The sequence below is a fragment of the Triturus cristatus genome, chromosome 11 (genome assembly GCF_964204655.1).
Source record: "Triturus cristatus chromosome 11, aTriCri1.1, whole genome shotgun sequence".
NCBI classification, from domain to species: Eukaryota; Metazoa; Chordata; class Amphibia; order Caudata; family Salamandridae; genus Triturus; species Triturus cristatus.
In genome coordinates, this window is record NC_140594.1 from 856,979,733 (window position 1) to 857,051,821 (window position 72,089).

The 72,089-nt window shown below is 43.7% G+C and overlaps 1 protein-coding gene across 1 annotated transcript; it reads left to right on the forward strand.

The window, feature by feature from the left end:
- The first annotated feature begins 16,062 nt into the window (after window positions 1-16,062).
- Window positions 16,063-55,328, forward strand: LOC146785542 (uncharacterized). Its single transcript, XM_085634679.1, has 5 exons — window positions 16,063-16,168; window positions 19,897-20,131; window positions 24,594-24,674; window positions 28,054-28,134; window positions 53,456-55,328. The coding sequence occupies exons 2-5, from the start codon at window positions 19,906-19,908 to the stop codon at window positions 54,409-54,411; spliced, it is 1,344 nt and encodes a 447-aa protein (XP_085490805.1). The 5' UTR covers window positions 16,063-16,168; window positions 19,897-19,905; the 3' UTR covers window positions 54,412-55,328.
- Window positions 55,329-72,089: the final 16,761 nt, after the last annotated feature.

The window sequence follows — 72,089 nt, forward strand, 5'->3', positions numbered from 1 at the left end:
TACTTTCAAGGAACTTGGCAACAGAAAAAAACTATTGTGGATGACTTATTAGATCTACCAATCCTCAGGACTACTTTATGTTGGCGACCACCCAGCAGTCGGCACAAGCGGCACATCAATTTTGCTGTTTGAGGTAAATAGGACTAAAAAAAATGTTCTGTCATATGACCCAAATCTGGCCGATTAAGTGGTCTTTCCTCATCCTGTTTCCAATAGGTCACCTTCACATTTTGTGCTGCGGTGGGTGTGATGATGTTCGCTTCAAGCCAATATTCTTGAAAGCCTAAAGAATTATGGGCCTAATTACAATGTCGCTCTGAAAGCCTCCGACCACTGGTCGGAGGCTTTCGGAACGACATTGTAGGTTTAAACGCCAACCGTGGCATTAGGAAGATGGCGGTCGGAGTTTAAACTGGTGGGAGACTCCGACTCAGTTCCGATGGGCTCCAGGAGCCTGTTGGTCAGTCGGGACTGCATTATAATCTCTTTTTGCCAACGAGATTATGATGCTATTTTCCGACAGCCAATCCAAGTAGACCTTTCTGACATGGATTGGCTGTTGGAAACTAACTTTGGGGGTCCTTGGCAGGGCCCCCTTCCCACTGGCCCTCTGCATTTGGGCCTGGGGGGCACCTATGGCGCCCCCAGAAACATCCCTGCACAGTGTGGCAGGCACTTCACGGTGTCTGCCACACGCTGCAGTGATGTTTACAAACTTCCATTTTTCGATGGGAGTTTGTACTATGGGTGTTTTTGGCCCGCCACAAAAGCTCCCATTGAAAAATGGACGTTTGCGACGGCACCATGTGCAGTCGCATCCTAATGGGGTTGTCAAAACCGCCGACCTATGTTCGGCGGTTCCTTCCCCGAAACGGTGTCGGTCAGAGGCAACTCCAACCGACATTGTAATTAGGCCCAAAGTGTTTGCTAGGACATCTTTCAGGCCTTCCCTGTAATTGGCTAGTTCGGGGGTCCACCAAAGTCACAACCAGAATAAAAATTGGTTTAAGGCGAATTAAGGGAACTATTGATCGGAATCCCAAATCTTGCCTAAAAACCAATGGGGAACTTAAGGGAAGTTTGAGTGCTGATCTAAGAAATGTATTTTCCGCAGTCTCTAAGACATTACATTTTGTGTGACCCAACAATTCAGCACCATACACAGCAGCAGCAATGGCTTTAGCCCTCCAGACTTTGAGTAGGGGAGAGATAGGATGGAAAGAGGTCTTAGAGGCAAAGTTAAAGATAGTAGCCACCCTATGGGTTAATATGAGAGCACTTTTTGTAACTTGGTCAGACCAGGCATTAGACCAAGATAAACGGAAACCAAGGTAGTCAAAGCTGGGCACTTTCTCCAACATCTCCCCATTCAAGGTAATAAAAAAAAAGAAATTCTCTATAGGGATGAATGACCATGCACTTTGTTTTACGTGCATTGATTTTGAGACTGTAATCAAGACAATTTTTTAAACATTTTCTTCAAGAGGGTTTCAAGGCCTTTTGTGGTCTTTGATAATAGCAGGGTGTCATTGGTGGATAATAAGCCGGGCTTAAAACCCCTAAGTACCGGACAGTCATTGTCACAATCAGTTAAATAACTATACACTTGTTAATAAACAACAAGAACAATGTTGGGGCAAGTACACAACTCTGCCTAACCCCCTGTTTGACTCTAATGGGGTCAGTAATTTCCCCATTAAGGCCCCAGAGGACTTGGGCAAAAGAGTCACAATGAAGCCAAACAATTATATCAAGTAGGGGGCCTGGAAGCTTTAGCTCGCTAAGGGTGCTCCAGAGTTTATTCCTAGGTACCATTTCAAAGGCTGAGTTAGATTCAAAAAGGTGGGGTGGAGGCTTCCCCTCTTAAGGTCAATTTACTTCCACCTAATTAACTGGAAAATGAAATCCTGGTCTACAGTACTGCCCTTTGCTCAAACTCCTGCTTGAAATTGGATCATAATCCTATTTCCACTAACCCAGGTCATGAGACTATGCAGTACCAAATTGCAGAATATTTTTGGGCTACAATCTAGCAGGTTAATCGGCCGATAAGTAGCATGATCAGCTTTAGAGCCTTTATAGATAGGAATTACTTCAGCATCTTTCCATGATGTAGGGATATCAGCTCACGCCATTAGTGGATTTGCCACCCAAGTAAAGATATGGGTCCAAATGTCAGATTCGAAAGTAAAGAGATATGCCGGAATTAGATCCAGCCCAGGAGCTTCACCAGATTTCTGAGAAGTGATGGCAAGTTTAACTTTTGTTACAGACAAAAAAACAGCAAGATAGAAAATGGGCTAGGTAGGAATTGAATTAGAACTACCAGCCAACTGAGAAGCATAGTTAGTATGAGCTTCTGTAGGGGTTTGATAAGGGGCACCGCTAAATAGATTCTCAAAATGAGATGCCCGTTCTTGTTTAGAGATAATAGATTCTAGCTTTGTCCTGTTAGTGAGGCGCCATGAGAAATAACATGCCAAAAAGCTGACGGATTTTTGGAATGCACTGCTGCCAAAATATCACACCCAATAGCAGTATCCAAGCTAGTTTTAGCTTAATTTTGTAGTATTTTATAGGTGGCTCTGGCAGATTGAATATCAAATCGATGGCCACTCATGAGAGCATTGATAAGGTGATTTGTTGCTAATCTGCAGCTCTGATTAAACCGTGTAGGATCCGGTTTCAGGGCAGGGTTCTTTAGTGCAGGTGGCTTACTAAAAAATTGCATTTTCATTTCATATAACTACTTAGAATGCATATCCATAATTAATTTGGGATGCAGCTGCTGGTCAGCAATTTGTGGAAGAATGGAGCACAAACCATTATATAATTTTGCTTGAGCATCCCTGTCTTTCACTGCACTTTCCCATTTAACCTTCCTACTATTATTGCTAACATAAATCACCATAGGGCAGCTGCTGCCAGTAGCCTGCCTCGACTGCATTACTACATAGAGTTAAAAGCAAGGGGAAATGGTCGCTCTCAAATCTGGGGAGGGCTTCCATATCAATAATCTTTTCACTAGATTGAAGGTTCACCATGATATAATCAATACGACTTTGATACAAGTTCCTTCTTAAGGTAAATCTTTCCTCTAGGTCTGACTTAGGTCTACCAATGCAGGTTCTCAATTGGAGATTTCAGCAGAAGTCCTTCCTGAAGCCAGAAATTTGTGGAATATTCTGATATTGATTGTTCTCACCTGCAATTTCCTTCATCAGTGTTGAGGATTCGAAGGATACATTAAAGTCCCCTGCCACAATTACAATTGCCTTCTTCCTGGGCATCGCTGAGATAAAATCTTTCAACATATGTAGGGTGGTGGACACTACTAACTTAGGGCTGCTCCTACAATAATCTTTATAAAGAAGAATATTTATAAAGATAGCTCAAACCCTAGGATATCAGAGGAATCAATTAGAAGTTGTTTCGCATGGCAGCCCATCGAGATTTTTACCCAAATGGCTAACCCACCTTAGGGTCTGCCAACCGTTGCCTTTAGGGCTGGGACATAATATGTCTGATACCCTTGTCTATGTGAAGGCTCATTCTTCCAAGTCTCCTGGGATAAAAGAATATCAAGTGCATCCATGAATGCCCCCCAGTCAGTTTGAACGAATTTACTTGCTAGTCCAGCTATATTCCACAAACTCAACAAGAGGTCATTTCTATTAACCACCCAGTGGTGGTATAAGGGGAGTATTCTGACATGTAAATTTTATCATAATATGGAAGTCCACATAATTATACGACTGCAGATAATACATTGATAATATATAACATCATTCTTAAAAGAATATACATTCTCAGTCCATTTCCTCCATTATATAATACAAAAATAACTGTGTAAAGTGCAGCCTACTTAACACCAACTACAAAAACTACTGCACAAAATACAGAGAAATATTAAAGCAATCTTATAACAAAATGCAAAATACAATGAGCAAAATCCAAGGAAATTTGAGACAGTCCTAAAAATTATACAACACACATAACCCTGTTTAAAAGTTAAAAATATCATAAAACAGTAGGTAACAATAAAATTCCTAATAAATATCCCAAAACGTTTTAAAAAATTGATAGATCCTATTGAAAACCTTTTTATTTGGGGGGACAAAATAAATAAACCGGTCTCCAAAGTGGAGTGAATAATAAATTTGATGAACATCAGTCTTAAAAAATAACGTCTACCATTTTGCAGCACCGAACACACAAACACATGATTGATAACTTTAATATGTTGGTGACACAACTCACAGATACTATCCTTTTTCTGTATTTTGTCCCAATTACCAGTAATTTCATGTAAGGGCAACAGGTGCCCTCTCAACGAGAGGATCAACCTTCTGAACCCATGGGGTAAATTCCAAATTAAATAAGGCTGCTGTTTGTTCCCCAAAGTACTTCCACAAACCAACTCATTACGCAGCTTTGACTGACTTAAAACCGCATCTCTGGCCGAGCTAATGGTGGACACAGAGCTCTTTCTGCATATCTTCAAATTAAACTTTGACATAAAGGAGTCTGTATACAAACTACGCCCAAACACTTCATTTACTCACTCAAAGGACCTAAAAAAAGCTGCCCGTTCTTTCAACGTGAAAAAGATTTCAGCTCTCAAGGCTGCCCTATGTGTTCCCTCATCCCCTCTAAGGAGTGAGGTAAACACTAGAATGGGAAACATATGTTTCTGAGTTAGATAAAGGGATTGAATTACACTGTGCCACCACAGATCACAATAGATCATTACAGCTAATGGTCAGGGAGGGGGCTTGCAGATGTTTTGAAAGAGTAGAATGAGGCTCTGAGGAGCCCAGTCAATCCACATTGGAAAGGACTGATAGATCTTGAGTTTGCTTATCACTCTGGGTTGTTGGAACTCTAGTTTTCAACTGGATCTGCGATTCTGAAGGAATAAGGGCTTGTGCCGTCAAAAATACCAGGCCATCGCCAATCGCTGGTGAGAGAATTGAAGTCTAAAACAGTCAGTGCTCTCTGAATTGGATACATGAGCAGCTCCAACTAAATCTGAGTAAATAACACTAAAACATTTCCACACATGCCTGATCCAGCGGATCTCCTTATATTTCAAGGAGACTTTACCTTCTTTAGTACTAGATGCTAACTTAGGAACACCTGTCAAATAGATCTCCCTAGAATTAATATAAGTCTTATTACTAGAGTTGGTCCTTGTGAAGTTAACTAAGGATGGTGATTGGGGCTATTCACTTGATGTGTAGGTTACCTTCAGATATCACATAAACACATGTAAACTGGACTATGAATTGAAGGAGGCCTACGGAGCAGATCTGGTTAGTAATTTTCTGAGAATTTAGAGTAAAATACTAGCTAATTATCGACTCTTGTTTACAGGTACATAATGTTGGATAATATGGACAGTAGAAAAAGTCCGTTTTTATGTTCCTAAAGAATAGTAGGACGATATTGTCACTGTGCTATTTTTCATTCAGGATTTAATCACACATGTTGATAACTGTTTGAGACTGGTATCTTGGTATTGAATATATGACTATATTACCAAAATCGTGCATTGGCAATGTAAATTGCCACGTTTTCTTCTTTTTGGGGATTTATAGGATGGCCTAACGATGACTTCAGGTTGTATGTATGGCGGTGGGTGTCTGTCTTAGTATAACTGTTCCAAGTCATTTGATTACTGTCTTTGTACGTGCACGTTGAATGAAGAGAGTGTGACCATGGTCCAATAGGATGCTCACTCATGAAGCTAAACTGTTTCATAAGTGATACTTTCAAATCTGCTTCATCATGTTGAGACTGCAAAAGTCATCTCAAATTCATAAACTGCCTTTCAAAATGGCATTCTTACGTCACACCTTACAAAGGTACTGTTGATGCTCGTGAAGCACGCTTCACACTAAGGATTCAAACCACTTCTTTCTCCTTTCATTGACTTCTCTACATTCTTTCAATAAAATGGTGCTCCTTGTATTATGGTGAAAATGGCTGCCGAGGTGCTCGCTTGTGGCTTATCGACATCTTAAAATGGCTATGACTTGAAATATTGTCCACAGTGGAGAGTACTCTCTCTATACAGCTTAATATCCGGGGAGATCTGTGTTGAAATGGTGTGAGGCAGGGCTATGCCTTTGCTCCAATATTGTTTAATATATTTCTATAAACTTGAAAAGGTTTGGTTAATGTTTGGAGGAGGATGCATATGGTGATTTAGAATTCATCTTTTATAGAGATCTGCAAACAGCAACACATGGTTTTATGGTGACAAGGCATCAAATAACCTAAAGGTCACTGTGGCATAAACGTATGGTGAACATCTGGTTTCAGACTTATCCCAATTTAAGGTCAAGGAACAAATTTGCTTCACATTATAACTTTAGGCAGTTTTACTAATCTGCAATGTATTTAGGATGCTCTTAGCTGTGACTCATAATATTTTGCCTCCCAACTTTGGTGCAAGTTTATCGAATTGGGCCGAGGATATTATGGATTCAGAAATCACACTGAGTAATGTGTTAACCGTAACTGCAAAGGCATATACTGGGTGTATTATGGAATTGAGGCAAGTAATTTTTCGAACTTTGTCCTGTGCCAAAAACAATGAACTACATCGACCAAGATGCTTAGAGGTAATGATGCTGCGATGTGAAGTCAGTGTGCTCCCACCCCCTTTCTCATATACTGGGTGTACACTGAGAGGAATACCCTCCCAGTGAGGGGATTGCCTTCTTTAAAATGAGTCAAGATCTGAATTTTATTACAGAAAAAAGGTGTGAACCAGGTTTATGTCCAAGATCCTTCCCTCCTACAAGATAGTGCAGACTGGATGTATTTGTTAAAGTTGGAATAGTACTCTCCATGTCATACCGCTACATCCAAACCAGTTTACATTAACTCCTGCACAATCCAGATGCTTTGCTAAGTATGCTGGCCTACCCAGTAGAATAGTATTATCTTAGGATCCTCACCTCAGAACTGTAGTAAGTCATCCTGATGGTTCAAGTTAGAGGTTTCAAAGTGTGCATGTCTGGCTGGCCGTCTCAAGAGGGCTGGCCATAGGGATATGGGCACTTTGAAAAGTGCAGAACCAGCTCACCCTCCTCCCTACTGCTGTCATTCAGCAGATGCCCTGCCCCCGTCACAGTGCTTGGTTCAGGGGGGGGGGGGGTGATTAAAATAAAATGGTAATGAATTACCATTTTATTTTTCATCTCAGCGCTTTGGATGGATATTTTTAAGAGGGGCGATGCTCTTTCGCTCAAACGGGACCCCTGACCTTGTCACTTGTTACTTAGCTTCCAGAAACAGAATTGGACTATGAAAGCCCCTGAGGGACAGTTACCTGAAGGGCACCTGTTCAACAAGAATGACATAGGTTGATGATCTTGGAGAGTACGGCTAAAGCCCAGAACAGCATGGTCTCTTGCCTGACTCCCTAGTGTGGAATAACCCCATGTTGGAAGTGGAACTTTAACACTGTATAGAACTTGGAGGAAATGTACCCTTGATGCTGAATCACATTTTGCATGAAATGGGAAACACTGCTGAGGGCCAGTTGCTGAGTGCCCATCCTGGGGAGTTTGGGGGGAGGACGTTGAGTCCACACTCATTGATCACCACAGTTTGTTCTGCAGTCCCTGGTCCAGTGTTTCCAAGTGTATATAGCTGTGGGGCTCTCCTGGGGCTTGAGTGATGGCTGAGTTACTAGTGGGCCGAGCCATGCATCTTGAATGAAGAGATCCTACTGGCTAAATACCTGTTAGAAGTCTAGTGTTGTACCGGTTCATTAAGAAAAGGAATCCCATGCACAAACCTTTTACAGAGATGGCATCAAAACAAGATGAAGCTCCATTGGCCAAAGCTGATCTGAAATCCCGTTTCTAAGATTTAGAACAAGAATGAAAGAGGAATGGACCTAGAGAGGCGGCGATAAAATCAGGGTTTCATTTAATCCAATTAAACAATTTACATAGGGTGTACTACACTGGCATACTGATTCTGAAGACTGGGTGGGTCAGTACTGATGACTCCGTTAGAGAATGCGAATAGAGGGGCACATTCATACACACTCTGTGGGAGTGCCCTGACATATTCTCCTACTAGCGTGAGGTGGTGGGAACCCTGGCAACTGTTACTGGGCAGTCGCTACTCGCTAGTGGCGAACTTTGCACCCTGGGTGTATGTGGGGATCAGACTAGCACTAGATTCCAGCACCTATTTTGCAATCTGGGTTCAGTTGTAGCCAGACGTAATAACGCACAACTGTGGGGTCCGCTTGCAATACCACGACTGGAGCACTGGACTCGAAATATGGATTGGTGTATGGGAGCTAAACGATTTGTGTATGAGGTAAGAGTCTGCCCGCATACATTTTATGCCTGGAAAAAGGGTTACTTGCCAGGTCGACATGACAGTGTAAAACTGCACACACAGACTCTGCAGTGGCAGGCCTGAGACATGGTTAAGGGTCTACTTATGTAGGTGGAACATTCAGTGCTGCAGGCCCACTACTTGCATTTCATTTACAGGCCCAGAACACATGTAGTGCACTTTACTAGGGACTTATCGGTAAATTACACACGCCAAACACTTTAGCACTGTTTAGCAGTGGTAAAGTGGGCAGAGTCCTAAAGGGAGCAAAAATTAGGTCAGAGAATTTGAGGGAGGCAGGCAAACATTTGGGGGAAGACCACCCTAAGGCTCTCAGGTCTAACAAGGTGCAGATATAGTGGCAATCCATAAACAGGGTAGGTTTGTGGCCTGTTTTCTGCCCTACTTTTTCCATACATTATTAAATATTCATATCAAAATATATCTGAAAATGTTGTCCAGTAGATTAAAGCTGATACCCTGACCAAGGAAGACAGACCTTTGATAGTATAAAAAAGGTTGGTCTAGCAGGGAATGTTTGCTAACATTGACACACAATTAGGAACATGTTGGATTAAAATTGCATAATAAATATGTAAAGAAAAGGGGAAGTCACATAAGATTTTAGGGTCTAGAGCACAGACGTAAGTGGAGATGATTCAGTGGGATGTCCAACAGCACTTTTTATATTATCTAAAAGGGCAACATTACCAACATCAGTAAGATGTAAAACAGATCTGAGCTGTGTATTTGATATTGCCTTGATAAAGACTGTCTAAATAGCAATCTGCAAAATGTGGGATCGTGACACAATTTACGTTGTGCCATGCTAGTTCCATCTTGGGTCGAAGCCGGTAGTGAACAACCACTTTGGACGATGGACAATGTATGATAACATAAAGGGGTTGATTACGATGTTGTCCAGAAAGGCTCAGAACAGCATTCAATTCATCCGAATCTGATTCAGAACCCACCTTTCCAACTGACTCGGACACATTTCCCAACGACCGATTACGATGGCTGGAAAGCGGTCGGCCCGTTCGACTCGGTTCCAAAAAGGCATTGAGAATAACCGAGTCATTCTGAGCCAAATCGTAGCAGTCTACTAGCCGAGCGATTAGGATGTCATATTCAGCCAGGCTTTCCGAATCGGTTGTTCCGAAACGAATCGGCTGTTGGAATCTTAATTTGGGGGCCTGTAGCAGGCCCCCTTCACCTGGGGCCCTCTGAATCAGGCACGTGGGGGTACCCATGGGTCCCCCCCTACCCATGCATGCACAGTGTGGAAGGCACCATGCGGTGCCCGCCACAGGGTGCAAGGTTTTCCCAACAACTCCTTTTGTCAATGGGAGCCTGAATTAATCATATACGGAAGCATCTGGATGCATCATAATCGCTCAGTCGGACTCCCTGGATCCGAGTCGTACGGAAAGCATTCCGGAACCGAATCGGTCAGAATACTTTCGGACGAGATCGTAACCGGCCCCAGAGTGTGGTTTGGGAAACATGTCATACAAAGAGGCAAGATCTTCCTTCATTATAAAATAAAGCTGGAATATGTCCAAGATCATGCCCTCTTACATGGTAAAATAATTACACTGGAATGGTGTGGACTTGTCATGTTCTGTTACATTAGAACCTCTGCTCTCCCAAAGCATTCCCATGAAATCCAAACCCCTTTGCCTTAACTCGTGCCCAGACCAAATCCAATATTAAGTTATGCTCAACTGCCTACTGCTATGCCCCTTACCCTAAGGAATCTCCAAAGATCCAGACTTCATGCAATTTGAAGTTTTTATCAACTACTGCTTTTATGCTAAGGTTCTGTTTTTAAAATGTATTGCTGTGTAACTTTGAGGTGTTCTTTTAAGGATATTTTTATATCTAAATAAAGTATACTTACTACTAATCGAAATAAAAAAAATAATCCAGACTTCATGAGATATGTGGGCCCACCAGTGCAATCTCAATACTGTCCAATATATGAAAATAGTTGGCATTTCAACCCCTATATGTTCCAGCATTTCAGATGGTGTCTTCATCAGGACAAAGAAGTGGATGCCCCCTGTAACTAAGGAAAACTATTTCTATGTAAGGGGATTTGCAAAGGAGTGGTGCCACATGAATGTAAATATTTGCATTCCCATACATAAGGACATATTTTAGGTAGAGGTTGCCAGACAGTCTATCAGAATGAAAAGGACTGCGGTCACACTGAAGGAGGTACTCGGGGGAGCAAAGTGCAGTGATATAAGTGGCAAAAATTGCTTTCTAAGTATTTAATGAACGAGTAAGATTACATATTTTCACCATGCATATAAGAGCACCAATTCTCTGCGTGAGCTACTTCGGGGGCAAAAGAGGCATGAATGTACAAAAGATACTATAGACAAAGATAAGAAGGCTGGTGAAGCTAACTCAGAAAAACCAATGCAGACCATCACATACATGCGAAATAAACTCATTGCCTTTCTGGTAATATACTGGTTTCCTTTCACAGGCTTCAGTCAACAGATGGACCGCCATAGCTTTTCAAAAAGAAATCAGATGTATTAATAAAAGTAGTTGTTCACACTGGAACAGGACTTCGTAGCAAGACCCTGAGTGACCTGCCGGTGGCGTATCATCCGATATTCAACTGTCAGTGAATTGCGCAAACAGCCCCTCTTCATAGATAGAAATATTGTCGGGCACAATATGCGCGTGATGAGCCTGCGTGTGTTGCAGTACATCCTTCATAATTACAACAGGTAACCAAACATTTTTAAAAATTGAAAAAACAAAAATGGGCTATCCCACCATAATTTAGGATTGCTAAAGACATGACATGGTAATTATTTATTTATTTGCAGTTTTATATTGAGCGGACATGACCCAAAGGCATCACAGCACTTTACAACACACAGGATGTAGGGTTACATCGGATACAGTAATAGTAGTTAAACTCGGACATTTACATCAGTCGATGCATACTAAAGTTACCAAAAGAGACGGTTACAACAGTTGGGCGAGGGAATACACAGTTACACGAAGTCAGATCAGGGCGCAGTGGAGAGAGTACTTAAATCGGGCTAGGGGTGAATTACCCAAGAAGTCTGTCAAATAGGAGGAGCTTAAGGTCCTTGGTCAACGTTGCTAGACAGGAGGTTAGACAGAGTGAGGGAGGCAGGGTGTTCCAGATTTGAGTGGCACTAACAGAGAAAGACTGGTTCATGTATCCTACTCGACAACCGTGGGCGGTTACAGCTGCAGGGATTGGGCATTTCTGGAACCTCTATTTGCTCCGGCGATTTTCAGTTTCTCGTTTAGATAGGGAGGTGAGTAAGAGGGTAGCGTTCTGCGGGTAATGCAAGCAATTTTGAATTGGGCCCGCACTTCAGGCAGGAGCCATTGGAGGGTTAGCAGGGCAGGGGACATGTGGTCAAATTTCTTGATACCTAAGATGAAGAGCCTGCAGCATGAAGTATTGCTCTCAGTCGGCCTAGGTGAACTTTGCCAGTGCCAAAAAGACTATATACAGAGAGGGTTTAATTACATGAGCTACAGAATGAAGCTAAAAAGTGTGAACATCTGTGTAATAAGCTACATCTCTCTAACTAGCAGTAATACATGGACTAACTGTATGAAGTAGGACTGTAACAAACAGAAATATATCATGAAAAGTAAAAGGATGGTGGGTCAAGAATGTCTAATCATACTATGAAACAGACAACTGGATTTCTAGCGTGATGCCCGTGACATGATGCCTCAAGCAACTAATAAGAAGCAAAAATGCTGCAAAGAATGCTTACCGAGGATACTTGTCCCAATAATACCGGGTAAACACTCTTGTTACTGAGGGGTGCAGAGTTATTGAAGATGCAAACAGTGGGGTATTCTGTCAGCCAAACTTCTGTGACGTAAATAAATAACTAAAACTGCCAGATCATTTTCACCTAAATTGAGAGATTGGCAACTCTGATGATACAGTCCTTATCAAGAGAATCCTTGATTTAAAAAGTGTTTTTTAAGGCTGTCGTAAACCAGGTCACGATGGAGTACAGGGGACGGCTTGTAGCACAGTAAGTTGATAATGGTTGACAAATCTCAGACATCTGGTTGCTCTATGTCGGTAGAGGATGATGACAAGGTATAGGGGGCTGTAGAAGTCTGAGAGCAGGGCCTCCAGAAAGTAAGTTCTTTATTTCATGTTAGGCCCTTAGGTTACAGAAACAGGAAAGTAAGTCCTGTCAGCGCTCCATCCTCCCTCCATCAGTCTATACCTCCTAGCTTCTAATACAGACCACAGAACAACATTCTATCACATCATTCACTCTCAGCATTTCAGATACCACTCAGATATACAGGGAATGGGGACACACAGGTTACTCCATACCTCCCTTTCTTGCAAACAACATAGCAAAGGACAGACATCCCGAGTCGGCGCGGACCTAGGGTAGGATTCGAAGTGTCCCACACTGAGGACAGATAACACTGCACTATTCGGTGTCAGAATTAAGCGCCTCCTCGGTGACACCCACAATACACCACTATAGGGTGCTTTGAATTTAATCCATATAAGTAACCACTTATTAGGGTGCTGTAATAGTGGTAAGTGCTTTAGAAGTTGCTACCACTACCAGTAAGTGTGTGAATTTTCTTCCCTTTTCTGGTCCTGATGAATTGCGGTTAATTCAGCCTATGCAAGAAACATGTTGACCATTGACCATTGTAGCGTGAACCAGACACCTTCACTGTAGGGTTACACACATTTTTGTTTTTAATTAAGAGTGGGACCTTCTTTATTAAACTTTTGTCAGTTAGGACCTCCACTACTTATTTTAGAATATCTCTTATTACACACTGCTTTTAGGGCCCTCACCCATACAACACCAACCGGCAGATAAAGGAAAAAAGATCTCCATTAAAAGGCGCCACAAAGGTCGCCGATCGGGGATTGCAGCGCCGCCCCGATTCGGAGCAGACCTGATGATGAAACATGACATCTGGGTTATCTGATGACGAAGTATGACATCTAGACTGCTGGATGTGTGAAGGTCTTTTTCCTAAAGGAGGTAACTCCTCCTGACTTTACTGACTCACATATCATTATAGGCCTTTTTCCATATCACTTTCTGAGGAACAGCATATCTTTAGATATTTATAAAGCACAGACATCCCCTTGCATTTGAAGTACAGAGAAAATCATTCACAATTACCCAATCTCCAACATGTCTATTTTAAACACCCAAGAACAACCTTTCAAACTCTCCAAAAGCCCACACGGCTGCACAATGACAACAAATAGCAGTGATAGAAACTCTGCAACAGGTCAAAACATGAGGCTCCTCATAACTCCTGGCAAGCAAAGAAACAAGATAACAACTAGGTTGTGACTACCATGAATCAATGGTCCAAGACATGCAAGACATCATTCACTCTCAGCATTACAGATACCAACTCAGACATATGGAGAATGAAGAAACACGGGATACTACAGGGGCATGCCACTGAGTCTTTAAAAACAAGGGTAATCTGTTTCCGTGTCCATCTCCCAGCCCATCCATCATGTCACCCAGCCACCTATCCATCATACACCCATCATACTTCACTGTGCCCCTCCATTCATACACCCATCCAAACCAGTGTGCAGCTCTCCATTTCAGCATGCCTCTTTTCATCAATCTCTTTATCTATCTATTCATTCATCCTTAAATCCAACTATTTATCATCCTTCTGCCCAATCGTTTCTTCATTCTTCACTCCATCTACTATCCAATCATCGTTCTGTGTTGATTTCTCATCAGTCATGCCTTCTGTCCAGACACACACCTATCTACCTGAAAGTAATTTCATCATCCACGGTTATCCATTCACTCATTAATCATCTGCTTTCTTATCTATACATCCATGCATCTAACTATTCATTCTTCCAGACATCGAAGAGTCCATCATCCTCCTATTAATTCTGTAAGTTCCTGTCCATTGATACATAAAGCTGGACGGCCATTCTTTTCTCCATTCATTTCTTTCAAATCTTCTGTCCACCTACCCTTCATCATTCATCCGTCTTAATGCCTGCCCAATCACCTGCACGTCCATCCCTAAATCATCACATACAGTAATCCATCTTGCTGTCCACCTTCCACCCGTCCATCCATCTGTTTTTATCTCTCCATCCTCTTTTCCACCCACTCAACTTTCATTATCCTTCTCTACATTGGTTTGCCAATTCATCCATCATCCATCTGTCTATTCATTTACACTCACCCACACATTCATCCTCTCACCTGTCAATCCCATCTCTCCATCCAGTCATCTCAATTCCAATTGCCCATTCACTCATTTGTCTATCCGTCCATCCATTCATTTGCCCGCACCATCTGTCTACTTCCCCACTGATCCAATTAATCAGCAGTCCAGCCCACATCTTACATCTATCTATTCAAGCAAGCTTACATCCATCCACTCAATCACCCATCTCCTTGTCAGTCTACCCATCCATTTATCTTCTTACCCATCTACCTAACAATCCCACATCACCTCTTCCAGCCCCCTTCCATTCATCCATCCATCTACTTTTCTGCTACACTTCTCATCCCCTCAATGGTTTGTTTATTTGCTGCCCAGCCATCCATCCATCCACTGATCTATCTTGCTACCTCGGTATGCACGTCCACCATCCAATAATCCATCCATCAATCCATCCGTCCAACAACCCATCCATCCATCCACTTATGTATCCTTTCATACATCTACTCATCAAACTTTTCACCATCCTTTTCTCCAGTTATGCCTCTATATAACACTTCATCTGCCCCTCCTTCCTCCCACCATCCAGTCATACATCTCTCCATCCCTCCATCCAACAATCCATTCATCAACCTCTCTCTCTGTCATCCACATTCTCTCTTTCCATCTCACCAGCAACCCGTGCGTCTCTCTGCCTACTATTCTATCTTTCCTCCCACCCATCTATAAGTAACTATCGTTGTCTTCATTTCTTGCTCTCCATCCACCGTCTCTCAATCTATCCATCCACTCTCCTCCCATCAGTCTTTCCACCCATACGTCTCTCTATCCCTCCATCTCTTCCTCCATCCGCCTGTGCCTCTACATGCGATCGTCTGTCGTTTGCAGATACCTTAGAACTGTTCATCATCAGAGGCTGAGAATTGAGTCCTCGCCTCTCTGCAAGACTCTCCACTCTCCGAACTCTCCACTTAAAAGTACATTTCTTGGTGGGAATTACTTTAATTCTAACCAGTGTCATACCCTCCGACGATAGTAAATACTGCATGTGGTACAGGTTTTATTCAGAAAAAGTTTCAGAAATGAGGCTGCACTCAATAAAGGACTTAAATATGAACTCTCTGTCGGTTTGTCTACCCATCTGTCATGTCGCTCTGTCTGTCTCAGTAGCAGCTTGGCTAGATTCCATCTATAAATAAATGTCGGTAGGTCTGTGGGCCACTTTGAGATGAGTCACCAGGGAGCGGCGAGTGGGGAGTTCTACGAAAGGGTGGGGTGCTAACTTTCTTTCTGGGGTGCTTGTGATCTGTGTGTGAATTCGGGCTGCACAAAGGAAAGCTGGCTGGGCCGGTCAGTTCCCAGCAGTGGAATGAAAGGAGCCGCTCCAGGTCTCCGCTGGGGTTCGGGCGGGCCCGCGAAGCCACAAGCCCTTTTATCAGTGGAATGGGGTCAGCCTGTATAGTTATCATAACTCCCGGGTGGTGGGAGGTATTCACCTCGAAGCATATAAGAACAGCCATCAGATCGGGCAGATCAAACCTCCCAGCCATTCTCCAGCAACTGCAAGGTAAGGCCTCCCTCTATGTCTCTGCACGCGGAATAGCTGACCAGAGGCAGGGTGCACGGCTTGTGCACGAGACGGGGCTCGTGGAAGCATGCGATGACGTTGGGAACCTGCAGGGGCATGCGCGTTAGGAAGAAACCCATGCGTAGGCTTAATTCCGAGGTCAAAGGGGAGCCTGAATTCCGAGGTCAAAGGGGAGCCTGCTAACAGGCGTGCGAGTGAGGTGCTGGTATGCGCGTCTCACAGGTGTGGTGTCTGTGTAAGGTTGTGAACTGATTGTGTACACGGTACGGGTGTGAGGTGGGACTGAGCCCGCGCGCACGCACACAACACAAATATTGGTAAGAACTGGGGAGCAAAAAGATCAACTACAGATGTTCGTTGGTGGGACTGACATGCTTTAATTTGCAATTAGACCTTTTGGTAACACAATGGTGATGCTGGTTTTAAAATAGTTGTATGTTGGTATACAGATGTCAACAATATCGATATATAATAATATTACATCCGAGACATAGCCCATCATTACATCACCAAGGTACGTATATACTTACTAATCTTAAATACACCAATATTGGAGGCAAGTACAGGTGGGTTCTAAACTCCCCTTACATTTCCATTACACACAATCTAAGTATAGATGGAGTTAATAATAGTAATTATATACTTACTTTCCAATGTAGCAGTTAAGGTGATGTAGTGATGCAATCTTATTGTCAGGATTTTATAGCGCATTTTAGTGACCCACCAACTTTAGAACAGAACATAGAACTCTGCCTGCTGTTTTTAGAGTTTGAGTTGGCCTATTGCATGGCGCCATCCTGGTTCTTCTCAACACGATCGCTGCATTTAATATTGTGCTTCCTTGTATCGGAATCCGGCATTTGCTTCTTCCAACAGTTGATTGTCCCCGAGATTGTCTTTGGCTTGTTTTTGACCCCACTTTCTTCAGTGTTTGCTGGTAGAGGTAGGGTGTATGTGGGCTGCTTGTTGTCCTTATAGTGGAATCAGATTCAGGTTTGTGACAGATTAGGTGAAGGTTGTTATGTTTTGGTGCTGTGAGAGCTTTATAGAGTCTGTAATGGCGGAGCTTGGGACTTGGATCCAGCACTGGTCAAGGCTTCTCTGCGCTGGTCCATGGGTGACAGCAAGACTTGAAGTCCCACCATCCATTTGGTGGACTTTATCTCAGCTGAATGGCAGATGGTCTGGCTAAAGTAAGAGGTGGCTTGAATTACACGTAGCGGTTCTACTTCTGGGACAGAGCCTAACTGTATAGATGGCATTGTGCCCGAGCAAATTCTGTTATAGACATTTTCACCTCGTGAGAAGCATAAAATTAACATTTGTACCTACTGTCCAATGGGAAAATAACCCTTTCTACTAGTCACCAGTTCAGATGTTAAATTGTCACCAGTCCAGATGATAATATCTAGTTGTGAAAGTCAGGATCCAGATGTAAACTCCAGATGTAAAAATTCACCAGCACTCCTGAAATTTATGTAATCCAGATAGATAAGAGCCCCAAAACTGTTTTTGACTAATGTGACTCGCCTGTAGCACCCTGAAAATGGGATTGATTCTTTGGGATTGAACCAAAACATGCATTACAGCTAAGATTCTTTGGCATTGAACCATGTTGTGCATTACATCTAAGAGTCTTTGGGATTGAAGTTGAATCATGCCGTGCATTATATCTTAGATTCTTTGGGATTGCACCATGCCATGCATTACATTTAAGATTCTTTGGGACTGAACCATGCAATGCATTGCATCTAAGATTCTTTGGGACTGAACCATGTCAGGCATTACATGTAATATTCTTTTGGATTGAACCATGCCATGCATTACATTTAAGATTCTTTTGACTGGAATTCATTTTGGAATTGTTTAGGTTGAAGAATAAACTGGAGTTGTAAATTGAGTGATAGATTAATGTATTATCTGCCTTGGATGGGGGGGGGTGTGGTTTGGGAGCCACTATTTATGCTTGTCTTCACAATATTGTGGTAGTCGCTATTCTCGATATAATATTTTTTTTGGACGATATTTAAAATTCAGTATTGTGATAGAATACCAGGGAAAATCCATAATGGCGTGGTAATCACACATCCAGTAAGTGGTATACTATCTGCTGGGGAAGCATTTTTCACCCAGGATTGGTGGTCTGTTGGAATGGCTAGGTCTCCCTAGCTGTGTGAACATGCATTTGTCTGGGGCTTTCTTTACTTTAGTGGCCAATGGTAATATTTTGGGGGTGTTCCATGTATTTTATCGAACTGGCTTTAGGCATCTGTTTTGGTGGAACGATATCAAGAGATTTCTCTGAATTTGAGAAGTTTACTGTGTTCAGGTTCACTCCTTGCGGTAATCTTTGGTTTGAGCATCACAGATTGTAAATCATTTTGAAGAGGCCAGTTTGATGTTCCTGAGTGACCTAGCTCTCAGTGTGGTATTTAAAAAAAAGATATGTTTGCATGGTAACAAATGCCACTGAAATTATGCGGGAATCGAGGACCAAATTGTGTGGCTTGGCTGTCTAAACTATGCAGAAAGAAAGTGAACTATGCAGAGTAATGCAGCACATTCTGTGTTGGTATTATTTCACTATTTTCTAATTTTAACACCTCTTGATACTATCTGGTAAAAGATTTCACCTCATTAAGACTAGTTTAATTACTCAATTCAGCAATCACTATCTAACTGAAAGGTAATCAGTGAACCTTTTCAAAGGGCCTGTCCCAGCACTGCACCTAGAGAGTTCTTTTATAATTTTAGAAACGTTGCAGCCGTTTAAGCTAGAAACATTTTTTTATTGAAATCTTAAACGTGTGCAGCTGATGGTAGATAATTTGGCAAAGCCACAATAACTATAGTTATGCAGAAAACACAGCAGCTGCAAAATCGGAGTGACGTCTCCTTTGTTGTGGGTGATGTTGAGATCTCTGAGACGCAGGTTGTGTGTAAAAGTGATGCTACTCGTGAGCAGTTGAGGGGCTGAGGGTGAGAGAACCTGATGTCACTGGATTTCAAAGACTCAGAGTGTTTGACGTCACTTACTCTGCCTCTCGAATTTTCTGAATATATATTTGTGGCTAGAACCCACTGAGAGATATCAGAGTGTATCACTGGTGAGACGTGTCCCAACACCACCGAAATACAGCCATCCAGCTGAATTAAGACATGCAGAAGTTGCAATTAAGTTATACAGAAAGTTCATAACATATATTGTTTTTAAAAAAACAAACATATTTGTGCATTTCTTTTTCAGTAGCGCTATTAAATGTATTGCGCCTTATAAGTTCATGATGTGGCACAGTATTGGCCCACCCCCTTGCATATTTTTCCACTGCTATCGTATGTTACTTTTATTGTGGTGGAGCATGGGAGGTGTAGTACCAGAATATCGTGAACTAAATATCTTCCGACCAAAACCTTGTGTCCTAAAGATCACTTAATGACCGCAACAGAGTAAGATCCTATTGCATTTATCCAACAAAAAAAATGTGTATTGTTTCTCCCTTTTGTCTGCACCTGCATTTCTCACCCCAATCCAGTCCCTTCATTGTGTTTTAAACCTCTTTATTGAAAGGGTTTCTCTTTGCATATACCTAGACCGATATTCGGCACATTTACAGTAGAATATGGTGGGTGCACGTGCGGGGATTTGTACAATTTACTCAGTTAAAAATGTACCTTGGCAAATGCAACATATTCATTCCTTTCCACAGGTAGATCACATGATGGATAGGTGGGTGTTTGGTGGTGTCCAGCTTCTCCTGGCCGTTGTCTGTGTTGGGAATGCTTTGCCAAGTACCCCCGTTAGTGTGCTGGACCAAGCAGCCATGTGCCAGGAAGTGCTAAGCAGCAGTCCGACCCCGATGTCTGTGCCCTGGAGCTGCCTGTGCTACTCTTGCAAGGGAACGCAGGGGATCCCAGGGTTAAAGGGAGCCCCAGGAGCTGCAGGTAAGGCGATGAAAGGCACAATAGCCTAACGCTATCTAAACACATTAAATCACAAAAAAGCCCCAGAAATTCACTGAAAAAACACACTCGTAAAGATTACTAACGATTCCGTGGACACTAACACGAAAAGCCCCAGAAATTGCAGGTTATGGTATGCAATGAACAGTGCACACTATGGGCATATTTGCAAGACCCTATTAACACCAGAACGTCACTTTTTTGACGTTGTGGCGGCGATACGGCCTTCGGCTTATTTACAAGGCAGCGTTAAGCCACTTAACATGGTTTAACGCTGCCTTGTAAAAAAGGCACCTGTTCCCGCTATACTTAGCGCAAACAGGGTGGGCAATGGGTGTTGAAGTGGGCATTCAGCCGCAACACCCATTGATTCTGACGCTGCCCCATATTTACAAGAGTGGCATAAATATGGGGCAGCACCAAAATTAAGACCAGGGTAAACCTGGTCTTAACAGGGCGCAACAAAGCGTAATGCTTTATTTCTCCTCGTTTTCGCAATGCAGCACACATAAAAACAGCAAAATGCCATGCATAATTGTTTATGTACAGGAAGGTGCCCCTTACTGTACATAAACAATCATTTTAAAAATGACGAGTTCAACTTCTATGTGTGATGCACAAAGCAGCACACATAGAAGTTACAAATCACCATTTAAGATTGTTTATGTGCAGTAAGGGACACCTTCCTGCACATAAACAATCTTTCACCACAACGCAGGCAACCTTGCACTATGGTGTAAGGTTGCCTGCGCTGGCGCTAGGCAGCTGAAATTAGCGCCAACGCAGGGGCAAATGCAGGGCTGCACCATATTGTTGTAAATATGATGCAGCCCTGCGTTTCAGAAGTGGCAGAGTACGGCGTTAAGCCAAGAAGGTTAACGCCGCGCTCCGTCACTTCTTTGTAAATGTGCCCCTGTATCTCATGCCACATGCCATGCTCAGTACACCACTTTGCCAATACTATATGAAAACAAACCTGTTTTCCAAGAGCAATATATGGTGGGTGGAGTTTTTCAGATTTGTGTTTTCTAACCATTTCCAACCTTTAACGGTTTTTTGTCAGTGAATATATATTTAATGAAAAAAGGCACTTAAAAGTAAGTTATGGTTCACCAAGCATAAAAGTCATGGCATTCTCCAGCTGTGGCATGCAGTGCAAAATATATCCATAACTCACACCACCTGCCAGGTAGTGCTTTTAATAAATTGGCTTTTTTTCTCATGCCATCGATAAAAAGGTCTACTGAGAATGGCAGAGGAAGTGAGCCATAGTGTGTGCTATGCATTGCATACTATAACTGGAGAATTTCTGTTTTTTTGGGTTTGTGTTCACTGAGCCATAACAAACCTTTATTCAATCAATTGCATTTTTAAAATAATGTCTACATTCACCTACTATTGACCCATTCTGCTCTGCTCACGTCAGTCAGCCACACCCCTTCAGCAAGTGCAATGGGGACCGGCCACATCACCTGCCTGGCCTTGCAGTGGGCTTAATTTGCTGTCTATCAAATGCAAAGCACATTTGGTATACAACACCAAAGGTATTGGTGAATGCAACCTTTATTGCCCCTCATTTATCTTTGCCTCCCCAACAGATCTCCTCAAAACTTGACATGAAAACCAGCACAAGGCTCAACATCTGTCACATTTTGAATGGATTAGTCAAACGAAGCCAAATTTATGAGTAATTGAACTCTTCTTTGACCACTCTTTTAAATCTGCCCTCCTTTATGGACCTGCATGAAACTGAGAAAGCGAAGCATAGGCTAAACATGCTTAGTCTCTGCCAAATTTTGTGAGGATAGGTCAAATTGTGCCAAAGGTATTTAGTGACTAAAAAATGGTTTTACTTTCCCTTTACCTCTTGGCCCTTCCCCTTAATGGATTAGCACGAAACATTAAATACATGCACTGAATGTCACTTGCTAACTGCCTGACACATCTGATGCAGATTCACGAAACAGCGATAAGGTTAAAAGCAATGACATATTTGACAGCCCCCTCCATTTAATTTTGGTGATCCCACTTCGATAGAGTGGTACAAAATGGGACGCAATACAAAAACAATACCCCTAAACTTCTAACAAGTTTTGTGCAGATTTGTCATATATTGCCAATGTTATTAGCAAATAAACACTTTGTTGCCTCTTCCCTCTTTTGAAGAGAACACCCTTGATGGATCTGCATGGATTTAAAAGAGCCTTTTAGCAGATTAAACATGCTAAATATCTGCCAAATTCCATGAAGATCCAGAAAACGGTGCCAACATTATTAAAACATCAAATATATTTTAAACCCCCCCCCCCTTTAACTTTCACCTTCAGTGGATCTGTACAAACCCTGAAATAACTGTACTCCCTGCTTCTTGTTAATTGCCTGCCACATTGATGAAGATTCATCAAAGAAAGCCAAAATTATAACCACATGAACTTTTATCACTGCTTCTTTGATTTCCCCCGAAGTTGATGATTCAAGATGGATTTGCACAAGACCTTACAAATCAATAGACACTAATCCTTCCAAGCTTCTGCCAAATTTGGTGTAGGTTTACCACAGAGTACCAAGGTCATTTGCAAATTAACACTTTTATGCTTGCCCCTTTTTAACTGCCTCATCTGTTAGTAGATTTACACCAATCTGGAATTACCAAAAGTATCACAACATACTAAGAGTCTGCAAAATGTCATCTGTATTTGTCAAACACTGCAAAAGTTATCAGCAAATCAAAAAATGGATTTTCAACTGACAAGGTATACAAGTGTTACCCCTTTCAAACTCAACTGACACACATCTCAAACTATAATATTTCAAAAACTACTGAAAGGATTTACACCAAACCCCGAAAAGCACACTTCCTGGACAAAGTTCTACTTTTATGCTAAGTATAGTGTAAATATTTTCAGCAGTTTTTTTGTAGTTGTGCGCAAAACGTCCTATGAGTGCTAAAATCAGGAAACATGTCTTTTTTGACAACCCATTTAAGTTTTTTCTTCAGCACAGAAGTGCACGAAAATTGGCATTCTGGGTCTTACTTGCCAAAGGTATAGGCTAATCAAAAAATGCCTTTTAAATGGAAAATTCAGGTGAAGCAAAAGTACACAGTGTCAGCTGCCACTGTGTAATATATTTCCAGAGGGATAATCTCTCTATGACTCACTAACCATCCCCCTGTATATCTTGACTGTCCTGGGATTCAGCTATTAACTCCTTGTCAGTGCTCTCAAGAGGTTTACACCCATAGATCTCCCCACCTAGTCCCACTATGTATCTCTTCAGAGGATAACACCCTTGTGACTCAACTGAGCAGTTACACTGAAGGCATCCTAAAAGAGAAACAAGCCTGCGGCTGACATCACAGGTCCAAATGTATGCATTCCCAGGGGGGAAATACATGGAATTCACCTAGCAGCCCTCAAGCTGACCCACAGAAAGGAATAGACCCATTAAAGTCACAAACCATCCCAAGAGATACCGCTTCAGATGAATTACAATCTCATGGGAGGCTCCACAGCCATCCTGAACATACAATAAATCATGAACTTCCGCCATTTCCTGAAACTTACTTTATAGTTCTAGTGCATATGTACACCTAATGAAAACACTGGAACTCAAGTGTCATTTAAGACACCCGTGGGTTTGAAAATAACTCACCTCATCAACCCCTCTACAAGTATATTAAAAAGAAAAATGCTCCTGCATTGAAAGCATCATTGGAAGGACACAAATTCAAACAACTCACCTCATTTCAGAAACCATGCTGCACACTGCCTAGAAGGAAATCACATTAGAACTCATCATATCAGCAACACCACAGTAATTCCCAGAAGGAAAATACCCTAAGTGTGTTATCAGCAGCCCCACTGGGGGATAACATGCCTATGATTCACCTCACTGACACTTCTTCTTACACCCCAAAAGGAAAACACTCCATTAAATCACCTAGTCAATCTCATAATAAGTACCCCCAGTGAGAAAACACTTGATTGTAAGATCAGACTTTAAGGTTCTGCAAAGGAGACTAAGGGATCAATATGAAATACTAGAACGCAGATCTCTAGCCGCACTTGGGGGATCCCCGTGGGGAACATATAGAGGTAGATTTGCAAACAGATAAGAACAACCTCGCACATGCAGTCTGTCAATTTCTTGGCTGATCTTCACAGATAAAATTGATGTGGTCTAGATATAAGGCAGGGTTCTCTATACACACTATGTGCGGCACAGATGCTTTTGGTCTCAGCAGGTTTTCTCCAAGGCTCATCCCAATAAATGAATCTCAGAGCTTCACCTCCATCCTCATCACCCTTTGGGAACTCCTTTGAGAGAGCACCACTCTCCCTATCTTTTGTGTATCATTGCTTCACGTCCCTCATTGTCCTTGCCATTGTTGCTTTTGCTGCATGTTATAGGTCACTATCATGCTTTCCTATTCCCCTTACAGGTAGTCCTGGAAGTCCTGGCTTGAGAGGTGCAAAAGGAAGCCCAGGAGCAGCAGGTCTGCAAGGACTGCAAGGACCAAGAGGTAAGAAAACAGATTCTTCTCTTCTACAATTCTATAGCTAACTCTTTCATGGGCACAGTCATCACCATATATTATAGTCATCCTTTAATTACATGCATACAGTGTACACCTATTCCAAAGGACTGGTGCTGATTACTGGATAAAATTGTAGAGCTCTCCATGTCTACTGCATAAACAACAGAGCATTTAAGGCCTTGCAAAACGTCCAATGATCTGCCACAACACATAGATGCTCAGTGAGTGAGCATCCGAGGATAGTGGTTGGGCCGGTAAAGCTTTTTTCCAAACCTAACTTGTCTAAAGGAGAAAACTTCAAGAGTACTCCTGAATGCAACTTCCAGCCGTGTTTTTATATGAATTTTCATGTTGTATCCTTCATTTCTTAAAACCAAGGGCAGCTTAATCACAGAATAACAGAGAGCCTGTCAACTTCTTTAGCCATGAACAAATTAGTGATGGGGACAGAGAATGTTCTGTATCTCTTCTATATGAGTGCTGCGGATCTATGGGAAACTTTTGTGAATTACATCACCTTTAATCATGTACACAATGGCAATGGGCATAGAGGGGCCTGCATCTCCTCTAATCAAGGATTCCATCCCTAGGAATAGGGAATTACATACATCATTCTCATTATTCTTTTGACCAAGGGCAGACCAGAGATGAGAAAAGATATTAGCTGCATGTCCTGCAATCAACAACAAGTAAGACATGGGAATAGAAAGTAGCCTATACCTTTTCTAATAAGAGACATCCCGAGCATGAACTCTGGGAAGGACCTGTACATTAACTCCTAGCACGTTTTGATTTGGGCATGGCTAGTGAGTCTCTTCCTAAAAAGCCCTTCCTCTCTCTATACAAAGAAAGATCTGTACCACTTATCTTTATTATCCCAGTCCAGAACAAATGTAGTGAACTGTATTCATGACCTTAACTAACCTCCTACTGGGAAGGAAGAGCCATCGCTATATTTACTCCTAGGTTAGAGTACTCTGGGTGGGAGATGGTGGCCTTGCCACCTAAACCTAGCTGACGTCGGCTTGAACAAATAAACACTGGGGTATCTCTCTCACCTCACCCTTCCATGTTCATAAGCAATTACATCTGCACCCTCAGTGGACTGCTCATCAGGCAAAACATATGATTTGAGCAGCTGATCTTGGCTGAATTTGGAATCAGGAACAAAGATTGACCTGTGTATCTAATACTTGCAAACCTTTTCCTTGACACAAAAAAGATCTTGGTATCCGATTCTCACTGGCTGGAGGACCTGTCCCTTTAACAATGCCAGGGGCGGATTCTCCATTAGGGCTCTGGGGCTGCTTTCCCCTGAATTTTTTCCTTCAAATTCCTATACAAATATTAAATAGATCGATTTATTTAGAGATATGATCGTATCTCTTAACAAATCAATGTATTTAAGTCTGGGCTGTGTGTCTCAGGCTGGCTGCCCCACCTCGCTCTAAATCAGGAGACAGAAGCCAAGCAGTAAATCAACTTTCAGAACTGGGACGCAGGGCTTACTGTTCTAAAGCCCTTCATAAAGAATCATTGCCATTGTAGTGTACGGCAGTATTTTCTATAGGCAAGCGACGCTGTCAGCGTCATGGTTTGGAGCATTGATGTCTCCCTCCCTGCGTGAGAGCAGCTGTCCGTCATTTATAGATATAGATCCCACCCTTTCCTAGTCGTCACACGGATGCAAGCACTGGTGCATGTGTGTTTTGATGCCTTGGCGTCGGTAATAGTAAGTGTTTGAATGCTAATCTTCTGTTATGTATGTTGTTCTGAAACCCCTTGCCAAGCTAACCTTCCCCACTGTGACACCACAGGCCCTGGCTGCATGTCGCTTGCTCCGTTAGAAGTGGAGCTGCAGCATTTGTTCCCCCGTGAAATAGATGCAAAAGACCAGCAGGCCAGGGTTCTTGCTCCCTTGTGAAGTTGATACAAATATCCGAGTCATGTGCTTACAGTAGACTGTTATCTGCTGTATGACATTAAAACTGGCCCGATCTTCATGCTTTTAACAACATTAATGCCAAAAACATGGATTGATTTATGAAGAAAGAGTGTTAAAAATGTTGAGGCAATACATGTCAGCGATCTAGTTCCTCTCTTATTTCGCATTTTACTTAATCTTGCCTCTCTCTAGAGTTAGCTATTTAATCATGTTGTGTTTCTTTCTGTATTTTTTCTGTGCTTACTTTGAGCAGTGCAGGTGTTTATGAGGAGCTTTGATTAAGAGCTCTGAAGCTGACCCTGAAGCCAAAGCAAAGTGCCTGTCAGCGGGTTAGCCTCTCTGCAGAGCACATAGAACAATGGTCAAATATGCCAGTTGTAATTACAATTTTGTGAAAATATGTGTGAAGGGGGTGCACAGATGGCAAAATATTTACAGGGCAAAAGCAAATTAAAAGAAATTGCTTAAATGTGAGTGAATGCAGTGTGTGTTTGAACGTGGTGAAGTGAGGGAGACACAAGGAAGTGCATTCAGCGAAGTGAAAAAAGAGGGTACTGAAGAGGAAAGAGAGGTGGTTAAAGATGTGCAGATTTTTTTTTAAAAAATTCTTCTGGAGGATACAGCCTGGACCCCACGTTCGTCCATTAAGCTGGCTCACGTCACTCACTACATAAAAGTTATACCAAAGTTTTACACTTCGCCACTTTCAAATATCATCAGCCGCCACTGGTAGGTGGCGGTTGGTGCGATTGTCATTTTTGGCCTCCCATGACCTCCTTCTCCATGAATTTCCTCACCACCATACTCCAACAGTGCACCTCATCGCCCCATAGCCTCTCTGTGACATACATTTCATTTTTTATAGCGCTACTCATAGTTCACTCACACTCAGTGCTGTGATTTGCATGGTACACATTCTTTGTAGCAGGCACATTTACCCTCTGCCATACTTTATGATGAGTCAAAACTGCTACTTGACAAAGCACTGATCTCTCACCAGTATGAACATTAATCACCAGAGTTATCTTCACATTTTTATTTCTGCCTGAAAACTGCTGCACAAAGAAGAGACCTTTCAAGTATTTTTAAACCCATAAGCTATTTTTAAACACAGCCCCCTGCACCAAAGTCAGCGTCATGTGCGGCTGCACCGGTTGCAACGCCCTAAAGCCGGCCCTTGGGGCTTTCTTTGGATATTGTAACCTGCACGTCTAACTGACCTTTTACGGAGAAAAAACAACAGGTTATTTCCATCACAGTATCTGTTGTTAACATGGAAAATAATTAACTTTAGTTTAAGTTCTGCTGCCTTGGGGTGGCCATCACTTCATGAATCAGAAACGTAATCATTATAAATTCTCCCTATCAATGTTCTAAAAAATCATTAATCCCTACTTTTCTTCGTGCTTTGTGTTTCAGGCTTCAAAGGAGCGGCAGGGAATCCAGGAGAACAGGGACCACCAGGAAACATAGGATTGAAAGGCAATACTGGAGCGAAAGGTGAGCTGGGATGATATAAGAGAAGGGTGGTTGCAGTTGTTAGTGTAACCAATGTCCTAGGATGTGTTTGACTACTCCAAATGAAGTTCCCACACCAGTGGAACACAGTGCCACTTCTTCATTCACAGGTCAGCGTCAAAAATAAAGTGCAGGGACCCAAGGGTTTTCTTAGGTGCCTCTCACCAGTGCTGACTAATGGCAGGGTCACCAAATATCAAAGCTGCCTAGTCTTGATTCCACCTCACGCCTCTTTCTTCCACTGCAGTACACTTCCTGACTTATCTTGCTTGCCGTTTCTTTTCATTATTTCCATCTGAACGTTTTCCCATCTTTCTCTTCTTCCTGCTTTCTCCCTGTTCCGTTTTTCTCTTTCTTTCTCAGGGCCAAAGTCCAATGATAAAAAAACAAGTCTGGATACCTAAAATGAGTGTTGGTGCCTACCACCTACAACCACCTGCACAGACTAAACACTGTCCATATCAAATCTCACCTGTGACTGGCCACTTTTTAGTCTGTTTGTATTTTACCCCAAAGTCAACAGCTTTATTTTCTGCTTGATTCACCCATATCATTCTGCCAGATTTGCTTGGGTTCCACATGGCTCTACCAGCCTTCAGTTACACCATTTGCGCCTTGGGGCAGGGGGGCTCCAAGCTAAAATCCCCCTGTTCACATAACTAACTTTACTTAATTTATATCAGTCCCAAGAGTTTACCTCATTTTTTCCAAAATGTGCTAGAGGTGCTCCCAAATGTCAAAAATTCCCTCTATGCTGCCAGATCCAGCATGTTGTCCTGGTGTCATGGCTGTCCAACATATAGCATGGGTGCCCCTTTAGCAGGTGCAACCGGCACAGGTAAGAGCGGTAGGGTGGGGCGGGGCGAGGTAGATGGGGAAGTCAACAGATGGTGGGATAGGTCAAATTAAATAAAACATTTTTAAAACCACTTACTTTGCACTTGAGCGCAAGGTAAGTGGTTTTATTTATGTTTTTATTTAATTTTACGCATCCCAACGCCTGCCCACTTAACACCCTTTCACCGTGCCCTGTCTCCGCCCCACCTCACCACTCTTATCTATGCCGGCTGCGCATGCCCTTTAGTCCAAAATCACATACAATATGCCTCTGCTAGAATTTTGCTATTAGTACCATCCATAAACCATGGCTGACTCTAATGTAAAAAAAAAACTTAAGTATGTGAGGGCCAGCACTTTGTCATAATTTTGCCCCCTCCTATATACCATGGTTGTTCTCCCTTATGACAAACACTACCTTCAGTGTGTCCACACCAGCATTTTGCCACGAGTACCACATGCCAAGAATTTTCTCCAGCACGCCAACAATTTTCCAAAGGTACCCCAGGCCACAAATTTGTCCCATATGCCAGTGCCAATATTTCTCATCGGTGTACCTATATGCCAGGTATAACGTCTAGTGCGCCCTGGTCTGCTAGCCCTTTGTCTCAGGTGCTTGTCATGCTAAGAACTGCCTCCAGTATGCCAGTGCTAGAGTTTGCCATGGGTGCCTGTTTAAGGCAAGAATTACCTTCAGTATACTGGGTTCAAGAGCTCACTCACAAGCATATCATCACATTCTCACTCATGCTCACTTATAATCACTCATTTACACTCTCGCAGATCCATTCTCACTAAATTGCATTCATTCATTCTCACAGTTGCGCTCACTTATAGTCATCCACTCTCATTCATTCTTGCTTCCACTCACTCTCACACATTCTCATTCATTCTCACCCACATACTCTCACTTTTTTGCAGTCTCGCTTTCTCTTATTTATACTCACTGACTTACTCATACTCCCTGACGCATAGGGCACATTTGCTAAAAAACATGCAGCACAACCAAAGCTGCATTGCGTGCTAGGGCAAGAGAATATTGTAGAGCCATATCTGCTAGGATAGGACCCTGGTGCTTTCCTCAGCACTTGTGCATAAACAGGCTGCCTAGAACTATATACACATTCCTTCGCACCATGCTGCAAAGGTGTTCACATGATATCTAGAATAGGTTTTGTACTCGCAGGTTAACCTTCCAGTGCAAAGTAAAAAATACTTTGCTTGGACAAACTTTAAAACTTTTCTCACATTGGATGTGCGCTGTATAGTGCAGCACATGTGAAGTGTGTAAAAAGGAATGAAAACATTTCCCCAACTTAAAACCTGCCTCAAGAAGGTGTTAATCTTTTGGTACAAAGCAGTGTCTAACATTTTTAGTAGACTGGATTTTGTGTCAAAAATCCCTGAGTTGGAGCCTGAGAATGCCCATGTAGCACCCATGTCATGCCCCGTGGTGTAATGTAGCGCAGACCATCACAAATGATTATTTGTGCTACTGTGAGGCTATTTTTCATTCCAAAAAAAAGTTTTGTACTGGAATGCAAATTGTTTATAAGACTTTGTACCAGTTTGCATCACTTTGCGTAAAGCTGCCCCTGAATCTCAGTCATTCCACTACCTGTCACTCACTTTCATGAGCAAACACAGACACGCGCTCACACATGCACGCTCTTCTCTCATATAAACCGACTGTTACCCACATACACACAACATGCATTTAAAAGCACTTTATTTTATTTTCCACAGCTGTCAGCGAAGGTTCCATTCCAGCTCCTGCTGCTTCATCTAATATGCCAATAGTGAATAAAATACTATTATTAATTTTTACAATATTAAAATATGGGCCGAAAAAGAGGGTGGAGCACAACTCCTACATAAGTGAGCAGCCTCACTGTTCTTGGCACTTATTTTGCCACCTCTGAGGCCAGATGTTGCAAAAGCAATACCTGGGTCACAATGGGCAACACAGGGGTCGCACCTACTACTCCTGGTGATGCCTAAATCACATCCATGTGCTCTATGCTACCCCTAAAGAGTAAAACAAACCTGGCAGAATTACCAAATAGAATGAGGAACAAGGCAGGGGGTGTCCCTTGTAACTATGGGTATTCTCTTTCGCAATTGAACCTGTTGTAAGCCAACTGCGACAAATGGTAGACCAGTTTGATTTAGTGGCCATACAATATTTCATTATTTGCAAATCATGTTGTGTACCTCTGAGATGTTTGCACTGCCCTCCCTTTAGTCCTTCAGATATTAGAAGAATTTGGCAGTGTCTGAAGGCTAAAATGAAACAGGAATAAGTCTTGTATTGTTCCCTTAAGAGTCCTTAGGGCTCATGGGCTTGCTGTAATAAACACGGGCAGTCTCAAGTTATTGACACACACAATGAAATTGCTATGGTTCAAAATCTATAGAAAACAACGTGACGTAATTTCAGTCAACTCAGATAGAGGTTTGGTGGCCACCAGAGTGTGTGTGGTCTTTTGGAAGGAATTGCCCCTTTCGCCCCCTGGGAAGAGTTGCCATATTCCAAATGATTCTTCTACTTTGTCTACTATTGTTCTCCCAAATTGCATCTCCCAATAGATGAAGGAGAGCTGAGTGTGCCTGATTTTGAGACATACTACATTGCTGAGCATCTGCAACAGATTATGCCAAGGTCAACACAAAATCAAACACATTAATCAGAATATGTCGGACCTACATTGAGAGTAGATACAGCTTAAAATCTTTTTGGAGTGTGAAGTCTCATGGATGGAACACCTTGCTTGTTGGTAGCAGCTAGACATTGTTTCCATAGGTACCTTAAAAAATGAAGGATTTTACCAAATCAAGGAAACAACTAACTTAGCGATATGGAATACTACCAGTGTCAAATGTAGCTAGAAAACAGGCTTAGGAATCAAATTTAAAGTGGCCCCCATTAGTGAATTAGAAAGCTTAAAAGGTTGTCTTTGTTTACAAATTGGGCCAGTTCCGAACCTGTAAAGACATTCTGTATAGGTGTTTTGCAAATTAAGGAAGATTTGAACTTGATGCAGACAATGTTTGTTTTAATATCAGGGAAATCAACAATCATAGACCAGGCCCACAAACAGAGCTTTTAGACCAGCCCATCGAGTACTGCCTGTCCTGAAGGTCAGTCCGACCCTGAACACCACTACCATTATACAATTAGGACAGCTTTAATACCCTTTGTAGTATTAAGGCAAGCATATAACAGACCAGCAGGCCAGTTCCTAACACAAGTAGCGTTAGAAAGGGTGGTTCAATCCCTCTAGGGCACATCCCATAGAAACCTGCAACAAATCGATCTGTGCAGATACTCTTGGCATGAGGGGAGAGTTCGCCGTGGTATCTCCAATATCTACAAATTCCTCAGGATCACACAAACCATAGACCCACCTATCCTAAAGGGCTTTTGGGAGAGTGACCTAATGGTAGACATCATGGACACAAAATGGGTGGCCTCGCTTAGATATGTAATGCCAATAAAAGGACTAGGAATGCCCATCTGAAATTTCTACAATTCATCTACCTGCACCACACGTTTCTCACTCCCTTTAAATTGCACAGAATGTCTGCATCTAAACTACAGAATGAGATTTAGGGCCCTATATTCTAAAGCATTTTCCCATAGACACAGAATGGATAAAACCCTTTGATACATCTGGCCCTTAGATTTATTGATTTAGATTTCTTGATAGCTAAGCGAGCTGTCACAGCCTGCAGGAAGTTACCCCTTGCAACGGAAGTTACCAACTGGAGATCTAAGCTTTATACATGGGCTCAAGCAGAAGAATCGCTAACTAGAATTTTGCAATACTGTGCGAAGAAGCCAGATGAGTTTACTGACTGGGACTCTCTTCTACTCGAAGTTAACCCACAATCATAGGATATGCTGCCATATCTAGTCTATGGCACCTCGATGCCGTCAGTATTTCTAATCATCCAGGCTGACTTACTTTTGATCTGACATAATTTTTTTAATGCAGCTGATGGTCATACCATAATGCCTACATTTAAGCCTCTCGTATTTTTTTTTCCCCGAGTTTTATATAGCGCTAACTTGACCCAAATCGGGTATCAGAGCGCTTTACATAGCACCAGTTGCATTACATGAGGACACATTCATTTTTTTTTGTTAGGCACGGGGAGATTAAGTGATTTTCCCAGAATCACAGGATGTCCAGCGTCATTGCCGAGACTCGAACCCAGTTCCCCAGATTCGAGGTTGACCGCCCTAGCTGTTAGGCCAACTTGCTTTGTTTCCTTCCTTTAACTGTTAATGATTTATGTTGTACCACAACACTTCTCTTGCACACGCACACCTCCTGATTTATACGGCTAAACCTCTCTTTTTGCATCTGGTACTGCTCATATTTCTAATAAAGTAACAGATCTTTAAACAGATGATCTAAACAGCTGACCGTTTAACTTTTTCCACTAAACACACAATTTGTTGTGGTTAAACTAAGTAGTAGTTGCTATACAATAATCAATTTGTCATTTTGGCTCAGTCAGGTCCTGAGGAAGGTAGGTAGGTTTCCTTGGTGTTTATATACTCTGTTGTAGTATAACAGAGGTTTCGAAATCTTTGTTCTGCTATCAGAAATAAGCAGCCATAAAAGTACAAAGAAAATAGCACATCTGAAACAGTTCAAACATTTGATACAGCATACAATTACAATTATAAAATTCATTCCATTTGTTGCACTTATAGCATGATACTTTTCCTCGCATTAATCGATTTCAAAATAAATAGAGCAACATTGTAGCATATAAAATGTCATTGCTACTTTGTGTGACCTAATGTTCTGTGCAACAAACAGTGGTTTAAGGTAAAAACACCTAAAATTCAGATAAAATGTACAAAACAATAGAAAGTGCAATGCGCTTAGTTTACTTCTATTTTCATAGGGGCAAGGAGCCATATCAGGTGGGTGGGACTTCATAGTTGGGAAGGCAACTTGATGGTGTACAATACCACATCTCATTCTTATCAGTAAAGAAGGGTGTTGCACATTGGTCACATATGATAAATAATCATTTCCTCCCTCCTCCAAATTCAAGGATTTATACAAGGCGACCGTTGATTTATTCCATTCGTCCATCGGTCGACAATCCAGTCTATGCTGGAGAAAGGTTTCTTTGATACTTTTCTTGGTAAGTGACGATCCGTAATGGGGTCCGACCAAACGGATATATTAAACAACCTTAAGAAGGAGGAGGAATTAATATACAATAGGGAATGCTTAATACATCATTCAGGTATAAACAATCTAAAATAATTGATCTAATAAAAGCAGTTTCTTCCATGTCCCATAATGAGGCCCACAATAACAATGGTCTAACCAATAAAAGATCCTCTAAAAACTTTAGTCCTACCCCATGATGTACAATAGTGTTTGATGCAGAGCATGGTAGATATAACAAGCGTTTTAAAAACAGAGGTAATGCATTCAGATGCTGTGCTATAAAGTTGTATCTCAGCGCTGTCATGCGCTCTGCCTGTCATGCAGCACAGACATGAAGCAGTCACATCTTTGCAATATTATCAAAGGTGATATTTCCTCAGAAATGAAAAGGTCTTGTCTTTTTGTTGTGTTACCGCAGATGCAACACGGTTTTGTCTCCTTGATGTAATCACGCAGCAGTGATGCAGTCTTGTCTCTGAACAGTATTAAAGCAGAAGTGATACAGTTGTGTCTGTGTATTGTGATCTATCGGATATGACGTAGTCTTGTGCTTTTTTTGTTTTTTTATATAGCCCGAACTTGGCCCAAAGGCATCCAGTGCATATTAAATGAGCATCAAATTACTTTACACAAGGTCAGATTTTTTCTTTAAGACACAGGGTGATTAAATGAGTTGCCCAGAAATCACAGACTGGTGAGCAGACGCCAGGACTCGAACCTGGGGCCAGATGTACTAACATTAGGAATATCGATTTTCTAATTACAATTTTCTGCAAATTGCAAATAGGAAATTGCTATTCCTAATGTATGAAAGTTTTTAATTTAAACTAGAAATGCCTAGTGGGTCGCATGTCGACCTACCTCATGAATATTAATGAGGTAGGTCACAATTTGCGACCCATTAGGAATGATAGCCATTTCAGGGATAGTGGCCTGCTGGACCATGTCGATGATTGCTTTTAAATAAATAAATCTTTTTTTCTTTGAAATAAAGCCCATTTCCCTTCTGCAGCACACATAGAAATAGGAAAAACGAGGAGAACTAAAGGTATTTCTCCTTGTTGCATCTCCTTACGCCCCCCTGGGGAGCGTAGGATTCTGACGCACTCCCAGGTTTATGAAATGTTGTAAATGTGGGAATCAGGCAGACTCCATGGGTGCTGCATGGGAACACCCACAGCAACACCCACGGGATGCCCCTTTCACGCAAAGTGATACGTGATGCGCAATATGATGAGTGCTTTACTTACAAAGTCATGAAAAGCCATGCAGGGTGGCTTTGAGTGGCCTTGTAAATATAATCCAGTGCATCAAAAAAAGTGACACACCGATGGCGCTAGGGGCTTGTAAATAAGCCCCTTTGTTTTTACATTCTCAAAGGGAAAGGGGTCTGATGGGGACCCCTTCCAGTTTAGGAAAAAGTATCACTATGTTTTAGTAGTCGGTAAAATATTCATGTTTTGCTACCGTAATTCTGTGGCAAAACATTAATACAAAGTACTGCAAATCAGTATTTGGAAGGGCTGTCCTAAACATGCCCCTTCCAAATATTGATTCAAAGCTAAACTGCATTGGCAGTTTGGAGTTTGCACATACCAAAAAGCACCCCGATTCTGCAATTCAGGCCGTTTGCAACTGCAATGCTTTGTACATCGGCCCGGGTTCCCCAGTTCTGAAGTTGGTAGCTCAGGTCGCTAGGCCACAGTACTTCCCCAATGTCTCCCTTTAATATCTCGTTGCTGATGCTGATGTAGTCATGCCAACGTGTTGTAATTTAGCGAAGGTGGAGTGGTTTTATGCCTCTACTTTAATTAGCAGAGCATTTTTCAGCCATGACATGCTATAATAAAGCAGAGGTCCTATGTTCGCGGTACTATCCTGTAGTATACCATAGGTGACGCAGTATTGTTTATGTGCTGTAGTACAGCTCAAGTGAAGCAGTTGTATTTCTGTGCTGCAATGTAACAAAGATGATGAGGTGCTGGGTAATAACGATATGTCAACAGTTCTGAAATCAAAGCAGATGTCATCGGCAATCAATACCCTGTTTATCTTTACCATCGGAAATGAATGGACTGGTCATGGACTGGTCACCTGAATAAATATAACCACACAACTTTGCTGCTCAAGTAGAAGGCAGCCTGCAGATTGTCTCTTTCTTCTCAGAAGGGGTGAAGAACCTGATGGAGAGCAGAGTGGGGGAAGTCTGCACTGAAACGTGTTCTATGTAAACAGCTCATCTTGTGCTCATTAAAAGATTTCTGCGAACTCTTCTGAGATCTGATGGATGAGAAAAAGCAATAGGGCCACTAGCAGAAGAAAAGGTAATACTATAAACACGTTTTAATGTTTATGTATATTTAAAATCATAGCTAGAATCAAAATAGGAAACCAGAAACCTTAGGCCCACTAAACATTACAATTTTAAGGCTACACACTCAGGACCATTTACATTTCTGATGCTACTGGTTCTTGACAGGGGCACAGGTGCATTTGCTACACAATTGCAACAGCCTATGAATACACTGCCCGTGGTGCTCTCTTTCATGGGCCATGTCACCTTGCTTAATGATGGAAGGCTCACCTAGACCAAAGGCGCTGTCTCTATACAGCCCAGTCAGAGACAGTCTCACAAAGGAGTTACTCAAAATATGCTGGAGAGCTACTGGTAGCTCACGAGCTACTCGTTGGAGACGCCTGCTCTACAGTGTCTCTATACAGCGCAGTCAGAGACAGTCTCACAAAGGAGTTACTCAAAATATGCTGGAGAGCTACTGGTAGCTCACGAGCTACTCGTTGGAGACGCCTGCTCTACAGTGTCTCTATACAGCGCAGTCAGAGACAGTCTCACAAAGGAGTTACTCAAAATATGCTGGAGAGCTACTGGTAGCTCACGAGCTACTCGTTGGAGACGCCTGGTCTACAGTGTCTCTATACAGCCCAGTCAGAGACAGTCTCACAAAGGAGTTACTCAAAATGTGCTGGAGAGCTACTGGTAGCTCACGAGCTACTCGTTGGAGACGCCTGCTCTACAGTGTCTCTATACAGCGCAGTCAGAGACAGTCTCACAAAGGAGTTACTCAAAATATGGAAGTAGCCATCCTCCAACCTTGCCAGTGCTTTCCCAGTGTGCCAACAGATGCCGCTCGGTGAGCGAATGACCATTGTCTTAGACTGGAAGCCAGGTATATAAAGGGGCATTCACAATGGCAGCTGTTAACTATGTGTAGCTTGAAACGTTTGTAGTTTATTCCTGTATGACCTCACTTAGGGCTACACACTCTAACATACTAGGGAGACTGCCTTCGTTTTTTTTAACTCTCTAAGGGGAATATGTATCAAGTTCCGTTATTGCAATTCTCAAATAGCGATTTTTAGGGAATCGCTATTTGAGAATTGCAAAACGGGATGTAATAAAAAATTCGCAAATGTTTTGCGATTTCTTAGCATTTCTTAATTGTGATTAGCAAATTGCTAATCGCAATTAAGGAATACCTTCCCATTCATTCCTATGGGCCAGGAGGCCCATAGGAATGAATGAGAAGACATTCTCAATTAGCGATTCGCAATTAGAGAATCGCAAATCGAGAATAATTTCAAGGGTGCAAGGGTGTCATAAGGACACCCCGATGCACCCCTGAAATGAGCATGTGTGCGCATGTGGCGCACATACATGCCCTAAGGGCATGTATGTGCGCCACATGGCACTTTGAAAGATACCAAAAAGTGCATCTTTCAAAGAAATCGCAAATTACCACCAACTTGAAGTTGGTGGTAATTTGCGATTTCTTAAGGAGAAATCGCACAACTTGGGTGCTTGTTACATTGCATTTAAGGAATCGCAATTTGCAATTCCTTAAATGCAATCGCAAAATAGTGAATCGCTAATTTGCGATTCTCTAATTTGCGATGCCCTTTTGGGATGATACATCCCAAAAGGCCTTTTCCCGTTCGCAAACGGGCCGATTCTGAGAATTGGACCGTTTGCGAACGGGAAAAGGGCTTGATACATATGCCCCTTAATCTATTCATGTAATTTTACTCACAGCAGAGATTAGTCGTTTTGTATTCTCTTTGGTTCTATCACATCCTACCGAGTCAGCGAGAAACATGCAAGAAATACAGGAGAGACTACATCACAGTGTTGCCACCTTTCCAAAAGAAAAACACCTGCAATTTGTTTATGTTTTGAGAGTATGCACAGACCCGGATGTGATACTTAAATAGAACTTCTCATAAAATCATCTGCATTTGCCACATTTTTTTGTTTGCTTTGTTTATCAGTCAAGGATCATTGAGGCAGCTCTAGGGCACATTTTAAAGTGCTTTCATTTTTTTATTTACTCTTTGAATATGTATTGGAAAGGGGGACAATTACCGGCTTAGGTGATTTTCCAAATTTTTGTACCAGCTAGGACAATAAAATAATGGTCATGCCAGTAGAAAACTGTCCATTTGTCAACCATAGCTTTACAGTAGGGAATGCATTATAGGAAATGTGCTTTGCAGAGGGGGTGGGGGGCATGCACTTTCGAAAACATTCTCTCAAAAGGAGATAAGGTATTTACAGGAAATTTGCTTTAGTGGTGAGAGTTGCCTTTCAGCAAATGTGCTTTACTGTGGAGCATGGCATGTGGACCCGCAGCTGCAACCCCTAGCTTGCTCCTTGTGACTCTTGGCCTCAGAGCTAGCAAAATGAGTACCAAGAAAACAGGGGCGACACTGCATTCCTGGTTTTCTGCCAGCTTTACATCGTACAATGGATATAAATATTCCATTATTCAATATTAGTGTAATAAAAAATGGAGCACACTTTACCTGGAACTGCACCTTGGTTGGAACCTGCGGTAAGTAAAAATGGTTGTAAATGTGTGTTGTGTGCCTGCTTGCAAGTGAGAGTGTATTTATGTGAGCGAAAGCATGTGCATGTCTGAGCATGTGCTTAAAAGTGAGTGACAGGTAGCGTGAGATTGTGTGACATTGAGGCCCAGGTTTACTAGTCTTTGACTCAAGGCAACACTGCAGCAAAGTTGCTGTGCTACCTTGTGTCAAAGGGAGAGATAAACAATGTACCATATCTAATAAGACATGGTGTATTTTTTGGGCTCCTAGCGCAGGTGCATTTTTGGCAGCCATTCACTAGCGTACACACCCTTACAACGGTGTGTGCATTTTCTGAAGCATAGGTTTTTTAATTCCAGTACAAAAAACTATGCTTTAAGGCTTTTCCAACTTTGTATATGTGCTGTACAATGCAGCACACATGCAAAGTTAAAATTAAAAAAAACAGGATAATTAAAACATCTCCTTGTTACACCTGCCGCGGGTGGTTGCAAGGGAATACCCATGCACCACCGATGGAACGCCCCCTTGACACAAAGTAATGCAAAGCAGAGCGGCTTTGCATACTTTGGGATGCTATCCAATACACATCCTGATTTGTGTGGTCAATATTAAATCCCACCCTAACACTTTGCGCTAGATTTATATCACAAAAATCATGCAAACCTGTGGCAAAGCATCAATAAACCTGGCATAAGTGACAGTAAGTATGGGTGAGTGGTAACAACTAATATCAAGGGCCTGATTATGAGTTCCTCATTATATTCCGACCCGTGTGTAAACCCCTGTTTACGCACAGGTTGGAAATACGAGTTAAATACGTCAACCTTCATTACATTTCAGCAGCTAATACCTCCCAAAATTTAACAGTGGAAATGTGTATGGTATTTTCTGTAGCATGCGGATTTTGGTGTGTTAAACTCCAACATCTGCATGTTATTCCCCAATAACTCATAATAGGTCCTATTTATCACACCCAATAATTAATGAATGCCAGGGTATTGTTTATTACCATGTGCGATAAATAGCACCTTTACTTATAATCATGCCCTAAGAGTGAATAAGAATGAGGAAGAATGAGTTTAGAAGGGTGTAAGAGAGTGTAATTGAAAATTAATGAGAGTGTGTGTTAGTGAGAGGATGAGTGAATGTAAGTGTGAATGGAGCAAGAATGTGATGTGATGCTTGTGAGCTTGTCAAAGGCTCTGGTATACTTAAGTTAATTATTGTCTTATTGAGACACCCAAGGCAAAATACTGGCGCTGTCATTTTTGCAGACATTCTTAGTATGCCAGGCAACTGTGGCAAAATACTGGCACTGGCACACTAGGGGAAATTCTTGGCATAAAAGGCACCGCCAGTACAATACTGGTATTGGCATACTAGAGGTAATTCTTGGCATATTGGGCTCCTTTAGAACAATAGTGGCATACTTGAAGAAATTCTTGGCATGTGCACATCAGTGGCAGAATGATGGTATTAACATAATAGACGTAATTCTTGACACAAAGGTGGACAGCCTGCATAAGTGAAGGTGGCAACCATGGCAAAATACTGGCCCTGACATACCAAGGTAATTGTTTTACATAATGGCCACCTATGGTATATGGATCAAAAAAATATAAAGGGGTGCCCATGACAAAATGCTGAACGGTTCAATAGAGGTCGTTTTTTGACATATGGGGGCAGCCATAGCTCATTTTGAAAAAAATGGGGCCAGCTCCTGGGGAACGTCTAGTTTTATTGGCTTGGCACACTGTGAAAGGATTTGGATAAAATCGAGTTTAAAATGCACTATTTCATAACACTCTTTAAAAAAAAATTGTCAGGGAGAGAAATGCCTTAGAAATGGTCTGGTTTGCTCTCTCACTACAGATCAGGGTAAGTATTTTGCCCGATACCTTTCAAAGATCGAGTAAGCACCATAACATAAGTGGTATCTAAAATGGACATTTGCCTGTGTTAGGTTATTCTACTCAGCATTCAGTTATAATGGAACTTCGGTGATGTAATTTATGTGATTTCAGGGTCATGTAACATAGCTTCTTGGGGAAAAAAAACAGGGTCAAGAGTCATATGATGCCACTTCTTGTGATGTTGTTAAGGTCAAAAGGAATGTGATGTCACTTCTGCTACCCTCAGTATTTTGGTAAATCAACACCCATGCCTTTAATGTGTATCCTTCATTCAGAACAGTCTGTAAAAGTATTTGTCCTTCTCTGTGGAAAACATTGGCATTTATTTCTAGTAGGATGTGAAAAACAGATCTATTCACGTGTGACAATGGAAAGTTACTGTAACGATGGAGTTTGAAGCCTAACTTGCCTTATGTTAGGTAGACTACGCACTTTCATTACAATTAAGGCAGTTGTCATCAGCTTTGGACTCTTCTGTCTGGTTTCCTCTAGCTCTTTCAGTTCAATTAGCAGGTCACTTTAAAGTTCCTCTAATTTCACATCTGTCCTTTTTCTTTTTTTTCTGCCGGTTGCTGACAGGTTCTTTTCTTCCTGATGAAATTATTCTACAATTCTTAAAGAAAAGAAAAACACATACAGCTCTAATTAGTGTGAACTGTATAGGAGTCAAAAGCAATTTTAGGAATCCTCCATCTATGCTTCCAAACCACTATCCTTGAAAATCCTCAACCAATGGAACGAGCTAGATAAGCTATTCCCTCACAAGCACCATTTTCTTCAAACTCTTTTAGTTCATGAGTAACATTAGCAATGTGCACGACAAAGATATTAATCTGGTTACCTATTCTAGGGATGTATGCACAGCATTCTGTAGCATATATGACCTTGCAAACTCCGCCTTCCTTTTCTAAAAGCATATCTAAAGCATGTCTGTTCTGGATGATCATAGCCCTTATTGCAAGAAGCTCCTTGTTAATTATGGTTAGTGCACCAGTCGTACTGGTGACTAATTTATCTACCAAGGTTGACACCCATCTAATCTTTACATCATTTAAGGCCACTCCTACCAAAGGTATAATTGCGCAAAATATATCACCCAAAATTTGTGCAAACCTATGTCTGCTTCTTCTCAGGTGAGTGTTATTCCTTGCTTCTATATTGTTAGTATTATAAATCCTTGGAAAGACCAAGGCTGAATAACTGCTTCTCATCCAGTTATGAGGCAACGCACAATATATATTCCTTCATGTCCTGCCAATACATTTTCCTTCACTAAATAATTCTGGTCATATACAATCCAATCAACCATTTCTACTGTCTCATTTCCTTCTTGCTCTCGATCAATACATAGCTTCGCTCTCTTTGCCAAATCCATATTTAAATTTGGATGTAAATATTTCTTTCCACTTTTGTCCTTCCCCTCTCTCAGTCCTTCCTTGACTCCCTCTAGCGCAACTTCCTTTTCCTTTTTTATCTTTTCGTTAAACTCATCAACAAAAGTTCTCTCAGCATGGCTAATTTTGTATGAAAGCTCACATGCATCTGGGGAAGTTAAATTGGAATGTGCAAGAGACAAGAGGCAAGAAAACGTTTTCCATATGTTCTAGTTTACACACCCACTTATGAAAGTTCGAAAATAAAGAAATGTGATTAGTCGCCCGTATGTGTATATTCAAAAGATTGGTAACAGGTACTACGTTCTCTAAAGGCTGCTTATAATCAGAATAAGGCAGCTTAATTGAGTCTTGATGATATAACAGATTCAAGGATTCAAGGACACACTAAACAAAATTGTAGGACAAAGGGAGATGCTAGCATGAAGAACCTTCAGCTGCAGAGGTAGGAAAATAAGAACAAACAAACAATTTTCTACATGCATCAATTTTACATATTCAACAAGCATCTGAATATAAACATTACGATCAAAAATACCTCCGGAATCCAACCTTGCATATCTTTCCTCACTGCTTTTCTTGGTTAATAACTATAGTTTGCTTCATTCTATTATGATTAGGTGAATCATTTCCCTTTAACAGAATAGAAATCCAAAAGCAAGCCAACTACAGAAACTGCTTTGCGAATAGCCAAAACAATTAGGACAATTTTGCAGCAAATCTGCAAGATGGTAATGTTGTTATAGATCAAGGTAGAAAAAAGTATCAGTCTTTTGCTTCAGTTTGGTTCTTATTCTACCCTACTGTCTCTACACTATCTTGAAATCTACAATGGCAGTCAACTATGTCAACTGGATACTTATGAGCTGTAAGGTTCTTTAACCAAAGGACTAAGGTAAATTGTCTCAAATCTTTCGACAGCAATGTTCCACAAGTTTCTCATGTCTTTTGTCTCCTCAACTGCTGCCTCTGTTTTCATGGAGGTTTGTCAACAAACATCTGAAAATCACTTCACTCCTTAAGAATTAACAGGCACATGCATCAAGAAAAGCTTTTGCGAGTCCTTAATTGCGAACATTAAGGAATCGCAATTAAGGACTCGCAAAAGCCTATGCATGTAGGAATCTCTATTAAAATAGCGATTCCTTAACATTCATTAATTGCGACTCACAAATTGCGAGTCGCAATTAATGAATGGCTTCCCATTCATTCCTATGGGCCTCCAGGCCCATAGGAATGCATTGGAGATTGCGGGAGCAATTTGCGAGTAACAGTAGGTACTCGCAAATTGCTCCTGCAATTTCTAGGGTGCAAGGGTGTCAAAATGACACCCTATTGTACCCATGTATTTGAACTCTGCACACATGTTGCATACACACATGCTCTAAGGGCATGTGTGTGCGCAACATGAAACTTAGAAAAATGCAAATAAGTGCATTTTTCTAAGTTTTAGCAAATTACCATGAAGTCCAGCTTCATGGTAATTTGCTCCCGCTAATAGCGAAATCGCTACTTTTTAAACTTTAATGCATTGCATTTAAGGAATCTCAATTAGGGATTCCTTAAATGCAATCGCTATTTAAGGAATCGCTATTTTGAGATTCCTTAAATTGCGATTTTTGCATTTGGGATGATGCATCCCAAATGCAAAAATACCGGTCGCAAAGGGGCAGATTCTGAGAATCTGCCAGTTTGCGACCGGTTTTGTGGTTGATGCATGTGCCTATAAGTCCAGTCAAGACCAGAGTACTTTAGCTTCAGTTTTCTCACTCTCTTTGATCTCTTTGTTTCGGGATGATCCAAGTCGCTGTCACTAAATTCTCCTTGTTCATTGTCTTCTTGTTCCTCTAGCTCGCTATCCTCTTTAACCGTCTCTGGCCTCCTTGCTTTTGAAAGTATTCTTCTTCGCTTGTTTTCAGTCCTTGACCATTTGTCTCAGTGGTGCACTCTTTCCTTTGAGGTACTAGTTACTTCTGACTCAAGAGCCACAGTATCATTCTCGGATTTCAGAGCTTTCTCTCACAGCTTCTCCTGCATCATTGTCAGTCAGCGGTGCACTTGTACCTGATTACTATTTCTTAGTTCACCAGGAGTTAACAAAGTTTCAACAGATGCAGTGTCAATCTTGATTCTTGAGCTTCATTGTGTGCTGAATGTTCTCTAATTATTTTAAAATTATTATTCTGGCTGTATTTCAGATGGGTGGTGCCTCAAATGTTCAGGTTGGACCTCGTCTTTTTCTTCCAAAGCTTTGGAAATTTCAAATTGAGCTATGCCCAGAGAATTAGTGGATGTTGACTCCACCTCTTCCTCTGCTCGTCTCACTGTCTTTGGGTGTAAAGCATGGATCCAGTTTGGAAGACCTGCACATTTCACAGCTGTGTTGGTTATGAGAATATCCTAGTATGGGTCTCTCCAACGCTCCTCCAAGCATGACTTGTGAGCGTGCTTTTTCATATGAACCCAGTCTCCAGGTTTGATATCATGACAAGGAGCAGATCTCACTGCTGCTGTCATCAAGTCAACCTGATGAGAGCTAGAATGCACCACATCAGCCAATCCTTTGGAATAGTCGAGAACTATGTCATCTGTAATATTCACAAGTGCAGGAGCAGAAGGAATTCTCATAACTCTCCCCATCAGTGTCTCGTGGAGGGAGAGTCTTATTTACCTGAACGGGGTACTTTGAATGCTCTTGGGCACCAGTGGAAGTGCATTTGGCCATTTGAGAGATGTCGGAGGCACATGGTTTTGCCAGCTTTGCTTTGATAGTCCTGCTTACCGCCCATAGCACTCCTGATGCTCCTGGTGATTAATTGCAGTGAAATCTTTGTCAATGCCTAAGGCTGGTCACAGTAGCTGTATCAGCTTGTTCTTGAAGGGATTCTCTTGATCTAATTCAAGATAAACCGCCATTCCAAACATTGAGATCAACTCCAGCAAAAGTATTTTTGCTAAAGTTAGACTGCCATATTTTTGAGTGATACCCTAAAGGAATACGTCATACATCCAGTTTACTCCCATTTTCCAATTTTACTTTCAGGAGCCTCGTGCTGTAATTATTTTAGCTTGTTGAAGGTCCGTACAGTGTTCACCAACATATTTGGGACTGTCACGTTTTCTTCACTGTATTGTTCATCTAAGTCAGTGATACTCAAAGTATCGGCCAGGTGCCACATGCGGCCCTCCTGACCTTTACATGAGACCCCCTGGTCAAAAGCATCACTGGGCTTCTGTTTACCTGACTCAGCACTAACAGTGAAAAAGAAGTTAAAGGAACAGGCAAGCCTTTATGTAAAGGTTAATTGAAGTTAAATAGAGGAAGTAACGAGGCTACTTATCATTAGAAACATATTTATTTTTAAAGACATCTTGCAGCAAAAGTGTAAAAAGATGATCTCTGCCAAATTCAAAAAGTGTGTTTCATTAACATACAGAACTGTTTCACCTTAGTACATCACATTATATCAGTGCATTGAAAAATATTTTTTTTTTTTAAGTGATAGTTTTCAAACAATGTCAAAAGTGAACTAAGATGCGAGTCAGTTGTGAAGTGCACTCTTTGGGCTAGGTTCCTATAACACATGAACAACATTATAGTTTATTAAATCAAAAATAGGAGAAGGTTTTGCATATTACACATCCCGATGTCATGTATTTTGACATTCTTTTAGATGTGATAATGAAGAAAAAGGAGGGGAAAGTGAAATGAAACAATTGTCTAGGATCACACAATTTGGTAAAGGGGTGGGGAAGCTGGGATTAATTCCAGGTTTTCTGGTATCACATTGTGCAATTCAGCAAAGTATATGCTTTGCTTCCAGTTCACTCACCTTACTGACACCGCCCCCTGGAGCACCCTCCTCCAGATCACGCACCCTGCTGGCATCAATGTGGCCCTCACTCACATAACAGACAAAACATTTTGGTCCCCGAGAAAATGTTTTCGAGTATCCATGATCTAAGTGAAGTGTGCTGGACTCAGAAACGAAATTTCTTGCAATCTTGTCAGCGTCTCTGTTATCTGCGGTATCAAACTTATCACCAGTCCTCTGGACAGCACACTTCACAGCAGCTATTTCCTGCGGCAACTGAAGTGCTGTCAAGCAATTCATGAGGTTCAGATAGTTGTGAATAGGGGACCCAGAGAAGGTCAAACAACCTCTCTGACCACAACTGTCTGAAGTCAAGGACGACACCGAATCCATACTGGCGGTCGGTGTAAATGGTAACTCTCAACCTATCGGATGTACAGCATGCCCTATCAGAGCTACCAGTTCAGTCACTTGTGCAAAGGTTACCAGACACTAGTAGGATACTTCCATAACCACATGTGTGGTATCAAAGGTGTAAGCGGCTCTTAAAACACCATGTCTGTCTCTCAAGCAAGAACCATCAACAAATAATGTGTGATCAGTTTCCAAAAGAGGTATATGCAAAATGTTTGGTCTCGGTTTTGTGTATAACTTGGTTACATCAAAGCAACTGTACTCATACTCATCACCTTCTTCAAGAGTGGGCAAAAGAATTGCAAGGTTCAATTGTAGATCCACAAAGAGACATTTTCAGCAATGACTCTTTTATAACATGTAAGAAAACTATTTCTTAGGTGTCGTGCTTGAGTACAAGTCATGAGACTCTCAGTTGAGTGGGAGACCATTACCATTTCAATGAGCACGTGGCCTATTACAATGCCCTCACTCTGCTGTGTGCTCAAACTGACTGCTGCAAACTGCTTTTAGGCAACCAGAAGGTACAGAGGCTACAGAATCGAGAGTGGATGAGAAATAAGCCACAGTCGCTTCACCTTCACATGTGTCCTTGTCAAAATAGGCAGGATACCCCCATCACGTTTATAACAAAATAGCACACATTCTTTGTTGTAGTCTGGCATCCCAGGGTGCACTGCAGGGTAAATGTGTGAGCTCTTGGAATGCTTCCACGCTTTCTGAATCCATTGCTACTGGGCTATTGACACCATTATGCGTGAGCCTCTTTAGGGGCTTCGCCACAAGGGAAACTTAGGAATCAACTGATGACAGTAGACCACTATTCCCAAGAGCATTGTAATTTCTCTCTACATGGTAGGATATTGAATCTTCAGAACTGTCGAGGTGCACTCATGTAACATTCTCCTTCCTTCTTTCTCAATTTGATGTCCTGGATACCCAACTTTTCTCTTGCAGTACTGCAATTTGTTGTAGGAAACCTTGTGCCCCTTCTCAGCAAGGTGGCCAAGTACGGCAATTGTGTCTTGTCTGCATTTCTCTTTTGTCACTGATGCTACAAGCAAATCATTGATAGATTGCACCATTGTCAAACTGCACCGCAACTGTAGGGTCTCTAGATTTTCTTCAGTATATGCTTAAAGTATGAGGGACTTCCTGTATACCCTTGGGAAGCTCCACACCACACAAGAGTCTTATCTTGGAATCTGAACGCGAAGAGATACTGGCTCTCTTTGTGGAAGGGAATGGAAAAGATTGCCTGACACAAGTCAATGACTGAACCATTCAGCGTCTGTGGGAATTTGGAAAAGGAGTACAGCAGGGTTTATACCACTGAACAACACAGAGCCACTATTTTCTTAATTTTCCTCAGGTCTTGTATTAATTGACATTTTTTATTCGATTTCTGCAAAGCCATCATCAGGGAGTTACATGAACTCCAAAGGACCTCTTTCAGAATGTCCTGTTCTATCATATTTTTAATGATTGGTGTTATACCACCTATTGCTTCTGGTCAGAGTTTTTATGGGGGCAAACGGCATCTATTCTTAAGGTAATCTTGAGGGGGTTGGTACTTTTGATCAGGCCAGTCTCTTCCCCAGTATAATTCCACCTTTCCTCTTGCACTGTTTCCTTTAAATCAGGAGTACGTATTTTTGGTGAGGACAACTTGCAGCCCTTCTTGGGACTTTAAATTGAATTCTGCATCAAGTGCCTGCAGTAAATCAAGCAGTTGAGTTTGGAAAGTGGGTCCCTTCCCCGCAGGTTCAAGGGACTCAAATTGCAAATTACAAATTGGTGATTGTCCCTGACTGAACCTATTTTTACTGGAAGTGGAGCTGAAAGTTTATTTGTGCACTGCTGATTGATGATGCCTACAGCTTGGATTTCTCTTCCAAGAGGTGTTGGTTCGGAACCACAACAGTTCTGACAACTGAACGAGTGGCTCCTTTATCAATCAAAAATGATGCAGAGCACATTCACTTCACCTTCCACATATGGACAACTCTTATCCACTTACAGAATTGCAACAAGCACACAATCCTCCTCACCCCTCTGGCACCTTCACTGTGACTAACATAACATGTGTACTTGTAAAGAGCATGTTCACCCTGAAAGGCCGCTTCGTGCTGAATAAGGGTTGTTTATTTTTACCCGAACTAATGGTACTCATTTTATCAACCTAAGAAGGATGAAAGGCTGAGTGGACCCACTGGAATTTGAACCTGTGACCATGAGGTCAAACACAGGCTCCTACAATGGACACATTAGTCCACTAAGCCAACAGACCCAGCACTGATTGACGATTCTGATGGCACTCTTGGGCATCATGGAACCTGGGACATGTAATTTGTGTATGGATTCTGAGGTACTCTGGGACAGGGTTGGTAGTAAGAGTCTCTATCCTCAATTTGTGGCTGTATCATGGGAGGCTGAGGCACATTCGGAATTATGCTTTTCTGGTTAATCATAGGAGGCTTAGGCATCAGCCTTGCTCCTTCTTGTGACATGGGTTATGTACCTGAGCATCAATGTGCCCTCTATCAGGATTGTAGCACATTCCCTCTTCCAGTGGCGGACTTTGTTGCAAGTGTGGCAAGGAGTAACTTTCTTCAAAGCACCAATATTTGAACCACCAATACTTCCTCTACCTTTCCCTTGTGGGACTACGTTCCACCCTTGTGCATGCTGCATGGCAACTCCCTTCTCGTTTCGTCATCAGCAAGATCCAAACCTGAATCTATCAAGACTGAACCTCTTGCACCACCGTTTTGCGTGAACTTGGACTGTGAAATCATGAATTTCTCTTTTAGTATCTCGTGTTCTGCTTCTAAAGGGTCCCTACAGTATTTTGCATATTGCAAAATCTCATCAAGAGGCTTTGTCTGCCAACAAATCATATACTGCTGTATCTGAGAGCAAACCTCCGGATACAAGCCAAAAACAAAAGTTAAAAGAACCCACCCATATTCTCACAAATTCACATTCAATCCGCTCTGCTCTTAATACACTTGCATCAACTGCTCATAAATAGTATGCACTGCTTCCTTCATCTTTTGTGCCTTCATGAATATCTTGGACTAATTCATCTCTTTCTGATGGACCTTTGTTTTTAGATGTGCAATGACTGCATCATACTTGCCGTTTACCATAGGAGAAGGGCATTTTTTTTCGGTACCCTCGGGGACTTTTGTGTCGGACAGTCTACACCTTACACATTCATCCCACAAATCTTTCAGAATTGCCACTTCAAGCAACATGTCTAGATCTTCCTATAAAATCTTTGAAATGGTCACAATTTGGTCTACCCAGATATACCATTTATTTGGTTTCGCTCTTATCATTGGGAGACTGTGTAATGGAAAAGGTCTTCTCGAGTCCATGGGACATGCACATATGCTCGTCCCTTAGTCTCTCTTAAGGGGTATTCTCTTGCTGCTGCCACCGTTTGATTACGTTTCTTGCCTCTGTCACCTCCTTTTTCCTTTTCACTTCTGACCTCTCTTTCTTTGACCACTGCTCTCTGAACATTTCCAAATCACTCCATTCTCTGACAAACTCTACCAGTTCCTTAACATGGGTTTTCAGTCCCTGCAGCTTCACTGCCTTCATATCCTTATCACATATTGTCATTCTGAAATTCTTTCATAACTCTTTCCTTTGAGACAAATCAAGTTTGCACTCATCTGCCAACCATGCCATTTGAGTATACAACTTACACACTACTCTACCAGCTTCCATGCTCATGTACACTAATTAATTCTAACCATAGTGTCTCAGAAATGCGTTTCCCAAGTTTCCCTTTATGATCTGCCCAAATGTTTTTCATCTGTGTGACATTTAATCTCTAAGGAATGATTCCCGTAGGTGGGAGGGAGGTTTCGGGAGCTACAATTGCTGTGGCCCCTTCAATGGTAGGTAAATCAGTGGCTCCTCCTTCTAGAATCCTGGCGGGTAAGGGGATATTCGTGCCAACAGAGGTCTGCAGGATACTTGAAGTTACCTGAGCCTGTGGAGGGCTTGTAACCATGGGTGTCAGGGAAAGACTCATGCATGTCAAAGTCTGAAATTGATCGAGGTAACTGGCGTGTGTGGAATGTTTTGAAACACTGGGGTCTGGGAAGTGCTGGTGTCTGTGTAACTTGGGGCTTCGCTCACCTCTGTGGAGGAGCATGTCGTTATTACTTCTTCTGGGGAATTATGCGGTGTTTGCTCACTGTTTAAAACTAAGTTGTACGGGAGGGTCTTGATCTCAACAGGCCATCTAGAAAAACAACATCCTCATCATCATCCTCACTCTCAGCTCCTGTGTCATTCTCATGGGGTTTTTTTTGGTGGGGGATTTCTCCTTCCCTGGGGCTTCACTGGCTATTCCAGCTTATATCTTTGCGCCAGGTCTTTTGCCTCTCATCATCTTGAACATCTAACCATGTACAGATTTGTTTCAGGTCAGAATCTTATATCTTTCATGGTTCTTCGTGTTTGCTAAATGTTCCCAAAGGCTCAATGCCTCAAATTGTGTGGGTCTGGGGTGGGGCTTCATGTCATATATCCTCGTTCTCAGCTTTTCAAGTTTTGCTATGCGGAAAGTACCTGATAATGAAAATGTTAAGTCCCCATCTTTCTCTGTATACCGATGCCATTGTTTGAGCAATTCACACGTATATAACATTTCTTTGCCACCACATACTAGCAGGTGTACCCTCTGGCAGTCATTTCTTTACCTTGGTCAAGGATTTTGGAACTTTCAAGGAAATGATCCCCATGTTTCATCAAGCATTAACAAACTCTCAAGTTGCTGCAATCATTGTGCAAGCCTCTCATGCAATTCATCCAGTCACAACGCGGTTTCTATTATCTTTCCACCAATCCCACCATGACCTGGGCAAAGGTCAACCAATCACAGCGTGGCTCCAGATAAAAAACAACCTATCCCAGAGCGGCCCCTTCTGACACAATAAGCACAGTGTACAGCACAATTCAATGGACAAAATCAGTAAATTTCTCAAAACTATTATTGTCTGCTTTCCTAAATGGAAAGGAAAATTACAGTTCAAAGATACAGAATGTGCTTTTCACAGCACTCGCAATCTCCACTTGCGGAAGCTCACTTGTAACTGATATGTTCATTCCAGTGCACTGATGAATAAACAATTGGCAATCCAAGTTAATACTTTCACACACTGTGATATTATGTCCCTATCCTGATGTGACTGATAGATCTTCACAGTGCACACCTCAATCCTAGCAGACAATTCAACAAAACAACTAGATCTCAAGATCATGTACTTCGATGAGTCATACCAACTTAAACCACAGCCTTATATCTCAACTTTATTAAGCGCCTGAAACACGAGTAAAATCACACGGTTTTTCAAAACACAAATACAAAACATCAACAAGACAATATTCACTGTCCTAAAAGTCCACAAATCAAAGCCACATTATTCGAAAAATACAAAATCCGACCACTACATGACACTGCACTCTCTCAACTACAAATCACAACTTTGGTTCCTGCTCACACACCTTTACACATGCACAATGCTTTTCCTTACGGATACTCACAAAGTCCCTTCAGGTATCTCAAGACAGCTGCCACATCTCCCCACGGTCAACAGGAATCGGGGATGTAGTTTGGGGCAGAGTCAATTTTAATCTCAGGGCTAAACCGTCTGAACCATGGAGATGCAGTTCTCAGTTTCTAAAGGTCAACTTACCTATACTGGTCCAATCAGTACCAGACAGGACCAGTCAAAATCATGAACTCTGCTACTTATTTAGAGTCCAAAGCTCAGTTAATGTACAGAGTCAATCACAAAATCAGTAAAAAGAGATCCGCAAAATAGGGAGTAGGCATAGACTTGCCTTCTAACGTAAGGGGTAAGGGCTTCCTTTTACATTTACAAATCACACTATATAGGATTCAGAACAAAGGATTTCATACATTTACTACAGTAATGCATGCTTCACAGGTTCCTAAACAATCAGAATAAAGCAAAAGACAAACATTTGCAACTGAATACATTCGACAAGATTCTTAAAATTCTACTACATAGACCTTGTCAAGGGCAGAGTCTGCACATTGAACATAAAGTTACATTATATATGATTCTCCCTGGGACAGCTAGTTTTAACTTTGAATGTGTGGGCTTTATTCAGAACAGTCTGTGAAAGATTTCATCTTTCCCTGTTGAACACCTTCAAAAACATTTCTAGAGAGACATGAAAACAAAAATCTATTCAGGTGGGACAATGAAACATCACTGCAAACATGGAGTCTGAGGCCTAGTTTGTGCTATGTTAGCTAGAGTACAATTTTTCATCATTTCAAGCAAAACAGCTATATCCCTACGGAGTTATCAATCCTTAATTTGTACCAGCGTTTGCAGGGGATGGCAGTGACAATCGTTTTTGAGGATCAGACTTGTTTTTCTTCATTGGACCTTGATGCAAACAAAGAGAAACAAATGCCGAAAGGGGAAAAAGACAGAGGAAGAGAAAGATAGGACAACCGTGAGATAGGGGGAAAGAAGGGTTGAAAAGGAACCTGCAAGAGTATAATAAAGACCCAGAGATTGTAGGGTGGTGGAAGAAAGAGGCATGAGGTAGAATCAAAACTAGTAATTCTCGATATTTGGTAACCATTCATCAATCCTTTCATTCGACAGCACTAACAGAGGGCTCCTGTGATAAACTTTGGGCTTCTGCACCTATTATTTTAACAAATTAGGCACTAGTGGTTGTGGTAAACTGGGCTTGCGAAAGGCTTCTTCTGTTAATGGGAACTTGTTCCAGCAGAAGGATTTTGGTATGCAGGGGTAAAAAAAGATCTTAACAGTTTTATATTAATTGCACAATAACATGTCTTCTTTTCTACACAGGTGATAAAGGTGATTCAGGAAATGATGGAGCTCCGGGAGCTGATGGGCCACCAGGTCTCCAGGGCGTCTGCCCACCCTGCGTGGGTCAGAAAGGGGCTCCTGGTGCCACTGGACCCGCCGGAGCCCCCGGCACTCCAGGGAACAATGGACTGGCGGGTGTGAATGGAATCAATGGAAGCAAGGGGGACAAAGGAGATGTTGGATCACCCGGAGTAGGAGGACCACCAGGAGCCAAGGGAGACTTGGGGCCTCAGGGAATCTGCAACTGCGTCAATGGTGCCCCAGGGCCAGCAGGAGCAGTGGGTCCTCAGGGCCCTCAGGGGCCAGTGGGTGCAGTGGGTCCTAAAGGGAGTGCAGGGGCAAAAGGTGACCAGGGATTGCAGGGGGAAAAAGGGAGCCAAGGGGAGCAGGGGTATCAGGGGATTCCAGGCCCTTGCACCGCGCCTGTGCAGTCTTCATTCTCTGCTATGCTCACCGTTTCCTACCCCAAATCCACCCTCCCCATCCCATTTACTAAGATTCTCCATAATCCTCAGAACCACTTTGACGCTGTGAACTCCATCTACATTGTCCCCACCAATGGCACCTATCTCCTGAGCTTCCAGCTCTCCGTCTATGGGAGGGTCCTTGTGGTCGGCCTGTTCAGGAACGGAAAGCTTGTTTCTAGAGCAGCCCAGGATGCCAACCGGGGGGTCTGCTCGCAGACTCTGGTGATGCGTCTCTCTGCCGGAGACACCATCTGGCTGCAGACTAAGAATGACCAGAGCAATGGGGTCTACTTTGACACGAACAGCGACAGCACCTTCACTGGGTACCTGCTCTACCCTGACATCTGTGATGGTTCGCTGACTCGCAGCCTAGTACCAGGTCCTCCTGCAATACCCGCCGTTTTTCCAGGATTTGCAGGCGAACCAGAGAGCCTCTTTACCCCTTCGCCCCCACCACCTTCAGGCTAAGATGGCTTGCTTTGAATCCCTTCCCTACCGGCTGGGTGTTTTGGTCGGTGCGTCCCTCTTCCACACTTTGTCTGTCTATGTGCACCTGTCACAGTTCATCCTGCTCTTCACCACAACCACAGGAAACAGAGCCTATTAGGGTTACATCAGTTGCTACAGACCCTCTCATTGTACCCAGTGATCGTCACACGTTTTGAGCGAATGGGTGACATCGTGTAGGGTGAACGTAGCGACAGGGTCCAGATACTGGTCCTATAAGCTGATAAATGCTTCTAAAGTCTGGTCTGAATAATCTTTTTCTGCTGCCGCCCTCTCACCCCTCTTCGTAACAACCTTTGCACGCGACCTCCTTCCAGATGAAGCAGAGTTGAGAGTGAGCAAGGATCTCCGTCCGATGATTCGACAGTGTAAAATAAGTGCCCATAGCTGTTGAATAGAAGCGGTGATTCTCTCAAGTAAAGCAGTCCATTACACCATGAAGAGATTTTGTGAGTGTCTCCTTCATAGCAAAGCAGTGAATACGGACATGAAATAAGCCATCTGACTCAGACAGGAAGAAGACTTTTGGGTGGTTCGAAGCAGAGATCCTCTTCCAGGTCAAAGTGCAAAGGTTGCGGTATGAGGCCCTCTAGTGTGATGCATGGATTGCTGTGCCCAGATGATGGTACGAACAAGTTCTGCCAAAGGCGAAGAGGCCTCGTACAAAGATGGCGCACACATTACCCAGGATGCCGCATGCACCCTCTGGCCACAGGGACTGTGGCGGAAATGTCCCTGCTGTGTGTTTTGTATCATGAGGTGCACCCAGTTACGATCCCTTTTACCTCTTCCCACCCTTTCCTAATGGGGTCTGTTTTGTTCATCCTACTGCAGCATTCTTTCTTAATAAAAATGAATTTATAGAAAATATTTCTAAATTTGTTTTGGGCTGTGTTTTATTCAGTTTTTGATTTATTTCAAATGAGAAACAATTTGTAATATACATTATGTACAGAGAAACAGAAGGAAAATAAGAAACTCTTTTTAAATGCAAGAACTATTTTATTGGGATTTATAAAGAAAGAAACAGAAAGAAAACAATGCAAATCAAGAAAACAATCATAAACTGGAGGGCGTGTCACGAAGTGAATGTCAATATCAGGGAGAACGATAAATATACAATACAGAAATGACTATAACAAGGTTGAATGCAATGCACAAAGTTCCATAAAGTAAAAGAGAAACATAAGAATAAGCAAGGGAAGAAGAAGGGAGGGGAAGTTATGGACTGTAATATACAAATGCAGGCCGCCACTTCAGTATTTCTAGACTGGCATGCAGGGCACTTACATCCTATCTGGAATCTTTCACTTTGTGTCAAATGTACCCCAGGGAAAGAAAACGTATCTAATGCCCAAACACCATTTGGAGCTGCAAACCCTTTGATTCACAGAGTTTGCAACAGCAAAAGGACTTTTTACAATATACAAAAATTTTTAGGATGGTTTCCAAATTGCAAATAGGAGGACGTGTGACAGGGGAGTCTCTCTTATTTGCGATTTGGGAAAGGATTTATTGATGGGTTGTAACTGAAGTTGCAGTCATAAACCAATAATTGGTTACCGATGCCCAAATTGGGGTGGTAAATGATTCACAAAAGGGATGCTATCCCAATATGGAATCAAGGTGGCGGCATCTGGTGCTGGCAGTGGCCCAACGGACTGATATTCCTTTTTTTTTTTTTTTTTTAATGATCTTTTTTTTTTTAAATTCTTTTTATTTGCAGTTTTCAAAAACAAACTTAAAACAACATCACTCACTATTGTGTACATATGACAAGCAATGACGATACGCCTCCACATCGAGCAGCTCATCACAATTTGGGTACCATCACACGTACTCAGTGCTACATTATCAAGTGCGCGGCATACAGGAGCCGATCGACCCATCCCGCCCGCATGCGGCATCATAAACCAGTTCAGCACCCAAAATAGTCCCCCCGAGAAGTACGGTCATCTCCATCTTGCGTCCGCCTCAGGGAATAGTATCGAGTCACAGCGCCTGCAGTGTAGCTTGCTCCAACCATTGTGTGAAAGGCCACCAAATGTCCTTAGGTCGTGAACGCAGCGGCATAAGCTCCCAGTACAGGGCAAGTTGTGTCTGACAATAGACTGCGCTCGTGACCCACGCACAAATGCTAGGTGACGTAGCAACTCCCCAGTGCATCGCAACTTGTCTTCTAGCTAATAACAATAGCATCGCTGGCAGCTTGCGGTGCTTGGGCTTAATCATGTGCAAAATACCAAGCAGCGCAGCCTGCGGGGTGCACGGGATCTGTAGGCCAGTGAGTTCGCATATAATCTCTACTACCCTTTCCCAGAATGACGACAATGTAGGGCAGTGCCATGCCATATGCAAAAAGGTGGCGCCATGAGTGTAGCAGCGCCAACATTCATCCGTGTCTCTTAAACCCATTCGGTGCAGTCGACTAGGGGTACGGTAGGTCATGTGTATATATTTGAAGTGGATCAGGCGCAGCCTGTAGTTGGGGGACAAAATCTCAAGATTCTTACAGCACAAGTCCCAATGTTGTTCCGAAATATCCATACCCAACTCCGCCTCCCACAAGCCCGCGCCGCAGGAAGAACCACGGGATGGCAAGTCTGCATTTGCACATACAAGCGGGATATAAGTTTGCGCCCGGACTCCACAGCTAGTACATTTTCCAAGGCAAGCAGGGCCGGCGGCGGCGCCGGGAACGCAGGAGACAGCCTCCGGCACGAGTGACGGAGCTGATAGTAAAGAAGCGTGTCCAGCATCGTCGGAGCCTCTGCATTACACATCTGCTCCGTAGTTAGGAAGGTGTCTCCCGGAAACAAATCGCCCCCAGTGCGGAGACCCAGCTCTTCAGCGCGCTCCCCGGTCTGCATGCTGCGCAGCGGCGGCCACATCGGATTCCCGCGCAGGGGCACAGAAGGTGAATAAAGAAGGTCAAGTCCGGCCCTCCGCCGCAGCCCATCCCATGCCCACCTGAGTGCGTGTACCGGGTCTATGTCCGCGCATCTCTGGGAGTGTGGCACGTAAAGTGCCACATTCAGCGGCAGCGGTGCTACTCTGTCCGTCTCTATCGCCACATGTGGTTGAAACGGTGTGGGATGCGCCCAGTAATGCAGGAATTGAGCCTGTGCACAGTAAGCATATAAGGAGAAGTCCGGTGCTGCCAAGCCTCCCTGTCGCTGTGGGAGAGTCAGGGTCTCCCATGCCACCCTCGGTTGCTTACCCCCCCAGGCAAGCTCCACCATCTGCGAGCGTAGCCGCCGCAAAAAATGTGCAGTCAGGGGTAGAGGAATATTCCCAAACAGGTAGAGGAGTTTGGGCAGGATCACCATTTTGGCCACCGCAATTCTGCCAGCCAGCGAAAGGGGCAAGTGCTTCCAGCGGTCGACCCTCTCCTCCACCCAATTCATCACCCGTCCATAATTCTCCGTCCATATTTGCTGTTTATCCGTGCTAATCCAAATCCCCAAGTATCGCACCGGGCCAGTGGCCCATTTCAGCGGGCAATCTGGAGTAAAGCGGGGAGTCCCGGACGTCAGGGGCATAATTACCGACTTCTCCCAATTTATATTCACCCCCGATAGTTGACCATAATGCATCAGTTCTCCTGTCAGAGGGGAGAGGTTCGTCTGAGGATCAGTGACATATAACGTGATATCATCAGCATATAGTGAGATCGTCAGTGCCCTCGACGAGAACCCAATGCCTCTAGCCGCGTGATGCTGCCTGATGCGAGCAGCCAGAGGCTCCGTGGCGATGGCAAAGAGCAGAGGCGATAGGGGACATCCCTGCCTGGTACCCCTCTGAATCGCAAAGGGTGCCGAGACGAGCCCGTTAACTCTCACCCTGGCAGTGATGCCAGTATAAAGCAGCCTAATGTAGCTAATGAAGGCTGCACTCACACCCATGCGCTGCAGCAGCGGAAACATGAACCCCCATTCCAGGGAGTCGAACGCTTTGGTGGCGTCCAATAGCACCGCCGCAGCCTTAACATGTGGGGCCAAATAGTGTAGTACCCCAAAGAGGGTACGGAGGTTGTGAGAGGTCGATCTGCCCGGCACAAAGCCAGACTGGTCCGGACGGATCATGATGGGCAGCACCGGCTGTAGCCGAGTGGCCAGCATTTTCGCAAAAATCTTTGCGTCAGTGTTAATTAATGACAGTGGCCGGTAGGAGTCGCATTGTTGGCTATCCTTGTCTGGTTTCAGGAGGGTGACGATGACAGCCTCTCTAAGCGACCCAGGGAGCACACCCGACTCGAACGCCTCCGCATACATCGCCAACAGCCGGGGGACCAGGAGATCTGCGTACTCCTTGTAGAACTGCGCCGGCAGTCCATCCGGGCCCGGCGCTTTTCCGGCCGCCAACGAGCCTATGGCCTCCCGCACATCATCAGCCTCAAAAGGCCGATCGAAATAGCCTTGTTGGTGCGCATTGAACCAGATAAGCTGTACAGTATCCAAATATTCAGCAAGCTCCACCGGCGTGTGGGCCACCCGCGACCTGTAGAGGTCTTTGTAGAAGGTCCGAAACGTATCCAGGATTTCAGGGGAAGTGCATACAGTGTCCCCTCCCTGTGTCATCACTGAGGATATGAAGGGAGATGGTCTTTGAGCGCGCAGGAGCAGGGCGAGCGTTCTACCCGGGCGGTCCCCCTCACCATATCTACGGGCCACAGCATGCTTAGTCAGGAACTTAAGTTCCCTGTCAGCCTCCTCCTGATATTCAGTGAGCGTTGTGCGAGTTTCGGCCAAAGTGGCCGTCGAGGGGTCCGAGCAGTATTGCACCTCTAAGGAATGTAGGCGATCCTCTAATCTGCCTAGCGAACACCTGATAGTCTTTAGGACCCTGGCCTGCCCCGCTATGCAGTGGCCTCTTATCACCACTTTAAAGGCGTCCCACAACGTGCCTAGAGAAGCGACAGATCCCTCATTCAGTTCAAAATAGTCAAGTATTTGCTGATGAATCTCTTCCCGAAACACCTGATCTGTCAGGGCAAGTGGTGGTAGCCGCCACGTGAAGGGCGTGATGTATGGTTTGGGGACAGTCAGAGTTAGTTCGACAGGAGAATGATCAGAGAGGGTACGTGCCCCGTGAGTGACTGCGGAGACCCATGCATGCACCTGCGGGGTTAAGAGCCAGTAGTCCAAGCGGGACCAGGCACCTCTGTGCGGGGTAAAGCAGGTGCCTTCCCGAACCGCGGGGTGCAGCACGCGCCATGTGTCTAATAGAGTGTAATCCGTCATTAGGCCCCGGATGATGCCAGCCGCTAGCGGATGATGTGTGCGTGCCACCCCCTCCCTATCCAGCTCCAGTGAAAGTACAGCATTGAAATCACCACCCCACAAGCAAGCACCCCCACCCAGGGATTGCGCCAGGTGCCAGACATTCCGGAAAAAAACAGGGTCATCAGAGTTGGGGCCATACACATTAATCAAAGTGATCGGCATATGAAAGAGCTGTCCGAGTAATATGATGTATCGCCCATCCGAATCAGCTTGCACTTTGAACGTCTGCCAGGGAAGGCCTTTACGGATAAGAATGGCCACTCCACGGGAGTAGTTGGAGCAACCCGATGTGTGTACCTCTCCCCATCGTGCATGTCTGAGCTTGTCCCCGGAGGCACGGGTCAAGTGGGTTTCCTGTAGGAAACATATATCGATTTGGTGTCGCGTCAAATGTGCATGGGTCAAGCGTATTTTGCGGTGATCGTTAAGACCACGGATATTCCAGGTAAGGCAGCGCAGTGCGGTCAGGGCGGCCTGTGCGTGCATTTCTCATGGAAGCGTGTGGTCACCGAGGGACCCAGAAGAAGGGCCCACCCGCAGGTATCCCGCCCTCCCGTCTTGTGAGTCTGCAACCACAGTAAGTCTGCCCGTGTCTGGACTGCATCGTCATGTAGTGGTGTAGCCAGAAAGTGTAGTGATGTAGAACCAACCAACAATAACCCCAACCCCCCCCCACCCACTCCAACCCCCCAATCAGGTTGAGATAGCATCCCCCCCCACCACCCCCCCCAACTGGAATTGTCTTTCAATAGTATCTCGGGAATCATCCCACAGGGGCGTGGGGTCACCGGCTCACTCCCCAGTCTATCAACGACCGGGTGGCCGGACATTTCCGCCTAGCATTGAAATCAGTATCTCAAGGTAGAGCCTGGAAGTCCCTGCATGCTTCTCATCACAGGTTTCCGCACGGTACTAGTAGCGTTAATCGTGCATGAACAGCCCAGTCTCAGGGGCGGGCCCATCACCCTCTGCAGGTCTCAGGAACACTCAGCGTTGGGCAGAGGGCGCGTGTGCCTTTGTATCATACTATTCAATGTCACTTAGCTGTCCCATCGGCGGATTCTCATGGTCATCTCTCTTCTCCCGTTGCGAACGTTCCGTCTGTCTCGCAAACTTGATCGCGTCCGCCGCCGTAGTGAATACCATGGGCTTCCCTTTATGATGGATACGCAGCTTGGCCGGGTACAGCATTGCATACTTAGTCCCTACCTTCTGGAAGATTTTCTTGGCCGGTATGAATTCGCGCCGGGCGGCCTGCACAGCCTGCGTAAAATCCGGAAACAAGGAGATAGCCATGTTTTGAAAAGTTAGTTCCCCCTTTTCACGTGCCAACCGCAGGATGGTATCTCTGTCCCGGTAATTAAGAACCCGGGCCAGGATTGGCCGTGGCGGAGCCCCCGGCACCGGCCGTGGCCCCAGCGTGCGATGTGCGCGTTCAACCAAGAACATGGCCGACAGTCCCTCTCCAAAAAGTTCACGGAACATGTCTTCAACAAATAGTTCCATATTGCCAATGTTAGTGGATTCGGCAACCCCAATAATTCGTACATTATTTCGGCGGGAGCGAGCTTCCAAATCTTCGTTGCGCCCACGTATCACCTCCAGGACCCTGTCCATGCGGAGCAACTTCTCCTGGGTGTCTCCGTGGCCTTCCTCGCAGTCCGCGATCCTCGCTTCCATCGCCGTGATACGCTCCTCATGTTTGTCGACCCTGTGCGACATGCCATCCAGCCGCTGGGCCATGGAGTCGAGTTTTCCGTCAATTTCCTTAAGGCAGCCCTTAAGGTCACGGAACATACTTTTGACATCATCGTCCGGTGTTGGGTCCAACTGTGTTTCAGGGACCACCGTCTGCGACTCCGGCACCGCATCGGTGCCGCGGGAAGGCTGTTTCTCGAAGGGGAGCTTCCTCTGTTTTGCGTCCGATTTCCCCATGGTTCTCCCCCTAGTGTCCGCCACTTATCAACAATGGCGGTGAGGGGTAACGAGCCACAAGCAGGCCACCAAGCGCAAGGTGGAATGGTAACCACACAGTCACCCCCTCCGCACGAGGAACACCGCCAAGTAGGGAAGACCAGGCCAGCATTCGTCCCATTCAGGGCGCGGGTCTGCGTTAGTCAGGGAATAATGGCGGCCTAACCGTCCACTCGCCCAGTAGGCCTCTCCAGCGCAGTGTCTCCCCGGCCCGCAGGCACACGATGGTTAGAGCAGGTCGTCGGCAGGTACCGGTAGCCGGATATCACCTTCTGCGGGCGGGGATCGGGCCCACCCAGCGGGCGCCACGGCTTACGTCTCCCAACTCCTCACTCCAGCAGGCCCATCGGCCCAGTCACCGGATCAGGGCGTAGCCACGCCGGGTAGGCCTAGTCAGTCAGTCCGCCAGCTCAGCCCCCTCCAGTCACCAGTTCTCCAACAGTGGCCAGGTCTCAGCACGTCCGGAAGTCACCGCAGCCGCTCGGGCGCCAGTCGCTGGGTTCACCACGTCTCAGTTGGGTCCACGATAGCCGCCTCGTATCTGCCCGATCTCGGCCTTCGACCAGGGCCTCGCGTATGAGATGACTCCGCCCAGCTCGGCGCCCAAAAAGCCGCTCGGCCAGCCCGGCCGAATAGCTCCGGATCTCCGAGGCCGATTTCAACCGCAGTGGCCCCGCTAGGATCACCTGCACCAGGGCACTTCCCGCCGTGTAATTTGATGGTCAAAGAGCAAGGCAAAGGTCGGATTGTCTGACGGATTAGGTGTCCGGCCGGCAGAGCCCCGTTACACGGCGGCCATCTTGCAGCTCGGCTCGGCCACGCCAACGGACTGATATTCCCGCTGTATCTCTAAAGGGAAACATGCTTATTAAAAGCAGCACCCATCCCCTTCATGGACATAGCATGCGCTTCAAAAAACAGTTCCAATTTGAGGATGGAAATGCACTGATGCAGACAGTTTATTTTTCGACTCACAGACACTGGGCAATTTGTGATGCAACCTGTCAGCACACAGGCCGCATTGCATATTGCATTCCCATTTGCAAACCAGTCATTGTGCACATTTTGCATCCCTGGAAAGAATACATCAGGCCCAGTGTCTGCAAGGGTAGCTAGCCATGTTCCATATCATTCCATTAGGCTTGGAATCTGAGGGGGTGGTAAGCTACCTGAGACAGGTAGACTGATCAATGCAAGCAGACCAGTCTTTGATGATCAGTCAACAAAAGTTAGATTTTTAACCCCTTCCATGCTCATGACGGAACGATGCGCTGAAGGGGTTAAGGTAGTGTTGATTAGGATGTTATTATGCATTTTACATCTTAGATTCTTTGGGATTGAACCATGCCATGTATTACATTTAAGATTCTTTGGGTGAACCATGCCATGCATTACATCTTAGATTCTTTGGGATTGCACCATGCCATGTATTACATTTAAGATTCTTTGGGACTGAACCATGCCATGCATTACATCTTAGATTCTTTGGGATTGCACCATGCCATGTATTACATTTAAGATTCTTTGCGATTGCACCATGCCAATTATTACATTTAAGATTCTTTTAGATTGAACCATGCCATGCATTACATTTAAGATTCTTTGGGACTGAACCATGCCATGCATTACATCTTAGATTCTTTGGGATTGCACCATGCCATGCATTACATTTAAGATTCTTTTAGATTGAACCATGCCATGAATTACATTTAAGATTCTTTGGGACTGAACCATGCCATGCATTACATCTTAGATTCTTTGGGATTGCACCACACCATGTATTACATTTAAGATTCTTTTAGATTGAACCATGCCATGCATTACATCTTAGATTCTTAGGGATTGCCACAATGCCATGTATTACATTTAAGATTCTTTTAGATTGAACCATGCCATGTATTACATTTAAGATTTTTTGGGACTGAACCATGCCATGCATTACATTTTAGATTCTTTGGGATTGCACCATGCCATGCATTGCATCTAAGATTCGTTTAGTTTGAACCATGCCGTGCATTACATTTAAGATTCGTTGGGACTGAACCATGCCATGCATTACATCTTAGATTCTTTGGGATTGAACCATGCCATGCATTGCATCTAACATTCGTATAGATTGAACCATGCCATGCATTACATTTAAGATTCTTTTAGATTGAACCATGCCATGTATTACATTTAAGATTCTTTGGGACTGAACCATGCCATGCATTACATCTTAGATTCTTTGGGATTGCTACGTCTCTGGCATTATGCAAGTCAGCAGTAAGGGAGTTCTAGTTTTGAGTCTCAGGAAAAGGTTCACAATCAAGGTGCAGGGCAAGGTAGTTTTGGGTCCCAGAGTAGGTTCTTAATTGTGGAGTGCAAATTGTAAGCAGGGATTGTCCAGCAGCGAGGGACGGGTTTCTCTGGATCTGTTAAATAAAATGGAAATCTCTCCTGCCCTGGAAGTTGGGGAGCATTCCTGAAAATGCCAACGGTCACCCTGACTGTCCAGTATGGGGTTATATCCAGAATTTCAGCGCAAACATCAACTACAGAAGCCTATGTTTTGCAGGTAGTCAAAGAAGTGCACGGCATTACATTTTCAACTCTTCAGCTGTTTCTCAGACTCTGGAACTATTACTATCACCTGGCCTCATTCCTGACTGGAGAGGCCAGCCATATTCAAAGCTGTTCTAGCCTTATTGCAAAAGTGAGCATTGATGACAGTACAGTGGGGACAGAAAGGATCTGAAACTTCATTTTATTCTGGTACCCAAAGGGGTTTATGGTTTTTGTCTTGTCCTTTGGTCTCTGCTCTACCCATCAACCTATTGAGCGTCGACCAAGATGGTTGCACTCACTGTAGCCATTCTTCACCTACAAGTCTGGCCAATACTTCCAGAATTGTATGATTGTATGATGAGAGGATTCCTTGAGCTGGCTAGACACTCTCAATTCCTGTCTGACCCTGCACTGTTTTCTTCCCAACCTTTCCCAATGTCAGCTTGTTCCACAGCATCTTCAGAGGTGCGCATTTCTGTACCAAAATGGATGTGGTGTTTTTGCTTCTAGACCTATCTTAATGTTGAGGTTGTCTCTGTCTTCCTCAAAGTCTCTTCATCATGCCACAGTACGCCTGTGGTTGAAGGTTCGGAAGCACATGGTCTTGTTCATCTTCACAGTTTCTTGAGCTCCTCTGCACCTTTGACCACTTATTACACGTCTCCTTCTATAATTGAGCCTGTGGGATTTACCTTGAGTCATAAAAGCCTTTCAAGTCCTCCATTTTGAGACAATAGCTTCTGTGTATCTAACAGGTTTGACCATGGATTCTGCCTTTCTTGCAGCAATTACCCAAGCTTCTTGTGCTGGTGAGCAGGTGGCTTTTGTGTAGAGAGCCCTGTTAATTATGGTTCTTGAGGATGGGGTAGTGCAATGGCCTCATCCTGAATTTCCTTCTATGGTTGTTACTGTGGCTCAGAGGGATTGAAAGATTATTTTACCGGTGTGCCCCTTCTTTTTCCGAGGATTTCATTCTGGATTTGGATAGTAAGATGGTATTCCTATTTTATCTGGACTGTTCTAGGTCCTTTCACAGTTACAGCTATCTCTCTGTTACTTTCAGGGTAGAGCGTATGGGTCAAAACCAACTTCTGTAAAGATCAGCCATTGGATTCGATTTACTATTGAATCCTTGCATACTCCTCGGCTGGGATTCCTCTTCCTGAGGGCATTCAGGGTAGGTCCACTTGGAGGTTGGCTGCTTTTGGGTGGGATCGGGGACTATCTTTGCCTGAAATGTGTAGGTCAGCATCTTGGGATTCCTATTGTATCTCTGTACAAAATTACTATCTTGCTGGCATGGATATGGTCTTCATTAGTACAGGGGTACTTAGCTTCAACCTGTTTTTAATTTGTTTTTTTTTTGTCACTACAAATATTACTGGCTGTTGCAGCATAAGCGAGTCATTGGTGTGTTTTCTTCTGTTTTTGAAGGCCTGTTTTTGCTTCTGTACAGCTCACAAGTAACGAGTGAGACAAATATAAGGGATATCAATTTCTTAGCGGTAATCCTCATCACTCATAGTCCTACTAGTCCTCATCACAATTATTACGACCCTCCATTTAATTAACCAGCCATCGAGGTTGGTTGGATAGGTCTGGAAGAATGATGGGAAAGCTAGCCTATTAGGATCCTGAAATGTATGGGTGGGCCAGTTGCTTTCCAGCATGCTCCCGAGTTTCCTCCCGTCTTGAGGTAGGAATACCTTGTAAGTGATAAGTTTGTGATGTAATGTTGCAGACAGTATTATATTATTTTGGTAACCTCCTGAGTTGGATCCTACAGAATTTGTTAAAGGAATTGAGCATGCTACGCTAAATGAGGAGAGCAGACTTTCAGTACAGTGAGAAGCGTACTCCATCGCAGTGGCGGCTGGTGACTTTTGAAAGTGGTGCACGTAAAAGTTCTTTCCAACTTTCACGGAACGAGCAAGGCAGTCACACGGTCCCAAGGTCTGAACGGCACAATGTAAATGCAGAAATCCTGGGAAAAATTCTGTCTTCCTCGCTTGACCAAACTGTGCGATCCTAGGCAAATATTTTATTTCACCATGCCTCCTTATAATACACAGGTTCAGGATGTGCTCTATAGAAAGACATCTTCTTATTAATGTTGCTTCATGTTAATGTTGCATCATGTAGCATCAGAAACTAGGCTATATGTAGGGTGAACATGATAACTGACTGATAGCATTGTCATTGGGGCGGGGACACAGGAATGTTTCTAAATTCCTGTTTAAAAAAATCATATTTAAAAGACAGAGCAGGCACACATACTCTCATACATACGCTACACAGTCACACACATCAGCGCCAGTGAGCCACTCATTGTTGTGTTTTGAGGCACTTAACACCAGGGGTAAAACTGCTGTGCTTATCACTATGAGTCACAGATCAGTGTCATCCCTGGCACTGAGCTCCATGCAGCAGTCGTAAGAGGGAAGGGAATTTGAGGTGCAGAATATTGGTCACTGCAGAAATGCCAGAAGTTCAGAGCAGCAGTAAACCCTCATGAGCCCCTCGCAGATCCTGTAAGTGAGATGTACAGAGTTAAGGGAGGACACAACACCTTCTATGATCACTCTGCTCTCTGTGATCCCTCAGCCACAGCTGCTCTGTCATCTTTGAAATGCGTAACCCTTCCACTGCACTCTAAATCAGGTCCTTAGCTATTCCCTCTAGATTCTTGCTTCTCCAGAAGGAGGGGACAGGATCAATCAAAGCTTAGACTAGGGAGTGGTATGGATTTGAAACTCAGATATAGCATGGCACAGCCTGCAACACAATAATCATGTCAAGTTGGATGGTACTTCCAAATGAAGTTGGTCTTTCAATAAAAAGAAGGTAAAATAGAGAATAATAAATAAGGCATACAAACGAAATACAGAAGATCATAACTACTTCTAAGGCAGAGCTGTGACCCTAAAAACTACTACAATGTTCATATGCTGGAATACAAATACGCTGTTATCCTGTGGGTGTTCCTTTGACCCGATTCCACATGTTGAATTTCAGGCTCCATAGATCCAAGTTGTTTGATGCCTTACTATTTTTATTGTTTAATAAATGAACTCAATTAGAGGTATGAGACAGAAAGATATACGTTTTTTGGGAAATGGACACATCCTGACGCTGCTGACCCTGATCGCCGGTTTGCTGCTTCCTGCCCCTTCCCACTCTCAAGAAATCAGACCCACGTAGGAGCCATGCAGGTGCCTTGCGGCTTCGCGGACGCCTCGGTAACTGTGGCTCCTACTGAAAAATATCTTTCCTCTTGCTGAGGCTCCTCTCCTCCTGTGCCCGCCGCTTGCTGCCAACATTGCCGCCGCTTGCCCCTCATGCTGGTCTAGCCTGGGGTTTGACGCGCCGGCTTACCTCCGCCCTCATTGTGCCTGCCCCTACACAGCAAATTGGACTGCTCTGGCACCCTCCTCCATGGTGTTGTTTTAGTGCAAGCATCAGGCCCGGCTTTGGCGTCCTTTCTTTGTCTCAGCTCATTTTCTTCCCATACAGTCCAGATTGCCCCATGGTTACAAAAGTATAAATCAAGGTGGAGATCTGTGTGGCAAGGGAAGAACACCGCACAAACCATTCAACATTGGGAGAGAGGGGAGAGGGGTGTGAGAGGAGAGAGAAGAGAGAAGAGAGAGGAGGCGTGTGGTGGCTCATGTCTTACTGGTTGTCATAATTTGGACTAAGTGCATTGGCAATTTATGAACATAAGATCAGCACTGGTTCTCTAGGGTGCAGGAAGGTCGACTAGTGCTCTGTCCCGAGGGTAGAGCCGGTGGAGTGTCAAAGCGGCCCAGGTAGATCTGTGGTGCGGCTTGCTCTCCCCTGTGTGCTCCCCCACCCCTGGCTTACATCTGCTAATAGTTCCAGAGTATAAATCCACAGTGCTGTTCTGTAAGTTTAGGATGACGGCCCGGAGACTATGCTCAGGCAGACTGAGCCTTATGAGAGCCTGTACAAAGATAAAAGCCATTCACCTCAGAAATAAGGCGGCACGTTCAAATTCAATGAAAGGTTCAAACTCAAGCTTCTCCCGCTTTCAAAAAGAGAATGGCCAACATGTTGCTAAGTATGACGACCCTTCTCCTAGTATGGAGGCCCTTGCTGCTCCTGCAGCAGCAGGGTCAAATTTAAACCCTACTCCTTCCCCTGCTTAGCACTCACCTGCCTCAGGCATTGCAAACTCGGTGTCTGGGGAGTCCAATAATCCTCACATTGAGGATTTTCCTTTACAGGATGTAGACATTAACTAGAAAAGCTGTACTCCAATGGGCAGCGGCTCCCCTAGGACACCATCTGCGCCTTCGCAGGTCACTGGTTTAAAGCTATTCAGTAGCACCCTGTAAGAACAATCATCATTAGTACTACGGACTTCCATGACACTCGACTTGGAAATGCTTGGGAACGCATCCTGCGAACTTCCTGGTCAAATTGTGCAAATCTCTGAATCTCTTAGGTGTATGCAAAGAATCCTGTTGTCTGTCTTAGCACTCATAGAAAAATCTGTGAATAACAGATCACATCCAAGATATCTTACTGGTAATCGTGAAAAGTGCGGCTGGGTTCAAAGGATGGGGGTGCTCTCAATAAGGCACTTCAAACAGCAACAAATGAGGCTTGTGGAAAGCTAGGTTTCCTATATTATGGCCGCTTGTTGGGGCCCCTACGTGCTAGGAGACTGACGGTGCCCTCCAATCACCCCATACTCTTTACCGGGTGACACAAGCTGGTAAACCCCAAGTTACGTTGGTGGCGGTTTCCAATATGAAACTACAGAACAGAGATAGTCCTACCTATTTGTTAAAAAATGTTTTGACTTAGGTTCCCCTAGCTTGCAACTCCCAGTTCATCGTTGAAGACCTCTTGTCCCAGGCTTGAGACTTTTCCTGTTTTCAGACCTCATGACCAGGCTACAACAAGCTCAGCTGTTCCTGTGGAATCTGATCAAACCAAAGGAAAAACCAAAGTAAAGAAACAGAGCCTGCAAAAAAAGAACAAACTGAGAATCTCTAAGAAAAACAAAATAAAATAATATTCACTTTCAAGAATCGTGCAACACCGGAGCCTCCACTCCTAAGGCCTCTGGGGGGATTTCAACTAATTCCCATTGTAGCCTAAGCATCTCTGGCACAAAGGAGCTCAGCTGTAAAGATGAATTATTGCTCCATAATAAATCCTCTGGCTAATAGAGAGACAGAATTACCCAGAGCTGAACTAGATTCCATAGAACAGGTGTCTAAGGACCTAAACTCCACTCTAAAAGCATTCTTCCACTCTCCCTTGTCCCTGCAGATACTTTTAGGTTAGATTTTGTGGCCTTATTCAATTCTGATTTAATTATGAACTGTTATTTTCTATTTACCTGTTTTGCAGAGATTGAAAATCTGAAGATTGTACAAACAATGACATCTCTCTTGTTTCCTTAATGCACTGTCCTGTAGCACTGAATGCAAAGGTTCAGTTCCATTCCAAAATTGTTGTAAATCTGATTCTCCAAAACAGTGATTTGCCCCAATGTAGAGGTATTGATGTAATCCCTGTCCTTGGGGCATTGGGCCAAGTATCTAAGCCCTATTATTAGCAATAACATAAAAGTGGTTTCCTGGATGCAGCCTTTCTCCTGAACACTCCGGAGAAAATGGAACTCCACAAAATGCTTAAAAGCAGATATGATCTACATCCAGGAAAACTGGTGCTCGTCAGATTTTTTGTGTGATGGCTATTTTGTCTTAAGTTGTAACACTCTCCTTTCCAAGAAAGGGCATAACCATTCTTTGAGTAATTATTTATACTTGGAATATAATAGTTTTTCAAGTTACAAAGATTGCTCCAAGTGTAGATGAGAGTGTGAGAGACCCACTGTTAGTGGTGAATGCATATATTCCCAAGATAAAAATTATAACAATATGCTTCTTGATATTTTCTCCTTCTTATCAACAATTGTAAACAATGAGGGGAAACATCAAGTTCTGTTGGTTGGAGACTTAAACGGCAAAGTCTCCAACCACTCTATTAAATTAGTCTTAGATGCGGAGAAAGAAGCAGCATTTAAGATTCCACCATTTCTTTTTTCGCCGAACTTGAGAACGGATAAAAGCGTACATTTACTCCATGGCCATTTAAGAAGGAATGATTGCATCATTATAAATGGTAGATTCAACCAGGATTACCTGCTCAATTTACTCATAAATCACCACAGGGATCCTCATTGATTAGATTGTTGCTTCCTACTCTACCGTTTATCTTTTAAACACTACTGGTTGGGGGATGTAGTCCCCTTGGATGGTGAGGTTTCTTGGGGGCCAAGAATCCCTCCTGTTACATCCAGTAAGTCCCACACAACAGGATTGCTGAGAGGTCACCAGAGGCACGCCCCCTTTCTCCATCACTCTGCAAAAGCACCTCCAGGTGCACTACTTGTTTGGAGAATGTAGTCCCCTTGCATGCTGAGGATCTTTGGGGGCCAAGAACCCCTCCTGTTACCTCCAGTAAGTGCCACACTGTGGGATTGCTGAGAGGACGTCGAAGGCCCCTCCCCCTTCTTCACTGCTCTGCAAATGCGCATCCTGGTGCACCACTGGTTGGGAGATGAATTCCCCATGGATGCTTAGAGTCCTTGGGGGCCAAGACCCCTACTGTTACCGCTAGTAAGTCTCACTGAACGATACTGCAGAGAGGTCATCAGAGGACACGCCCCCTTTGTCAACCACTCTGCAAACACGCCTCCTGGCGCACTACTGGTTGGGCGATGAAGTCCCTCTGGATGCTGAGGTTTCTTGGGGGCCAAGAAACCCTCCGGTCAGCTCCAGTAATTCCACACAGCGGTATTGCTGAGAGGTTGTTGGAGATCCAGCCCCCTTCTCCACCACTTTGCAAACGCACCTCCTGGTGCACTACTGCTTGGGGGATGAAGTCCCCTTGGATGCAGAGGGTCCTTGGGGGCCAAGAACCCATCATTTTACAGCCAGTAAGCCCCACATAGTGGGATTGCTGAGAGGTTGTCGAAGGCCCCGTCCCCCTTCTCCACCACTCTGCAAACGCACCTCCAGGCACACTACTTGTTGGGGGATGAAATCTCCTAGCATGCTGAGGGTCGTTGAGGTCCAAGAACCCCTCCTGTTACATCCAGTAAGTCCCACACAGCGGGATTGCTGAAAGATTACTGAAGGCCCTGCCCTTCTCCACCACTCTGCAAACGCGACTCCTGGCACACTACTGGTTGGGTGATGAAGTCCCCTTAAATGCTGAGGGTCTTAGGGGGGGCAAGAACTCCTCCTGTTACCTTCAGTAAGTCCCACACAGCCGGATTGCTCAGAGGTCATGGGAGACACGCCCCCTTCCTCCACCACTCTGCAAATGCACCTCCAGGCGCACTATTTGTTGGGGGATGAAATCCCCTTGGATGCTGCTGTGGGTCCTTGGGGACCAAGAACCCCTCATTTTACAGCCAGTAAGCCCCAAATAACGGGATTGCTGAGAGGTTGTCGAAGGCCCTGCCCCCCTTCTCCACCACTCTGCAAACGCACCTCCAGGTGCACTACTTGTTGGGGGATGAAATCTCCTTGCATGCTGCGGGTCGTTGGGGGCCAAGAACCCCTCCTGTTACATCCAGTAAGTCCCACACACCCCACCCTTCCCCCTTTCTCCACTAGTAAGGAAATAGAATAAAAAAACCTTAGAAATTCACCGAGAGAACCAAAGGTTACAGGGACCTTATAGTTAAGAAATAGAATTTAAAAAACCTTAGAAATTCACTGAAAAAAACAAAGGTTACAGGGACATTATAGTTAGGCTGACATTTCACTCTTACAAAACCATAGA

What these genes read in the sequence shown, in the direction of transcription:
- LOC146785542 (XM_085634679.1), top strand. Translation starts at nt 19,906, where the DNA reads ATGATGGATAGGTGGGTGTTTGGTGGTGTCCAGCTTCTCCTGGCCGTT. An exon ending in AGGACTGCAAGGACCAAGAG is followed by an intron (nt 24,675 to 28,053) that starts GTAAGAAAACAG and finishes TTTGTGTTTCAG; the next exon opens with GCTTCAAAGGAGCGGCAGGG. An exon ending in AGGCAATACTGGAGCGAAAG is followed by an intron (nt 28,135 to 53,455) that starts GTGAGCTGGGAT and finishes TTTTCTACACAG; the next exon opens with GTGATAAAGGTGATTCAGGA.